The sequence below is a fragment of the Podarcis filfolensis genome (genome assembly GCF_964270895.1).
Source record: "Podarcis filfolensis genome assembly, chromosome: 2".
Taxonomy (NCBI): Eukaryota; Metazoa; Chordata; class Lepidosauria; order Squamata; family Lacertidae; genus Podarcis; species Podarcis filfolensis.
Genome location: NC_139605.1, coordinates 12,707 through 80,829, shown reverse-complemented (window position 1 = coordinate 80,829; position 68,123 = coordinate 12,707). Strand labels below are relative to the sequence as shown.

Genomic DNA, 68,123 nt, shown 5'->3' with positions numbered 1-68,123 from the left:
CGGGGGAGAGGGGGGTGTCTCACGGTGCCCCCATCACGCTGGATCCACCACTCTCCCGGCATGACTCCCCCTCCATCACAGGGCACCCCCAGCTTGCAATTTTTAGGTGTGGTGGGCGAAGAAGGCAGTGTCTGATGCGGGGGTTACTACTTTCAACCTTCCCCACGTGGCGACACCCCCATTCTTATCACCCAGGGTGCAAAGGCTCCGCACAGCTCCCCCCCCCATCCCAAGGCACATTTTGAGGGGGGTGCGTGGCTTTGCTAGGCCCTGCTCACTCCTTCCTCCACCTCCTGACCCAGCCACACAGAGCAGAGGCCTGTTGCACTGGCCCCTCCATCCCCACAGCAAGCTGGAAGAGCAGGACCCTCATGGGCCCATTTTACAGATAGGGAGGACTGAGGCTTCTGGGACCTCTGGGGTCATGTGCGCTCTCTTGTCAGCTGGGCTAGTTGTAGCCTACAGACAACCCTGTGGTGTAGGCCAACCCTGCAGGAGAAGCAGGACCTCCTTGCAAGAGCCATGTTTGTGATGGGGGGGCTCAGTTCCCTAGGAAATCATCCTATGGGAGCCATGCAAGTGAGTAGGGGGTGGCTCATCTTATTTCACCTTCTGTTGGGTGGAACGGGAGGGTTCTGGCAGAAACTATTTGATGGATAAGCAGGAGAAGATATATTAAAGTTAATTTATCTCTCACATGAGAGGTTTAGAGCCTTGGCCTTTCTGAGTTAAACTATTCCCATCCCTTTGCAGAGTAGAAACAGAAACTTGAGAAGAAATGAGGAAATTCTGTGAACTTATTTATAATGAGTTAAAAAACATATTTAAATACACTTTCCCTAAAAGACCAGAGGCCTTCTTACTAGGAATAATTGGGGAGGAAATTAAAAAAGAAGATGAGACACTATTCCAGTATGCTACAGTCGCAGCTAGAATGTTAATTGCACAAAATTGGAAAAGTCCAAACACCCCAACGATCAGAGATTGGCAAATAAAATTATTCAAATATGTTGAATTAGCAAAAATGACACAAAAAATCAGAAACCAAAAAAATACAAAGTTTATTAGTGACTGGAATAAATTTATGGTATACATTGAAGGGAATGATAGAAACTTAAAAACTATAGCAGGTTTGATATAAATCTTACGATGTGCAAACCATTAACAATTAATAGCTGCAGGAAAAAGAAATAATTTTTATTAAGAAGCCCGAAATTGGGAGGAAAGGAGGTCAATAGGTGCGTAGAGGAAAGATTTAAATATCTAAAGATATAAAGACTCAAGGAAGAAGACAAAGAACTGTAATGGAAACTGATGTTATTTTTGTGTTATGTTTGGATATTTCTTTTGAAATTGTTGATTTGTTTTTTTTATTTTGGTTATTTAAATGAATCTCAATAAAAAGAAATTAAAAAACAAAACAAAACTATTCCCATCCCTTTGCAGAGTAGAAACAGAAACTTGAGAGTAGGTTGCTTAGCTTTAAATGTACTTGGAGTCACGCCCTTTTCCACCTGCAAAAGTAATCAGACTGTGTAGTAAGTACAAGAAAACATGTTTACTCACATGTAGGTCTTGCCAGGATTCAGCGAACAACATGGTACCAGGCAGACAGTGATGCTTGTACAGTAAGTGACCCTACAGACTCAAAGAACCGAGGCTGTCAAGAAGCTCAGTGACCTTTGGCTTTTGACTTAGAAGAAACAATGCATTTTCTGCTCTCTGGGTTGTAGGAGGATTTTCCTAATTCCTTGACCTCCACACCCTTGCTTAAATACTGGAGCACTATGTGTGTAATCTTGGCCACTCTTTCTTGCAATAAGCAAGTCATCTACAAATGCCAGTACATAGGGAAAGGGCCCATTTTTGCATTTGCCGTACAAACACGTGTCTGTGTGGCTTGTGTGTGCCCTGGCTGTGTGAACATGCTGTACAATGTCTCATTCCATGCCCAGCAGCCTGTTTAAGACCACAGAGGCCCTTCTGAAGATTGCGTACTAAATGGGCTTCATTTGGTTCAACAAAACTTTTGTCCTGGCCCCACACTGCTTTTTCCTCCTGCACCCCTAGCTATGCCACTGACTACATAGATGGTGCTGATCTCTCCTGTTTTGAAGTCCAACATTCTGTAGCCTTTGCCTCCAGAAGCATATCCTAAGGGAATTACTACTTCTGCCCTTCTTGTTATTTATAACCTCTCTTGCAAGCCTGAGCTCATTCTGAGTTTTAGCCCGCCTGACGTTTACCCTGCAACTGTTGGCTACTCGTGTCTACTCCTCCTTTGTGATTTCCCCTTTCTTCCATTTCTTACACATTCCCTTCTTAACTCTCAGCTCATCTGTAAGCTTCTTATGCAGCCACACCGGTTTCCTTAGCTGCCTCCCAATTTTCTTTCTTGATGGAATTGTCTGCATTTGGCCCTTCAGGATTTCACCTTTAAGAAACTCCCATCCATCTTGGACTCCCTTCTCTTTGAGTATTTCTGACCATGGGATCTCACCCAGTAGCTCCTTCAGCTTCCTGGAATTGTCCTTCTTAAAGTCCAGATTCCTTGTCGATTACCTTCAGCTTTCCCTTGCCTCTGAGATGCATTTTAAATAAAAGGACACATTCTACTCATGTAAAAACACACTGATCCCCGGACTGTCTGTGGGCCAGATTTAGAAGGTGATTGGGCTGGATCCAGCCCCCGGGCCTTAGTTTGCCTACCCATGGTTTAGCTACTCACCCTGATAGGGACCTAGTTGGTGCTATTTTTATAGAAAAAGAGGTGCCAGACCACACCATGAACAGCTCCCTTGAGAGATGCCGGAACTTAGTTTTGGTGAGTTCTGGCTGCAAAAAAGCCCTGGACCTAGTGAGCTCAGACCCATTGCCATCTTGCTGTGCCTCCAAACCACCAGCCACGTCAGTTTTGTCCCAGGCCGGCCCCGTCTGCAGGGCTACGGTTACAATTCCTGTCTCCACTAACCCAACCAGTGCAGCGATTATTGCATTCAAACCATAAGCTTCCTTTTCCAATGCATTGATTCTACTAAATATTCCTTCTGATGTTTGTTTTGTCGGGAGACATTGGTGTCATGCAAAAGTTCCCCAAGCGAGGGAATTTTACTCTCTGTAATGTTATTTCCCTTGAACGTCTGTGGCAGGAAAGTTACAGCTAGGTAGCCGTGTTGGTCTGCCTTGGTCAAAACAAACAAACAAACAAACAAAATTCCTTCCAGTAGCACCTTAGAGACCAACGAAGTTTGTTATTGGTATGAGCTTTTGTGTGCATCTGAAGAAGTGTGTATGCACACGAAAGCTCATACCAATAATAAACTTAGTTGGTCTCTAAGGTGCTACTGGAAGGAATTTTTTGTTTTGTTTCGACTGTGGCAGGAAACTTAGACTAAGGATTAAAATCCTCCTGACTTCAGATCATTCTCATTTTTCATTTACAAGCTGATAGAGACAGAGCCTTACTGTAAGTTCCCTCTCTCTCTGTCAAGCACCATCTTATTACTTTCAGCGAGTGAAAACAACCAGGGACGTCTTACCCACAGAGGCTAGTGGCGCGGGGCGCCTGGGCGCCAAGTTCTGGAGGGCGCCAGGGAAGAGGCAGAGGCTGGACGCAGCACCTCCCGGCATCAGCACCACAGATATGCTTAAGACGACCCTGAAAGTAACTTATAAGTATCTTTTTTTTTAATGATATTTATTAGAAGTTTCAAAAATTACAGAAAAAAGAAGAAAAGAAAACAACAAAAAATTTAACAAAACATACATAACAATACATAAAAAAGGAGAAAAAAACATAAAAACCAATACAACAATAACAATAAAAAACACACATCCAATATTCCATATCTTTCTCTTTCATTTACTTGTTTCATCGACCTCCTCACACCTCCCTTTTTGTATTCTAGTTTAGTTATTTGTTTCAGCAAATTCTTTCCATCTTTCTCAATTTTTATTGAGTAATTTATCTTAACAGTCTAACCTATTAATTAGCTCAGCAGATCCTTTCCATCTTTCACTATATTCTGTCGTTCAATTTACCTTAATTTATTTTAACCTTATCTTACCATAAAATACCTTAAAGCTTAAAACTTAATATTTATTTGTACATATCTCCTTATATCATTTCTACTAAAGCCAAATAGTTTCATTCCATCATTTTTCCTAATACTCGTTAATTTTACACTAATTCCCAAAATAAATTTTTAAAAAATTTCTTCCAATCTTCATCCAACGTCTCTTCTTCCTGGTCTCGGGTTATGTCAGTCCTTACTATCCATTCCATCTAGTCCATCAACCTGGTAATCTTATGTCCGAGGCTCTTAAGTCTTTTCCATGTCCCTTCTGCAGATCTTCTTCTTGTTTATACCTGCACTTTACCTTGTCTTTTGTTGATCTCTTTCTTAATTTCTTTCCTTTCTCATTGAGGAGTAGGTCTCGGGGAGACTCCAATTCAAAAATATATCCGTCTCTCCTCAGCAGATCAGCCCATTCCCCACAGTCCCATTCCCCACAGTCAGCAGTGTAGTCCAGAGAGTATTTAAAAGCATGTTTCAAAGTCCCTCCAAAATTAAGGGCCCCCACAACTCCAGACCCCCCCTGGCCCACTCCATATTCAGTCTTCAAGAACAGCGGCTTATGCTCCTGCAGGGCCTCGGGTCTCTCCATTTGTGTTACTTGAGGTTCAACAGCAACCTCCTCCATTATCTTCTGCATTTGCACTTGCCCTGTCAAAACAGGTTCCTGGGTTGGTTCCTGAATGGTTTCTGTGTAAATATTCGCTGTCTGTCCAAAATTTTTGACTGCAACAGTCATCAAATCCATCTTCTCATGCATCTGCTCCAACAAAGCGCTTGTCTTGCAAAAAGCAAGCACCAAAACTTCTTCCAAACACATTTTTATTCAAGGTCAGAGTCTGGTCCCACGATCCTAATCTCCACAGCTGTGAAATCCCCAGATCGATTCCAGCAACAATTTAACAAGTTCCCTCTAGAGGAGACAATTTCTTTTTTTTCCTTTTTTTTAAAGATATTTATTGAAATTTTCAAAAAATAAAGAAAAAAACAAAAAAAAAAACCAGAAAAACACACATATAATTTGCATTCCTTACTTTCAATAACATATTTCCCAGACTTCCCCACACCTCCCCTTCTTGTATTCCAAATCAATTTTTAGTTCAGCAAGTTCTTATCCCCAAATTTTACCTTATTATATTTAATTCATTTTAGTTAACCAATTTTAACCTAAACCTCAGTCTTTATACGTCAGTACTTATTCTTAATATATTTTTCTAAGATCGACCCCAATTCCCTTTCACGAGTTCCCCATTTTGATATAAGTAGCAAAACAAAATACAAAAAGAAAATAAAGTACACCCTTTGGATTCCCAAAGCCCCACTCCCCGCCTTTCCCGGTTTCGAGCTCCAACAAATGTCCATCAGTCTATCTGCTGTCAGCCTGGTGACCTCACATCCGAGGCTCTTAATTCTCTCTCAATTCCTCTCTGCCAGTTTTTTTGATAGTCCTTTGTATTAAACACCAAATCTCGGAGAAGCTCTGTCCCAATAAGGTCCATGTTTCTTCCAGCCAGACCTCCATATTTAAAAGTGTAGTCCAAATCTTGTTTCTTACTTCTTTTAAGTCCAAATGTCCCAGAAACTCCAGCTTCCACTTTAGTCAAGTTTGTAATCCATAAGTCTTCAGATCTCCACATGAGGAGATCTCTCCATTCCTCATTCTTCCATTCAAACCAGATTTTCATAATCTCATTCTTCTTTTCCTTTATATCCATCTTAGCAGGCCTCTGGCTCTCCTCATCTGCGGCATTATAGCTCCTCCTTCCTTTCCCTCTAAATCGTCATATATCTCTTTCCCCACTTTCTCAAATTTCTCAGATTTCTTTTCTTGTTCAGCTGCAAAGATTTTTAGCTCAGTTACAAAAACTTTTTGTTCAGATACAAAGACTTGAGTCAAGTCCCTTCCAATTTCAGCAAGTTTATTTACTGTTTCATTCAATGTTGTAACATTTGTAGCCAAAACATTGCTTTGTTCTTGTAACTTTCCCAGGAGAAGGAAAGCCCTTTCCAGTTCAGTCAGTATTTTTCCACTTGCAGCCATTCTTGTAATGTCCCAGAGCCCCCTCTAGAGGAGTTCTGGTTACTTAGTATTCCTTCCAGTTCCAGTCCAAAAGTCAAATTAACTTTTTCTCTTTATTTTCAACAATTTATTACCTGAATGTAACAAATATAACCAGCAAAGGCAACAGAAACAAAGTTCTCTTTTTTCCCCAGCTTTGACAGCTAGTTTGACAGCTGTCAAAATCTTCTATGTCTCTTCAACAGGCTCTCTCACGGATCGCTCCCGGGTCCTGGGGGGGGGGTGACGGTTCCACTCTCAAAATTAACTCTTATCCTCCAGCAAATTCACTTATACTGCCAAAAACGTGAAATTAATTACTTTTATCCTCTCAAGAAGAAGGTGTTCTCTCAACCTTAGTTATCTAGTCCTTGCTTTAAGATGTTTACAAGACGGGGAGACGGACTTCTTCTTTGCGCCTTCCCCGCTCGTGCCAAATCCAAAAAAGAAATTTTTAATCCAATTTCCGTATTACTCACGGGTTGTTACTTTTAGTCCAAATGTTCAAAGGAAGAAGTCAGCACTCTCCGACCATGGCATGCGGCTTCACTCCGTAGGGGAAGCAGTCGACTCACAGCACCGCGCCACTCCCTGTCCCCCGTTCCGAAGCCTTTAAAAAGGCTCCTTCGCGGGTCAGGGGGGCGCAAATGGTGCCCGCTGAGTCACCAAGTCCACAGGCTTCAGCGCCTGTGGTTTCTGAGGGTCCCCGCGTCGCCGCCGCGGCAGGACCCGTCCCCTACTGAGCAGATTCCCTCCGGAGCTCGGAGGGAATCCGCCATTAGTCGATCGCGCTAACCCGGAAGTTCCAAGGAGACAATTTCTATTTGTATCCATCTTTTGAAAGTAGGTCCAACAAAAGAGAATTACTTTCATTTTTCAAATTTTTTGTTTCTTTTAAATGCAAAAGGCAACATTGGAATCAATTTGTTTCTCTTCTTTAACTATCTGTCAAAAGACGTTCCATTCACAGTCAATGAACTTCCCCAAAAATCTCTGTCTCTGACACCCCGTTCCCAGGTTTGAGACGGTGGAAATTTATCTTTCTTTACTCTCTCTCCTGTTGTCTTGAACAATCAAAATTCCCCCTCTTTACTCCTGCTTCCAAGAGGGGTTTTGGTGGTTAAAACTGGAGGAATTTTAGACCTTTATATACGACTTTCCAGACTTTAGCTTGCACAATTTTTGCTTCAGTCTATTTACAAAAGCGGAAGGCGGACTTCCTGTTTAGAACCTTCCCGCTTCCATGCCAAATTAAAATGTTTCTTAATCCAATTTTCCGTTCTACTCACGGGTACTTGTTTAGAGTCCAATTGTCCACAGGAAAAAGTCAGCGCTCTCCGGCAACGGCTGTGCGGCTTCACTCCGTAAAAATAGCGGTCGATTCAAAACACCGCGCCGCTCACCCCACGTCGCTTCGGATCCCCGAAAAAGGGGTTTCCCTGCGAGTAGGGGAGGCGCTCCTGGTGTCAGCCGAATCCCATGTTCCCAGGCTTCCTCCGCCTGGGATTTTTGAAGGGTCTCCGCCTTCGCCGCGGCGGCAAGACCCGATTTTCACGGAGCGGGTTCCTCTCGGTCAGAGGAACTCCGCCATTGCTGATGGCGCTAACCCGGAAGTAACTTATAAGTATCACTGCCTGCTTTGTCCTCTTCACTGTTCTTTGCTGAATCCTAGCAAGACTTGAATGTGAGGAATCATATTTCCTTTTGCTTACTACTCAGTCTATCACCTGGCTATTTTTGTAGGAGGGAAAGAGGGTGACTCCAAGAGTGCTGGGACACTCTGGAGAAGTATATCTAAAGCAAAGCAGCCTAATCTCTCTCTTTTTTTAAAGTAATATTTATTGAAATTTCAAAGAATTACAAAAATAAGAAAAAATAATAAAACAAAAAATACAAAATACTGAAAAATAAAAACAATTAAAAACAAATCAATTTTTCCATATCTTATCTTTCATTTACTTGTTTCCTTGACCTCCTCACACCTCCCTTTTTTGTATTCTAGTTCAGTTAGTTAATTCAGCAAATCCTTTCCATCTTTGTTTTTATCTTAATAATTTATCTTAATATATTGTAACTTTACATTCTCACCTGTTAACAACCCATTTTTACATACTCCTTTATAACATTACTGCTAAAACCACATAACTTCATTCCAGTATCCTTCTAACATTCCTTAATTTTACAATGTTTCTGTAGATAGTCTTTAAATTTCTTCCAACCTTCTTCTACCGATTCTTCTCCCTGGTCTCGGATTCTGCCAGTCATTTCCGCCAGTTCCATGTAATCCATCACCTTCATCTGCCATTCTTCCCGGGTGGGTAGATCTTGTGTCTTCCAATACTTTGCGATCAGTATTCTTGCTGCTGCTGTAGCATACATAAAAAAAATTCTATCCTTCTTTAACACCGATTGGCCGACCATGCCCAGGAGAAAGGCCTCTGGTTTCTTCAGAAAGGTATATTTAAATACCTTTTTCATTTCATTATAGATCATCTCCCAGAAAGCCTTAATCCCTGGGCACGTCCACCAAAGGTGAAAGAATGTACCTTTGGTCTCTTTACATTTCCAGCATTTATTATCAGGCAAATGATATATTTTTGCAAGCTTGACTGGTGTCATGTACCACCTGTATATCATTTTCATAATATTCTCTCTTAAGGCATTACATGCCGTAAACTTCATACCTGTGGTCCATAACTGTTCCCAGTTAGCCAACATAATATTGTGTCCAACATCTTGTGCCCATTTAATCATAGCAGATCTCACCGTTTCATCCTGAGTATTCCATTTCAGCAGCAGATTATACATCCTTGACAGAGTCTTAGTTTTGGGATCTAACAGTTCTGTTTCCAATTTTGATTTTTCCACCTGGAAGCCAATTTTCTTGTCCAAATTGTATGCCTCCATTATTTGATAATAATGAAGCCAATCTCACACTTTGTTTTTTAGTTTTTCAAAGCTCTGCAATTTCAATTTATCTCCCTCTTGTTCCAAAATTTCCCAATATTTTGGCGATTTGGCCTCCATATTGAGCTTTTTCTGAGCCTTCGCTTCCATCGGTGACAACCACCTTGGGGTTTTATTTTCAAGTAGGTCCTTATATCTTGTCCAGACATTAAACAATGCTTTCCTGACAATATGGTTTTTAAATGCTTTATGTGCTTTGACCTTATCATACCACAGATATGCATGCCACCCAAATACATTGTTGAAACCTTCTAAGTCCACCAAGCAGCCTAATCTCAAGTTTCCATTTTTACTCTGCAAAGGGATGGTCATATTTTAACTCAGAAAGGCTGAGGCTGGAGACCTGCTGATGTGTGGGTGTTATGGACTGGCACCATGGGAACCCCCAAGGGAAGAAGGCTCAGAGCCGGGGGTTGGTGGTGGGACACTGGGAGCAGACTGGGAAGAGGAGGCGTCGGAAGCTGAAGAGGCATCAAGGTTTGGTGAGCAGGAAGGGGCAGGGGCTGGAAGTTGGAGAGGAGGGGGGCCAGGAAAGCAGATTGCAATTAAACATTAGGAAGAACTTTCTAAGAGCCACTTGAGCCACAGAAAATATGACCCCCTCGGGAATGAGCTGCCAGGGGACAAATGGATTACAGAAAAATGTAGATGTTATGGGTAAGGGGGCTTCTCCTTGCCAGATTTGAAGTTATATTATGAGGCGTCCTGCCTTTGCTGGCTGCGGGAATGGATTTTGCTAAAAAATATAGATTTATTAGATCTGGAAGGTCATGATAATAGATTTGGGTGGCACATATATTTATGGTATGATAAAACGAAAGTACATAAAGGATTCCTGAACCACTTGATAAGAAAATCAATCTACAAGGTATGGGATAGGTATGAAAACTTATTAGAACGGAGAACACCATGGTGGCTCTCTCCATTGGAAGTAATTTTGGTTAAAAAAATTGAACATGAGAGGTGATTGGGCCACCTATAATGATTTGTTAAAAGAGGCAGGAGACCAACAAAAATTGATAAATTTTGAAGATATTAGAGAATTGTTACTGGATTGGTTACAGTATCACCAATTAAATGATGTTTTTAAGGCTGATTTAAAAAAAGGTTTTGATACAATGTACAAACTACTTTTAGAATGGTACACAAAAAATGAAGAAGTTAAGGCAATGGTGATACATTGGACTAGAGATTTTGGGTATTATATTCAACTTTCATCTTGGGAAAAGTTATGGAAAGAAGAAATAAAGTTTACTGCATGTTGTTTATTGAAAGAAAATTATATGAAAATGACATATTGTTGGTATCTAACACCGAGTAAGATTGCTAAAATGTACAAAACAAGTTCATAGAATCATAGAATCATAGAATCATAGTTGGAAGAGACCACAAGGGCCATTGAGTCCAACCCCCTGCCAAGCAGGAAACACCATCAGAGCACTCCTGACATATGGTTGTCAAGCCTCTGCTTAAAGACCTCCAAAGAAGGAGACTCCACCACACTCCTTGGCAGCAAATTCCACTGTCGAACAGCTCTTACTGTCAGGAAGTTCTTCCTAATGTTTAGGTGGAATCTTCTTTCTTGTAGTTTGGAACCATTGCTCCGTGTCCACTTCTCTGGAGCAGCAGAAAACAACCTTTCTCCCTCCTCTATGTGACATCCTTTTATATATTTGAACATGGCTATCATATCACCCCTTAACCTCCTCTTCTCCAGGGTAAACATGCCCAGCTCCCTTAGCCGTTCCTCATAAGGCATCGTTTCCAGGCCTTTGACCATTTTGGTTGCCCTCCTCTGGACACGTTCCAGTTTGTCAGTGTCCTTCTTGAACTGTGGTGCCCAGAACTGGACACAGTACTCCAGGTGAGGTCTGACCAGAGCAGAATACAGTGGCACTATTACTTCCCTTGATCTAGATGCTATACTCCTATTGATGCAGCCCAGAATTGCACTGGCTTTTTTAGCTGCCGCGTCACACTGTTGGCTCATGTCAAGTTTGTGGTCAACCAAGACTCCTAGATCCTTTTCACATGTACTGCTCTCAAGCCAGGTGTCACCCATCTTGTATTTGTGCCTCTCATTTTTTTTGCCCAAGTGCAATACTTTACATTTCTCCCTGTTAAAATTCATCTTGTTTGTTTTGGCCCAGTTCTCTAATCTGTCAAGGTCGTTTTGAAGTATGATCCTGTCCTCTGGGGTGTTAGCCACCCCTCCCAGTTTGGTGTCATCTGCAAATTTGATCAGGATGCCCTTGAGTCCATCATCCAAGTCGTTGATAAAGATGTTGAATAAGACCGGGCCCAAGACAGAACCCTGTGGCACCCCACTAGTCACTCTTCTCCAGGATGAAGAGGAACCATTGATGAGCACCCTTTGAGTTCAGTCAGTCAGCCAGTTACAAATCCACTGAGTGGTAGCATAGTCAAGACCGCATTTTACCAGCTTCTTTACAAGAATATCATGGGGCACCTTGTCAAATGCCTTGCTGAAATCAAGGTAGGCTACATCCACTGCGTTCCCTTCATCTACCAGGCTTGTAATTCTGTCAAAAAACGAGATCAGGTTAGTCTGACATGACTTATTTTTCAGAAATCCATGACAGTTCAAAACTGTCTTGGAAATGTAAAGAGAAGGAGGGTCTTTTTTTTACCATATGTGGTGGACATGTACATTGGTAAAGGCTTTCTGGGAAATGATATACAATGAACTAAATAATTGTTTAGAAATACATTTGTTAAAAAAACAGAAGCCTTTCTATTAGGAATAATAGATGAATAGCTACCAAGAGAACATAAAAGCCTTTTTATGTCTGCAGCAAGAATGCTTCTAGCCCAGGGATGGAAGGAAGGAGAAGTATGAAAAAAAGAATAATGGCAGATGAAACTGATGGAGTATGCGGAGATAGCGAGACTGACGGGGAAGATCTGAAACCAGGAAGATCAAGTATTTTCTAAAAACTGGAGAGTGAATTTGTAAGTTATTTAAAAGACCACTTCTAAACAGTTAAAATCTTTGGCAGGCATGTAAGGACATTTTAATGTGGAATTATTCATGGCAATTATGGTTATTTAATAGATGGATCATATTAAAGATGCAGCAGATTTAATCTTAAACATGGAGGGAGCGAAGGAGGTCCGAAGGTTCAAAAGAACCTTGTACTTTAATGTTTGACATGATTATGTTAAAATGTACAAAATGATGAAAAAAACTATCTATATCTATCTATCTATCATCTATCTATCTATCTATCTACCTACCTATCATCTATGATATTATGGGCAAGCCTGCGTGCCCCCCCCCCCACAGCTGAAGCCCCTGCACTGGCTGCCAATCTTGCTTTTTTTTTTGCTGCTGCTGCTGCATCACCCTGTGGACTCATGTTCAGCTTGTGGTCCACAAAGACCCCTAGATCCTTTTGCCATGTACTGCTAGTGAGCCAGGTGTCCCCCATCCTATATTTGTGTATCTGGTTCTTCCTGCCTACATGCAGAACCTGACATTTGTCCCTGTTTAAATTCATTTTAAACTTGGGCCCAGTTCTCCAATCTGTTAAGGTCATTTTGAATCCCAATTTCCATCTTCCGTGATTGCGTGAAGAACATAAGAAGGGCCTGCTAAATCCAGCCAACCTCCTGTTCTCACAATGACCAACCAGATGCCCATCCTGGGGAACCTGCAAGCAGGATTGGAGCTCAAGAGGAACTCTCCCCACCTGTGATTTTCAGAAACTGAGATTCAGATATGTTAGAGTGGCTACAAGCCACCAATAACCTTTTATGCAGGATAGCCAGCCTCATAGAACCACATGCTTAATTCTAATCAATGCATGAAGGGGTTAATGCCATAGAGTAACCTGTCCCGCCAGGCTTAGCTAGGCCACTTCCTCTCACTGTGGCAGGAAGGAAGTCGGTCCTATTGTTCTACCATGTGAACTCCAGTGTGTCAAGAGATCTCAGATGGCTTGGCTTTCTATAAGCCATCTTTGTACAAATAATTGAGCAACACTCACCGCTTTCACTGCCTGTGTTTTCTTGCTGCTGTATGGAAAGACACATGAATCTGACCTTTGAAGAGCTTGTAAGTAAACCATTTTAAACTTTTCAAACATCTGGCCTCTTTCTGTGCTAAGGGAAGAGTGCAACTTTGGAAGCAACTTGGAAGGGCATATTTTAAAAGTCTAAGAGTCTATATTTCCACACTTTGCTGCGTCTTTTCTGATTTTTAATAATGACTGATGTTTTATTATATTTATAATCTTTGTTGGATGCCGCCCAGAGTGGGCAGGGTATAAATAATAAATTATTATTATTATAAATAATAAATTATTATTATTAACCCTAAGGTAACTGAAGAAGTGTGCATGCACATTAAAGCTTATACCAAGGAAAAACTTAGTTGGTCTCTAAGGTGCTAGTGGACAATTTTTAATTTTTAATAATAATAATAATATCTGCTGGAGCTCTCTCACCAAAGAGTGGCTCTGCCCCAAACCTGGATCTAGCCGTCCAGGAATACTTTTTTAATATATACCTCAACTTTTCCTTTTAACCAAATATTCCATCCAAACAACATTATCTGACTCAGTCTGGACCCGGACGGGGGATCCAGGTGGGCTCCATGATGGCATAAGGAGGGATAGGGATATAACGTTTGTGTGGAATAGAGCAAAATGAGATGGTGGGATGGAAAGGTGAGGAAATGAAGAAATACACAGGCCCTGAGAAAGCCACCAAGGGACGGTGGTTGAGAAAGGCAGCCCAAGGCATTTCGCCTCTGGAGTTGGAGTGAGCAACCTGGGCTCAGAACGTCCAGCTGCCAGGTGCTCACATCTCCCAGGTGCTCACAAACATCCGACGAAGCTGAATGTTGGAAGAGTTAGGGCAGAGGAAAGAAAGCCTGTCTTCATGCAGTGCAGAGTTAAACTATGCAATTCCCTCCTGAGGGGCAGGGATGGCCTCCAACTTGGCATGGCCCTTTTCATGGAGGAGAAAGGGCTATCCCTTGGAATATCTGGTGGGCTACTGGGAGACCAGGACTCTGGACTGGATGGGCCCCTGCTCACATAACCCAGATGGGCTACATTACCAGCCAGTTTAATTCAATTATTGATTTGTTTTTGTTCTTGTTCCATGATGCCTTTTGTGTTCTCATTTTGTATTTTTATATTGCAAACTGCCCTGTATAAATGCCATCTCCAACTCCTCAAAAGATTCCATCAACGGTGTCTCTGAGAAATTTTACACATCACTTGGGAAGACAGGTGAACTAATATCAGTGTCCTGGAAGAAGCAAAGATCACCAGTGTTGAAGCAATGATTCTTCAACATCAACTTCGTTGGACTGGCCGTGTTGTGTGGATGCCTGATGATCGTCTTCCAAAGCAACTACTCTATGCCGAACTTAAAAATGGAAAGCGTAATGCTGGCTGTCAACAAAAGAGGTTTAAAGACTGTCTCAAGGCAAATCTTAAAAAATGTAGTATAAACACCAACAATTGGGAAACACTAGCCTAAGACGAAAGGGAGAGACGTGCTAAGAGGAAGGCACGCTTTGGCAAATCCACCCCGTGATCAGCTCCTGCCCAGAAACCTCTGTCCCCACTGTGGAAGGACGCGGGGATCCAGAATTGGCCTCCACGTCACTTACGGACTCACTGCTAAGACCCTGTTCACGGAAGACAATCTTCCTCGGCTATGAGGGATCGCCAAAGAAGAAGATCTCCAGATGAAGGAACGTATGTGTCAGGGACTCAGGAGCAGGAGCACTGGGGAGAGAGGAAATGGAGAGCGAAGGGGAAGAATCCGAGGGCAGCATAGGGGAGTATGACAGTGGCCCGAGAGATTCCATGAGCTTCTCCAGTGAATCAGAAGATTCCCAGAAGGGGGCGCCTATAGTCAGGGCAAGGGGGGTCCCAGGGGGGACGCACCAGAAACAAGGAGCCAGAGGGGAACCCCAAAGCAGCAGTGGGGGATTGGGACCAGTTTCCCCACCAGAGCGTAGTGGGGGGGAAGAGTCACATGTGTCAGGGCCAGCGTCTCCTCCAGCGGGGAGAGAGAGTGAGTCAGGGCTGACCACGCCTCCAACGGAGGGGAGGTCAGTTGCAGCTAGCTAGTTGGTCCTTTGTGAGCTGGGACCTTGGGCAGCTCTGACAGTATGCAAATTCAATTAATAATAATTGTGGTGGCTGTTGTAGGCATCTGTCTGTCTTGGGAGACAATATTCCCCCCCCCCCAAATCAGCCATGAATGGAAGCCCACATACTGCAAAGATGCCAAGAGGCCTGGGCTGAGGTACAGCTGTTAAAAGCAGGCCAGGAGAGCAGCCGAGCAGATCTGCCGAGACCCATTTCCCTTACAAGTCAGGAGACCAAAAGTGTTTCTACTGTCCTGGCAGGTAGATGAGTTCCCAGGTACACCTAGCCAGGTCCCATCTGACCCTGCCAGGTAGCAGCTCCACGAAGAAGACTCTTGGGGGATACCCAGCGTCATAGAACCACCATGCTTAACTCCAATTAATGCCTGAAGGGGTTAATGCCATAAACTGTCCTGCCAGGCTTAGCTAGGCCACTCTCCCTTACCTTGGGAGGAAGCAAGCTGCTTTTCCCATTCCAGGAAGGAGGTCTAAGCTGGGGGCTCCAAGCTTAGATCGTGTGGCTTAAGCAAGCCACCTTTGTGTTTCTATACAAATCATTTAGAAACATTTACCTTTGGGAACCTACATTACACTGCCTGCGTTTTTAACTTACCTAACATGCCGCCTCTTTCTATGCTAAGGGAAGTGGGGAAGCAACTTAGAAGGGCATATTTTAAAGGTCTAACAGCCTATATTTCCATCATTCTTTTTTGCATCTTTTGCATTATTATTATTAGAGTTTATATACCGCCCTATACCCGGAGGTCTCAGGGTGGTTCACAGAAAAGATTACAACATATATAATCAGAATAAAAATAACAACCCAATAATATAGGATTTTAAATCTGGCATCCTCACCAAGGAGTACTTGCCCAAACTAGGATCTTGGCATCCAGGAATGACTCTTTAATACCTATTTTTATTTTAAACCAAAAACTAAAAAAACAAAAACTATGAAATGCTCCCTTCTACAGAGGAAACTGTGGGAGACCTGCCCCGCTGCAAGCCATCCCGGATGACCAGAGAGGCAGAGTGGGCAACAGCCCATGGGCCCCACACCTGTGGCTTAGGGCCCTCGTATTTACGGGACCGCCTCTCCTGGTCTGCCCCGCAGAGGACCTTAAGGTCCATGACAACCATAGTTTAGAGGTCTCGGGCCCTAAGGAAGTCAGACTATCCTCCACCAGGGCCAGGGCCTTCTCAGTGATGGCTCCCACCTGGTGGAATGCTCTGTCCCATAAGACTAGGGCCTACAGGATTTAACCTCCTTCTGCAGGGCCTGTAAGACAGAGCTATTCCGCCTGACTTTCAATTTGAACTTAGCCTGATCTTTTATTCCCCTTCCCTCCCCCTCCCCGTTTTATGAAGATTACCCGCTCTGGGATCCCACAGCTAATTCTCCCCTGGTCTCCTTGCTGGCCCAAATAGGACTAATTCAGCCAGCTAGCCCTGGTGATCATCTAATGTTTAGTGGATGGATTTTTCCCTAAATTGATTTTAGAATTTAGAATTTATTGTTATTCATGCTTTTATACTGTATTTTATGCTGTTTTTTCTTGTATCACAATTAAGTGTTTTAAATTTGTTGTTAGCCACCCTGAACCGGGAAGGTTGGGGTATAAATAACAATTTATTATTGTTATTATTATTTTAGGGGCACCGTGAAAATGAATAAAAATAATATTGATTTGATCTTGAAAGAAAATGACAGTCAAGTATTAGGAGATAATTGGCAAGGCGGGGTGAGAGATTTCGACTGTCTAGGGGCCCCCACAGTATTTAATCCAACACTGCCTGCAAGGAGCAGAGGCCCCCTCCTCCCTGCAAAGCTGCCCCCCCGCAAAAAGCTCGAATGTAAAAGGATGAAGAGGTAAAAGCAGTGATGATACAGTGAGCAAAGGATGTAGGTTATAACTTACCAATTAAATTACGGCAGACGTTGTGGAAAGAGGATTTAAAATTTACGGCTTGTTGTGCATCGAAGGAAAACTACATGAAAATTATGTACCGTTGGTATTTGACTCCAGTAAAGTTGGCAAAAATGTTCAAAAATACATCTCACTTATGTGGGAAATGTAAGGATAGGGAGGGTACCTTTTACCATATGTGGTGGTCATGTAAGGTAGTAAAGGTGAAATATACTCGGAGTCGAGTGTAAATTTCATGCTCTTTATTTATCTCATAGTAGCAATGAATTAAACTTTTCCCCAAATGTCTAGCTGTATATACATTATTTACACAATGGGCCCCACGTGATTGGCTAATTCGGGGCTGCTCCTGCAGGCCAATCAGGTCACTGATTCACTTCCACCTGGATCTGGATTGGGTGGCTCCTGCGGACCAATCAGACTGCTGCATTCTGGATCCTATTGATCTAGGATTCAGCTCAGTACAGAACACCAGGGCTTCTGGGAAATGATATATAATGAATTGGGAAAACAAACCCCAGAAATCTTCTTACTAGGTTTAACAGGAGAAGAAATACGAAGAGACCTAAAAAGACTGTTTCTGTATGCGACAACAGCTGCAAAAATGTTGTCAGCCCAGATGTGGAAGGAAGAGAAGGTCCCAACAAAAGAGCGGATTACCAAAACAATGGACGATGCCGAATGCTAAAGATGACCCGGAAGATCAGGCACCAAGATGACAAAAAAATTAATCAAGAATGAGAAAAAAATTGCAGAAGACCTTAGAAACCACTGCAGTTACTTAGAAACATGCAGGATTGATTTAACATTTATGAAGTAAAATGAACCAAAGTAGTAAATAAGGAGGTGAAATAGAATGGATAAATATGCAAGAAAAGAGGGTAGAATATGGAAACCAGGGCGGACGGGGGGGAAGTCCAGGGGGTTTGTATAACCCCAGTACTGTATATATGAAAAATGTTTGGAGTGTATGGAAATAATGTTAATATAAAAAAGGGGGGAGTAAAATTAAAAAGCTCGAATGGCCACTGAAGAAAAGGAGAATTGGGGGAAGCTTTCCTTACAGTGGAGGAATGAATGCAAGAGGATGGATGGGGTGCTGGGATGGGGTGTCCTCTTTCAATCCTGCGCCCCCCCTTCCAAGGGTCCCCTGGCAAGAGGAAGGGAGAAGGGGGGGCAATGTGTCCTGAGTTCTCACATCTCCAGTGAAAGTATCCAAGATATGGAATAGCATAACATCAAACATGGAGAACTTCCCTAGACAGGGCTGCCTTCAGATGTCTTCTAAAAGTTGTACAGTGGTACCTTGGTGCTCAAACTTCATCCGTTCCGGAACTCCGTTCCAAAACCAAAGCGTTTCAAATCCAAGGTGTGCTTTCCCATAGAAAGGAATGCAAAATGGATTAATCTATTCCAGACTTTTTAAAACAACCCCTAAAACATCGATTTAACATGAATTTTACTATCTAACGAGATCGTTGATCCATAAAATGAAAGTAATATTCAATGCAAAAAGGTTAAGGTAGAGGGACCGCTGACCATTAGGTCCAGTCGTGGCCGACTCTGGGGTTGTGGCACTTATGTCACTTTATTGGCCGAGGGAGCCGGCATACAGCGGGGATTCGAACCGCCGACCTTCTGATCGGCAAGTCCTAGGCTCTGTGGTGTAACCCACAGTGCCACCCGCGTCTCAATAATCAATGTACTGTACCATAAAATAAATAAGACAGTATTTTAGATGATAAAAATTAAAATCATTTTTCTTTCTTACCTGCACTGATGATAGTAATTGTTTGGATGGGGGGCTTTTATCCATTTCCGCAGGCACACAATCAAACCCAGTAGCTAAACTGGGTTCCACACTGTCACAAAAACAAATTAACTGGAAAAGCCTCAAAAACAAAAACGCAAAAGCAATAGCAAAAGCAAGAGCACCAAATGCAGTAGTACCTTGGTTCTCGAACCTAATCCGTTCCAGAAGTCCGTTTGACTTATGAAATGTTTGAAAACCAAGGTGCAGCTTCTGATTGGTGCAGGTGCCCTGGAAACAATAGCCGACAGCCGCATCGGACATTCAGCTTCCAAAAAACGTTCAAAAACTGGAATACTTACTTCTGGGTTTTCAGTGTTTGGGAACCAAGACGTTTGAGAACTGTAGTGTAATTTATCTCCTTGACATCTGATTATTATTATTTTTCCCTGATGGGGTATCCAAGAGCCTGCATAGAGTCCTTATGTAGGTTCTCTAAGAGAAAATAACAGAGGCCAACCAGAGAATATTGAAAAGCAAAGCAGCTAGTAAGCCTGATCTTTATTAAACTGTTGCAACAGGGTCCCCCATTCCCCTTATATAGACTTTTGAAGTTGCCCACCCTATATAGCCAGAGACCCCCCTCCAAAAAAAAAATCATACATAGATTACAGAAGGAGACAGTCTCCAGCAGAAATCCTGCCTGGCAGGATACCTGACAACGGTCACTGATTGCTTTACCTGGGCAGCCTGGCCATTCTTTTGTGATGGTTAATACTTTAGTTCCTGAATCCAGGTCACAGGCTCACTCTGTTCATACACAAATATGCCCTAAAGACAGGATTTGTAAGCGAAAAAGAATATTTGAGGTTACAGGAAGAGTAAAAATGGATTCAGGATTGCTCCCCTGTACTATTTCAGACACGTGATTTATATACTTATGTGTTTGCCTTGTAAATTTATGAACATTTATTGCTTATATACAAGACCTTAGAATTCCTATAACACCCTGTTCCAATATATGAAATAACATAACATCAAACCAGAGCCGGATTTAGGTTTGATGAGGCCCTAAGCTCCTGAAGGTCGTGGGGCCCTTTATATGTCCAGCTGTCCTTTGTCGATGGGATGCAGGTGGTGCTGTGGGTTAAACCACAGAGCCTAGGACTTGCCGATCAGAAGGTCGGCGGTTCAAATCCCTGCGGCGGGGTGAGCTCCCGTTGCTCGGTCCCTACTCCTGCCGACCTAGCAGTTCGAAAGCACGTCAAAGTGCAAGTAGATAATTAGGTACTGCTCTGGCGGGAAGGTAAACGGCGTTTCCATGCGCTGCTCTGGTTCGCCAGAAGCGGCTTCGTCATGCTGGCCACATGACCCGGAAGCTGTACACCGGCTCCCTTGGCCAGTAAAGCGAGATGAGCGCCGCAACCCCAGAGTCGGCCACGACTGGACCTAACGGTCAGGGGTCCCTTTACCTTTACCTAAGCTCCTGAAGGTTGTGGGGCCCTTGATATGTCCAGCTGTCCTTTGTCAACAACAAACTGTCACTGTTTTGTGTTGAATATATGCTATATGCTAATTTATGGACCTAAGAGGTATCTTAAAGCCATTTGCACATAACAAATTAGGAGCTGACGCAGCACAAAACACTGTTGCTGTACGTAGTTTTTATTTTATTTGTTTTTTATCTTATATTTTGGAAATGTGCCTCGTTTGCCCCCCCCTTTGGTCTTTTAGGGGGCCCATGAGAGTGGGGCCCTAAGCTATAAGTATTTATCTCCTTGACCTCGAATTATTATGAAAAATGAGGCCCCTCTGCCCCCCCCATTCCTTTCCAGCAGCTTCTGCGGCCTTGAAAGGTCAGAGCAGAACCATAATAATGTTTTTTTTGTGGGGGGGGCAGCCGCATTTGGGGCGACGCTGGAAGACCTCCCAGGCCGGCCGCGCAGGAGACAGGGCAAAGGGAGGACCGGACTGGGCATGCGCGCGCTTCACCGGCCGCATTCCCACCTGGCGGATGCGTCGAAAATGACGTTCGTGGGCGGGGCGATGACGTCAGAGGGCCGGGCGAGAGCGGGGCGGGGCTCGTGCTCACGTGGTGCGGACGCGACGGAGTGCAGGTAGGGGGAGAGAGAGCCGGGGGGCCCCCTAACCCACTGCAAGCAGCCCCCCAACCCTGATCCGCGCCCCCTTCTCTGCAGGCGGGAGTTCCACCGGTGAAGGCGGCGGCGGGACGCGGCCCCGGTTGAGTGGCTGCCTGCGCCCCCGGGAAAGGGGCGGGGGCGGGGTCCAGGCACGTCCCTCGAGGGGAGGGCTCGGGGAGACCCCCTTGCGCCCCCCCCCCGCCCCCATGCCAGGCCGGAGCAGCCGAGCGCAGATGGCCCGAGGCGCCTGCTGTGTAAGTAGCTGGAGTGGGGCCCCCCAGACACCCCATGCCCCCCATCGCCGCCTTCTAGGGGGCAGAAAGCCGGCCTGGCTGGGGGGCTGCTGTCTGGCTCAGTGCACGCCTGGGGGGTAATGGGGTCCCTGCCAAGCCCCCCACTTTCCTCCCCCAGGTCCTTCTGCTGGCACTGCTGATGCTCCCTCTGCTGCGCACGGCCTGCCAGCTCTTCTCCTCCATGGCCGCCTCCGCCGGGGGCCCCTACGTCCCCGGGACCCTCTCGGCCGCCTTCGTCACTTGCCCCAACCAGACCGTCGCCAAGGAGATTGCCAGGTGAGCCCCGCCTGGGGGGTTGGGATGGATGACCCCCGGGGGTCCCTCTCTCATCTGCTGCCCCCCTCCTTCCGCCTTGGCGAGGGGGGGGCTCTGGCCGGCCCTGAGGGTCTCTCTCTCCCTCCGTCTGCTCACCCCGCAGGGCCGTCGTGGAGAAGAAGCTGGCAGCCTGCGTCAACATCGTCCCCCAGATCACCTCCATGTGAGTGAGGAGGGCCAACCTTCCGCCCAGCTCAGGCCTGGGCCAAGGTGGGGCTGCGGGGCGGCAGAGCACCCCAGAGAAGGGGGGCAGGGGTACACCACCCACCCACCTCCCCAAACCCAGGCTGAGGGTTGGGGCTGGACTAGATGGCCCCTGGGGTCCCTTCCAGGATTTTGGGGGTTTCCTTCCTGTGCAATTTCATTTCGTTATTATATTTACATACATTTTTATTATTATATACATTTCAATTATTCCCACCAGGAGCTCTGCAAGGGGGTGGGGCTGGGCCCGGACCGGCAAAAGGGCTCCCCCCCTTCCTGGGGGGCATCACAAGCCACACCCTCTTTTTATTTCATCACATCTCTGCATGGCCCACCCTTCCTTCCTGGGTGCCATATGTGGTTCTGCTGCCCCTCACAACGGCCCTGTGAGGCAGGCCACGGCCAAGAAGGGGCTCCCAAGCTCCCTCGCCTGATGCTCTAACCACTGCCCCACTGCTGCCTCCCCATCTCTCCGTCTCTCTTGCAGCTACGAGTGGAAGGGCAAGATTGAGGAGGACTCGGAGGTGCTGCTGGTGAGTCCCTCGGCCCCCTCCTGCCCCCCTCCCTATAGGTCCACAGAGGCGAGGGGGAAAGCGGCCTCCAAACGCCCAGCTGCACCGCCTGGTCCCTGGACTGCTCCACTGTGCTGGGGGGCAGGGCAGCCACCCATTAAGGAGGTGCTGTGTTGGGCACCTGGGAGGGATTTCTGGCTTGGCGCCCCCCCAGGCCAGGAGGGGGTAGAAGCAGCCCAGAATACGTTGGGAGGCTGCTCAGAGCATCCCCTCTAACCATTGGGCGACACTTCCAGTCGATGAACACTTTGCATTCAGATCATGCCTCTCCCCCCAACAGATGATCAAGACGCGCAGCTCTCGTGCCTCGGCCCTCGCAGAGTTTGTCCGGTGAGTCGCCTGGGGGTGAGGATGGCTGGGGGGGGACACACATTGAAGGACCCCCACTCCAGCCCCGCTGTGAGGTGACGCCCCCTTTTCTGCCCCTGCAGGTCGGTGCACCCTTACGAAGTGGCAGAGGTGATCGCTGTCCCCATCCAACAGGGGAACCCTCCCTACCTGCAGTGGGTCGAGGAGACTGTCCCAGAGTGAAGCGGAGGGGCTGGGGGGCGCCCCACGGCCAAGAAGGTGGTTTTAGGAGGAGAGCAGAAATAAACACCTCTCCGCCCCTGCCTGGTGGGGAGAGAGCCAAGGTGGTGTGGTCTGAATCTGTCCCGGGGGCAGGAGGTGGGGGTCCGGGGAGGGGTCTCTGCCAGGCAGGCTTCGGCCTGCAAACTGCCCTGATCTCTTGAAACTGGACCCGCGAAGCAGCTGCGCCAAGATCAGGTTTCGGGAATGATGCGACGTCCCTCTTCTGCCGGCCCCCCTAAATGGGCCCTTGTCCAGCCCCAGGCAGGGCTCCCCACCCCACAGCCAGCCAGGCGGGCTCCGAAAGGCAGCCGTTCCTCAAGCAGCCGAGTTAACCTGCGGAACTCCCTCCCCCTGGAGCCTGTGATGGCGGGCACGCTCCGCCTCCCCGGTCGGTGGCAGCCAATTCTTCCGATCGCCAGTTGCTGGAAAACCCAGGAGGAGCAAGTTCTTCTTGTGCCCGGATCATAGAAGCGTGGGCTGGCAGAGCTGGCAGGGAGCCTGGGGGTCATCTAGCCCAACCCCCTGCAATGCCCCAGCGCGGGGCTTGAACCCGCAACCCTGAGATTCAGAGCCTCGTCCTCTCCTGACCCAGCCACCCCAGCAGTCCTGCCTGTGGGCTGCCTTTGGCCTGCCAATGGAGCCTCCAGGCCCAGCAGCAGTCTATCTCGAGTCCTTGGGGTTTTTGGCCAGGAGGCTGGGCTGGACGGGCCTGATCCGGCAGGTGCTTCTGATGCTTTTAGGTGGGGATTTGGGGGGGGGGTCTTGGGCCCCAGGAAGCAGCTGCAGGCGGCAAAGTCTTGCCCAGAAGCTCTTTTATTCGGAAGTGTTTTGTACAACAGTCAGTCTAGCAGCAGCAGAGGCAGTACTACAGGCGCAAGGGGGGCTGTGTGTGTTTGGGGGGCAGCCGAGGGGGGGCGCTCTCTCTCTCTCCCACTCAGGCCTCTTTAAATAATACCTTTAACCAACAAACAGTAAAAAAATAAGCAGGACTCAAACTCTTTTTGGGGTCCAAGATGACGATATGGGGGGGGGTGGGGAGCAGCGGCAGCAGCAAATAGAAGAAACTTGGGGGTCTCCTGCCCCCCCAAAAGCAAGAAACTGCACAGTCCACATTCCTCAAGCGGGTAGGGGGAGCCGCCCCACGGCCTGCCCCCCAGAATTGCACTTGTTGCTCTCTCCTTGGCCAGGCACATTGGGGGCCCCTCTGGGTCCCGCTTTGGGGCCCCTAAAACATGCTGCCCCCCTCCCACTCCACCAGGTACTGCACGGTGCCCTCGGTGGTGACGCGGCGAGCCAGGATGCGCACCGCCTCCCCCCGCGCCAGCCGCCCCATGGGTCCAAAGTAGCCCGAGCTGGTGGGGCCGCCGGGAGCCACGCAGAGGGCCGAGGGGGCCGGGGCAGCCTGCGGGGGCCGCTTGGGGGCCGGCGGCGCGGAGTGGCGGCGAAGGAGTGCCCGGGGGGCGGGGCCGTCATCCGCCGGAGATCGCTCTGGGCTGCCCCGCTCCGCAGGGGCGGCGTCACCGGGGTCGAGGGGGGCTCCGCTGCTGGTGCTGCAGAAGGAAAGGGGGGTCACTTGCTGCAGCCAAAGTCACCCCGAACCTCAGCTTGCCCCCCGCTTGCCCTGGACGGCCAGCGCTACAACTCCCAGCAGCGTATGCAGTGCAGGAAACAGGAGCTCGAGGGTCCCGGATAGACAGCCATCCAATCTCTGGGGAAGGAGAGGCACCCCCTCTCTCCTCCTGCCTCCCGTTGCCTCCTCACAACAACCTTGTGAGGTAGGCTAGAGGAATGATAGCTGACTTCCAGGCCGCCTGGTCCGCTGCGTGGCTGAGTGGGGATTTGAACCCTGGTCTCTCCCAGGTCCTAGTCCAATGCTCCAACTGGAGGAGGGTGGGGCTCACAGGGGCCGCCCTGACCTGGCAGAGGGGGCACCTTGTCTGACGGCAAGGGGGTGGACCGGATGATCCTTGGCGTTCCCTCCCATCCAATCCAGGGTCAAACAGCCATTCATGAGGCCGCTCACCCCACAGGCTGGAGAGCTGCCTCTTGGGGGTTTTGGGCTGGCGGGGGCAGGGGGCTGTGCTGGACCGGGCTTCCCCTAGAGTGGTGGGGGGGGGGCCAGTGAAGCCCCCCCCCCGAGGAAGGTGGGGCGCACCCCTCCCTCCCTCCGTCCTCCTCACCTCAAGGTCCCTGCAGTGTTGGCCGAGGGATGGAAGGAGGCGAACATCCGGATCGGGGCGCTGCAGGATGGGGGAGAGAGAGGCAGGCCGTCAGCGTGGGGCGCGGAACGCCTCCCCCCCCGCCGTGGGTCTGCCTTGCTTGCCCCCTCACCTGTCCTGGCAGCGGGCGTCGGTGCGGCGGAAGTTGTAGGAGCTGGAAGTGCCGCCGTAGCCGCCGTAGCTCTGGTTAGCGCTGACTGGGTGCTGCACCACCTCCTGGGGGCGGAGAGAGGGGAGGGGGGCTCTTGAGAGGGACGCAGCACGGCCCCCCCGGTCCCCCACCCCGCCCTTCCTGGCCCCCGGCCTACCTGAGTGAGGGCCCTCTCCAGGCGCTCCCTCTCCCGGGTGCTCCGCTGCTGCTGCTGCTGCTGCTGCTGCTCCTGCTGCTGTGCCCACTGCCCCCCGCTGCCACTCGGGGCCGGCGGCTGCCCCTTGCGCCGGCGCTGTGGCTGCTGCCGCGGCTGCCCCCGCCGCCCGGCCCTCGGGCGCTCCGGCCCCTTCCCACGCCTGCCCTGCCCTGAAAGGAAGCTGTAAGAGACCCTCCTTATCTGCACGGCACGGAGGGGGGTGCCGGAGGAGCAAAGGCGGGGGGAGGCCGCTGCCCCCTTTCCCACCCCCTTGGGGTGGGGGAGACCCCTGGCTCACCTGCTGCCTGCGATGAAGGGGGTCCTGGGCGTGTCCCCGGAGCCGTCGGCCCCCTGGGGGGCGGGTGGGGGAACGCGGCAGTGCAGCCCAAAGAGGCCCTTGCGCTTCTTGATCTCCTTCCCGGAGATGAACCTGCAGAGGAGGCGGCTGTGATGGGGCGGCTCTTGAACCCGGCACCAGCAGCCCCCCCGGGGTCCCACGGCCCACGCCAGGCCTGCCACCCCCTCACCTGTCCTTGTGTCCCGTCAGGGCGTTCAGCAGCTGGCTGTAGCGCTCTCCCTTCGGGGTGTCCGAGAGCTGTGGGGAAAGGGGCAGCGTCAGACCCCCGCCACCCGCAGGCCAGGGTGCCCCGCCCTGAGGCTCCTCCTTCATGGGGGGCGGATCCTGCCTCCTGGCCCACACTGCCAATCCCCAACATTAAAGGGATCCTAGACTTTTACCGGGTCCCATCCCCTGCAATTCAAGAATGTATTGCCCCGCATGGGACTCGACCCACAAGCCTGAGATTCAGAGTCTTGTCCCCCCCCCCGCTCTTCTCCTCCCGCCCCCAGGATCCCTTACCCCACGGGCCTCTCACCTCGCCCAGCAGGAGGCTGTCCCAGTTCTCGCTGGCGAAGGGCAGGATCTCGCGCTCAAAGTCAAAGTACTTCTTCTTGCAGCAGATGCTGAGGTGGTAGAGGATGAGGTGGGCCACGTCCACCCTGCGGGGGGGGCAGGCGGGAATCCCTCAGCGCAGCCAGCGCAGCCCCCCACCCTCCCGGCCCCCCACGCCCTCCCGGTGCCTCCTGGCCCTTCAGGTGGCGGCTTCCTTCGCTCTGGCGCCAAAACCTCCTTCCCCGTTCTGCTCTCTCTTTGTTTCTAGATCAGCTGCTTAATTCGGATGGACTTATTCTAAGTTACCAAGCCTGTCCCAATTATCCCAAGTGGTGTATTTGGAAATCAAGTGATAAGCAGGAGGCTGTTAATTAAAGGCCCAAGTGGATCAGGATACACTCAAGATGTGGGTGGTTGTCTTTTAAGGACCCACCTTCCTTTGGCTCTCTTTAAACTGCTTTTATATGGAATGACAGTTGGCAGGGACCCCGAGGGTCATAGAATCATAGAGTTGGAAGAGACCACAAGGGCCATCGAGTCCAACCCCCTGCCAAGCAGGAAACACCATCAGAGCACTCCTGACATATGGTTGTCAAGCCTCTGCTTAAAGACCTCCAAAGAAGGAGACTCCACCACACTCCTTGGCAGCAAATTCCACTGTCAAACAGCTCTTACTGTCAGGAAGTTCTTCCTAATGTTTAGGTGGAATCTTCTTTCTTGTAGTTTGGAACCATTGCTCCGTGTCCGCTTCTCTGGAGCAGCAGAAAACAACCTTTCTCCCTCCTCTAGTCATCTAGTCCAACCCCCCAAGATGCAGGGACCTCCTGCCCAACGGGGGGCTCGATCCCGTGACCGAGTCTGGGCTGGGGCCAGGCAGGCCTCCCTGGGGCCAGGCCGCTGCATTGCTTTCTTGTGCTTATGCCCCACTGCCGCCCCAAAGCGCCCCCTCACCATCTCAGGGGGAGACGCCGGACGCTCTCTGGGCCTCCCGTGCAGACGCAGCACTCAAAGACGTAGAACCTGCCGGGTGGAGCCGGGGGGGGTCAGTCACAAGATGCCCTTGCCCTCTGACCCCCACCCTCCCCCTGCCCAGGACTGCCCCTCACCTGTCCCCGTAGAGCAGCGGTTTGCTCAGGCACTGGGTGCAGGCCTCGTGGAACCACTGGGCGCAGCAGCGGCACTGCAGCATCTTCAGGTTCCACCTGAGGCAGAGGAAGAGAGGGGGCCGGTCAGCTGAGCGCCCCCCAGCACACAGCCCCCTCCGCAGAGGGACACACGGGCGCCCCTTCCTCCTCCCCGCAAGCCCCCCTCGCCCGCCACCCCCCGGCCGGGAGGGGGCAGACTCACTCTCCGGGGCCCCCACAGTAGCAGTAGCACTGCTGGCGGTTGGCAAGGTGCTCGGCGTCCCACTCCAGGGCCTTCAGCTGGTAGGGCAACACCAGCTTCATGCCCAGCATGGCCTTGGCGTAGGGCCCCTTCTTGAGGGCGCCGCCCCGCTGCGGAAGGAGGAAAGCCGTGGGGCAGAGTCAGTGCATGGGGTGCAGAAGGGGGGCCCCACCCCAGGCAGGCTCTCGCTACCGCAGGCTGGTCTGCGGCAGAGGGAGAGCCGTGGGGCTGGGACAGAGGACCTCTGGGGGTCCCTTCCAGCTGTGGGGCAGAGAAGGCCACTCTTACCTTGGTGGCCACAGCAAAGACACACTGCCGGCACGTCCAGGCCCCATCGCTCAGCACCCGGGGCAGGTGGCATTCCTGGTGGTAGGCTGCGGGGGGGGGGGGGGAGATGAAGGAGGGTCATCAGTGGGGCAACGGGGGAGGGGGACGGGGCACCAGGGGCAGCTTGTGGGGCTCCTTTGGCGGACTTACCGTGGCTGCATTTCTCGCACCGCACCAGCCGGTTGTCTGGGCTCACGGCCTCCGAGTGGCACACGCAGCAGGACTGCTCCTCCCCTGGCACGGCCGCTAGGAGGAAAGGCAGGGGGGCGTGAGGGGCCAGTCCCCCCCCCCAAGGGCAGCTGGGTTCCTGCCCCAAGAGCCTCGGAAGCAAGATAGACTGCCTCTGGAGTTGGAGGCTCCATTGGGAAACAAGTGTCTGCTGGATGGGGCCAAAGGGGGTTCTCCTCTGATCCAGCCTCCCCTTCTCACCGTGGGCTGCCAGGGAACGCCCCCCCCAAAAGCGGCTTCCAGGAACCGGCATTCAGAACCATCCTGGTAGGAGCCACTGATATCTGGGCAGTGGGAAGGAGTTCCACAGGTGAACTCTGCACTGGGGTCATCCCTACAGAACAAGACGGGGTGGGGAGCCAGGCCTGCAGGGAGTGGAGACTGGGGGGCCCCCAAAGAGGAGGCCCAGGGTGGCGGGGGGGGGGGTGTTAGGGGGTGGGGGGCATCTCCCACTGACCTGGGTTGATGTCCTTCCAGAGCACAAGGAACTGGGAGTCGTCCTCAAACTGCACCAGGCACACCTGCCGGAGGGGGTCCACCTGCAGGGGGGAGGGGGGGTGAGCAGAGACCCCCAGCCGGGGGGGGGGACCCCCCTGACCCCCGAGGGGAGGGGCAGCCACTGACCTTCTTGATGGTGCCCAGGTAGAGGAGGCCGTCGGTCCAGCGCGCCAGGACATCCTGGCCCTCCCAGAAGCGGGGCCAGCCGGGAGGGGCTGCGCTGGGTCCCCCGGGCGCCGGCGGGGAGCAGGGCGAGGGGGGCGCCCCTCCGCTGCCGGCCGCCGGCCGCTTCCAGGGCCCCGAGGTCAGGCGGGCGCTCGTCCGGGTCAGCCGGGCCGAGGCGGGGGTGGCGGGAGGCTCACTCGCCATCACATTGCGCCCCACCTGCAGCGGGGGGGGGAGAGACGGGGGTCAGGCTCCGCCCGCAAAGGACCCCCGGAGTCCTGCCCCCCACCTGGGCGTGCGGGGGGCGCCCCCTTGCCGGCTCCGCTCTCGGGGTCCCTCTCGCCCGCGCCCCCTCGGCGGCCCCCGCCCCTTACCCGCGGGGGGTGGGGGTCCCTCCCCGGTGGGCCGGGGGTCTCAGGGGCGGCGGAGCGGGACCCTCTGCGGCTCCATCCTCCCGCGGAGCGCCAGTGACGCAGCAGCCGGAGCGGGGGGCCGCGAGGGGGGATGCCGAGGGCCGGGCGGCCGAGCCCCCCCAGCGCCCCCACCCGGACCCGGCACGCCCCCGCCGGCAGGGGGGCGAGGGAGGGGAAAGGACGCGGGGAGGGGGCGGCCCGCGTCTCCCCGCCCCCCAGCTCCCAGTTGGGCCCGTGGCAGCGCCTGGGGGTCCCCCCAATGCCAGGACCCCCGGCCCCCCTCCAAGGGGATCGCCCTGCTGCAGCGGGGCCCCCCTCCCTGGAATGGAAGAGGGGAGCTGGCCTGGGCCCTGTGTGCCCCCACCTGCTTCAGGCTCCGAACCCCCTTGGTGGGGGGCTGACCCCCCAGCTGAATTGGGGGGGAGAGAAAAGGGGGCCAGGGTCACTAGGGGTTATTCTTGAGATGGGGGGTCCCTCCCCTCCAGGCCCCGCCCCACCTGCGCAGAGGGGCAGGCGGGTGTTCAACTGGGGAAGCTGCTCCCTCTCGCGCAGGCGGCTGCACCTGTGGAATAGCTGCCTGTTGCTAAGGCGCGCTTCGCGGGCTCCCCTGGGGGGCCCCTCCTGTTTGTTTGTGTCTCTCTCTCTCTCTCTCTATACATTGATCTCTCTCCCCATAGATCTCCCTGGCCCCGCCCCTCCACAGGCCCCGCCCCTGCGGCGCAGGCCCCGCCCCCGCCAGCCCGCTTCCTGCGCGCCGCGGCCGTTGCCATGGAGGGGCGTGGCCGCCTGCGGCACGCACGCGCGCGCGCACTCCCGCTCGCCCTCCCGCCGACGCTCCTTGGCGGCGCGCGTGCGCAGTGCCTCGTCCGCTCGGGCCGCGCGCCAAGGGGGGACTTAGGGGCGGAGCCGGCGCGAGGTTATGCGGCGACGCGGCCTGGTCGTTGGCGTAATACGAAGAGGGCGGGTCCGGCCCGCGTGACGGGCGGCGCGGATTGGTCTCCTCCTCTCGCCGCCTCGCCATTGGCTGCCGGGCGGCGCCGCGGGGGAGGACGGGAGCTGCCCGTTTGAATCCGACGGCGGTTGGGTCGGAGAGGGAAAAGGGCGGCGAGGAGGAGCAGACGGGGCGTCGAGCGCCGCGCCGGTGAGGCCTCTGGGCGCGGGCAGAGGGGCCCCTTCCTCAGGCGGGAGGGACCAGCCAAGCGCACGGGGCGCTTCCGTCTCTGCCAAGCCCCAGCAGCGGCGCTCTTCCTGTAGATCAGGGGGAGGCAGCCCGGGGGCCGGATCCGGCCCAATCGCCTTCTCAATCCGGCCCGCGGAGGGGCCGGCAATCAGCGTGTTTTGACATGCGTAGAATGTGTCATTTCGCTGAAAATGCACCTCTGGGTTCTTTGGGGCAGAGGAATTCGTTCTCCCCCCCCCCCCGTATAGTCCGGCCCCCCACAGGGTCTGCGGGACAGCGGAGCGGCCCCCTGCTGAAAAGGTTTGCTGCCCCCTGTGGAGCCTCCAGGCCCAGAGGCAGCCCATCTCGATGCCTTGGGGCTGGGGGGCATTTGGCCACTGGGAGCAGGATACTGACTAGCTGGGCCTCCTTTGACCTTGCAGGCTCGGCTTCATTTCTTTGGTCTCCCTCTGGCTGAAGGTGTCTTGCTTCTTCCAGAAGGCCTTGCCTGGAGCTGATGGATGGTCCCCCTCCCGTGAGTCACTTCCGGGGGTCTGGGGGCTTCTCTCTCGCCTGCCTCGGGCTTCGACACCCCCCTCCACCCTGCTTTTGGGATTCTCAACGACCCTCCGTTTCTCTCTCTCTTGCACCCCACCTCAGTTACCACTCAGGGAGCAGAAGATGAACTCTGAGGAAAAAAGTTTCCTGCTGCCAAAAGGCCCCTCCCGGCTCCCTGTGTCTGGGCTGCGCCTCAAGCGCCCGGCCAGCGATGAGAATGAGCCCCCCAAGGTGGACCGGGTGAGTTCTCAAGCCCCTCCCTTCTTCAGCATGGGGTGTATGAATGGGGCATTGCCATTTCCAGCTGAGAGGGACGTTGAATAGAATCAGTGAGGTGGTCAGGGACCCCTGCAGGTCATCCAGCCTGGCCCTGGAGAATAACAAACAGTTGCCCTTTCCTTCCTCACAGAAACGGGCTCGGGGTCCCCTGGACCCTACCAAGCGGGGAGGACCTGTGACAGCAGCCCCCTCCTTTCCGAAGCCTCCGCCAGCGGCCCCTGGGCTCCGAAGCCACCGCCAGGCTGGTAAGCTCTGATCAGGGGGCGGGGCAGAACCTGGGGAGCCCTTCTGGACTTTGCTGTAACACAGCTTTCTTGGCAGGGGGGCGCCGCCGCTCAAGCACTCGGACACGGGGGACTGCGGGTGTGGCAGGGCCGTCCATCACAGGTAGGCAGCGGGCTGCAGAAGTGTCCCTGTTAAGGTGCCGTATCATACCTGTAAGGAATTGATCATTTAGAGGAGCAGCACCCATCGACTTATTTTCCAAAAATATTATGAATATTGTTGTATTGATTTCCATTACAGTGGTACCTTGCTTCTCGAACGTCTTAGTTGTTGAACAATTTGGCTCATGAACGCCGGAAACCTGGAAGTAAGCGTTCCAGTTTGCAAACGTTTTTTAGAAGCTGAGCATCCGGCACAGCTTCTGAATGAGTGCAGGATTCTCCTGCAGCCAATCAGAAGTTGTCCCTTGGTTTGCGAATAGTTTCTGGAGTCTTGGACTCCTGGAACAGATGAAGAGAACCAAGCCACCACTGTATAAAAAAAACAATGGCATTGCATAGCTAACCTATGGAACTTCCTCCCACAGGAGGTAGTGATAGCTACTAACTTGGATGGCTTTACAAGAGGATTAAACAGATGCACGTCCAAGAGGGCAATCAATAGCTACTAGCCGTGATGTCTGTGCTCTGCTTCTATGGTTGGAGGCAGAAATTCTTCTGGATACCTGTTGCTCGAAGCCACAAAGGGGGAGGGGGGGTCTTGGGCTTGAATCCTGCTCTCTGGTTTCCCACAGGAAACTGTTTGGCCACTGTGAGAACAGGATGCTGGACTAGACAGGCCCCTTGGGCCTGATCCAGTTATGTTCTTACAACACCAAGCAGCTATCTTTGCTGGACTCTTTTTGGGAACTGCTGAAGCCATTTTAGTTTTGGCAAGCTGATTCAGACGTGTAGAATGTGGGTGCCCCATAACGCTGCATCTAGTGCCCCTTTAACTTGTGTGCATTCAGTGTAGGAAACAATATAAAAAGTTTGGAGAGGGGCTGGGAAAAATGCTCTGGCAATCCCGCCCACCATTAAACCCAGCATATTTCAGCTATATGCGATTTTGACTTTAGGCGCAATCTGTGGAATGGAATCCTCACATATGTTGCTTTAATATGTCTTGAATTCCTTGCTGATTTTATGTTTTGAAGTATTATTATTGCTTGGAGATACTTCATGAAGCAATGGAGAGGAGACAGGGTCCCCTTGGGAATCCTTTCACTGCTTCATGTCTCATTCCTTTTTTCCCAGCAGGATCCCGTCGGACGGTGGCTGCGGCAGCCCCTAAGCCAGGTAAGGCCTAGAGAAGGGAGGGAGGTGCCCCCCCTCCTGTGCCATCCTTGAGCCGCCACCGGGACCGTCACACTGTCCTCTCTCTATCCCTCTCCTCTTGGCAGCCGCTGCTCCTGCCGCTGCTGGCGGGGGTGAGAAGAAGCGGGCCCCCTGGGACTTGAAGGGGCAAGTGAGCGACTTGCGGGCCAAAGTGGGGACCTACAAGGAGAAGGCCCAGGGGCTAGCCGGGGAGAATGAGGCCCTGAGGCAGCGGCTGAACCAGCTGGAGGGGGAGCTGAAGCAGGCGACGGCCCGCAACCAGCAGCTGGAGGGGCAGAACAGGTGAGTGAGCAGCAGCCTGAGGAGGGCATGGCGGGCTCCTTCTGCTACTCCTGCTGCAGGATCTGACCTCTGCCCTGCCCTCTCTTTGCAGTGCCTTGGCCTTGGAGCTGCAGACCTGCCAAGCGCAGGCTACAGAGAGCCTGCAGAGGGTGGAGCAGCTGGCGGAGCAGGAGCAGCAGCTGCAGGAGACCATTAAGAGCCAGAGCCAGACGATCCGGGAGCTGGAAAGCGCTGGCCGCAAAGCCAGGGAGGCCAAGGAGGATTTGGCTGCCCAGCTGGAGGCCAGAGAGGTGAGTGGGGGCTGGGGACCCTTCCACCCACCCTTTAATGGAGAGACTGTCGGCCTCCATGAGGTGCTTGGAATCCCAAGGTGAGGTGAGGAATCCTCGGGACTAGCCAACATCTGCTTGTGACTCCTGCATTGCAGCGGGGTGGACTGGATGTCCCTTAGGTACCCTTCTGATTCCACAATGCCAGAATCAATATCAAAGTTAAGGGGTGGGTCCTCAGCCCCAGAAGAGGGAGCTAGATACCCTAAAATTTTTTTTAAAAAAAATTATTAAATATTTTCAACATATAATATAATACAACCCAAACTAGTTTAAAAAAACATAATAAGATGAGAGAAAGACATTGCAAACACTTTTGTAAATCAAGAATTTTTTAATAAAAAATAAATAAAAGATAATAAGAAATACAGGAAAAAGCAATAAAAGGTGGGAAGATAAGGAGAAAAAGAAAGAAAATAAATAAAAATCACAACAATAATAGTAATAATCACAATATAACACAAAATTTTACGTGTCTAGCCCTCTATCATAATTGTATCTTAATCTTCAATCCCCATACCGAGAAGTGTATCCCTCTCAGCTCTCGCTGGAAGTGCTTCCCCTTTCCTCAGCCTCATACCCTGTTTCTCACACAAGTCCCTTTTCTATCCATCGCAAGAGGGACCTAGATATTTGTCTGGTGGAATTGCTAACCTCTGCTGTGTCCGTTCCTGCTGGTGCTTTTCCTTTCCCAGCTGAGGAAGCCTGCGTTTGCCTCCTCCTCCCTGAACGAGCCTGTGGTGCTCCTAATCTGCTGCCTGGCTGAGAGGGCGGGTGGGCGGCTCTGGCTTTGAGGTGGCCCGTCCCTCACTGCCCCTGGGGTTTCTCTGACGCAGGCGGAACTGCGCCTGGCACAGGAGAGCCTGGCCCGGCGGGCGCAGGAGAATGAGGCGCTGGCAGCACGCAAGGCCCAGCTGGAGCAGAAGCTGCACGAGTCGGAGATGGAGCGGCGCTCCCTGCACAACGCCGTCCAGGAGCTGAAGGTGGGCCGGCGGTGGTGATGGGGCTGGCGCTGGGGGTCCCTTTGTGGGGCTGGGTGCTGAAGAGTCCCCGCTCCCTCCAGGGCAACATCCGTGTCTTCTGCCGCGTGCGCCCCCTGCTGAGCAGCGAGAAGGAGGCCCAGAAGCCGGGGATGAGCCACCTGCGCTTCCCGCCAGACGACAGCAAGAGCCTTGTCTTATCCAAGGCGGAGGAGGTCAGTCTGGGGGGGGGACTAGGTGGTTGTCGAAGTCTCGGTGGCATCTAGGGCCGCCACAGTTGCCAGGGGACGTCAGGAAGTCTCAACCTGCCGCAAAGAAGCCAGTGTTGTTCCTGCAATGACCTTTTATAGCAGGGTGGTGCAGGAGCAGGAGAAACCCAAGGCCAAGAGACCCAAGGCCAGCGGAAGGATGTGTGTGTGAGAGAGAGCATTGCGGCCCCGGGAGAGCTGGCCAAGGGGGAACGCGGCCCCTGTTGCCGCTTAGTCGGTAGAGCATGAGGCTCATAATCTTAGAGTTGTGGGTCCAAGTCTTGCTTGGGGGGTGGACTAGATGAACCTCGTGGGTCCTTCCAACTCTGCAATTCTTTGATTCTCTGCCAGTCCCACGTTGGCCGGGAGCGAAAAGAGGACATTGTCTATGAATTCAACTTTGACCAGGTCTTCCCTCCGTCCAGCTCCCAGGAGGAGGTCTTTGAGGAGATCTCTCTGCTTGTGCAGGTAAGAAAAAGCATTTTATTCTGTGAACCGCCCTGAGATCTTTTAATGAAGAGCAGCACATAAATAAATTAAATAAATATTTTAAATAAATACATTAAGGGGGGAAGCGGCCCAGTTCCTCTAGTTTGTTATTGTGTTGAGTATGGTACAGTCTTTTTTTTTTTTTTTTTTTTTTTTTTAAATAATATTTATTGAAGTTTCCAAAATACAGAAAGAGAAGAAAAGAAATTATGAAGATACATTCAGAACCTTATTTTCAAACATCCACTTTCTGGGACTCCCCCCTTCCCCCACCCCTACCGTATTCCCCTTTCATATTGTTGTTTCCACAAGTTCTGTTTCTGATTTAAAGCACAATTTATATACCCCATTGTTCAAATTTAAATTTATACAAACCTTATGCAACACCCTTGGTAAAAAAAAGCAAAAGATCTCTCCCCATAGCCCACCCCCTTTTCTTTCCACAATGTCCCCCTTTTTTCCCATTAAAGTAAAAGCACACAGAATAAAAGTATAAAAAAATAAGAAATATATTAGAAAAAAGAAAACCAATTCAGAAAATAGTTGCAAACCTTTGGATTCTAATTCTCCCTCCCCTTCCCCGGTTTAATTTCCCTTATCCTCCAATCTATGTTTCCAGCCTGGAAGTCTTAAGTCCATCAATCCCATTTTTCCCCCAACTCCTTGCAGAATTATTTCCCATTTTTAGGATTACTTTTTAAAAATTAATTCCTAAATCTTTAAAAATGTCAAATTATAAAATTCCCCCCATTGTTCTTTCAAGGTTATAGTCCAGCTTCCTCTTGTTCCGCTGCTAAAACTTTCTTATTCAGAAGTTTAGTAACTCTACATGGGTTGTTGTTATTCAGGAACAAAAACTTGCGTTCAGTCCCTTCCTTCTTCAGTAAAGTATTCTGTTGTCTCCTTTTAGTCTAAACACCCTGTAGACGAGATTCAGTTTCAGTTTTGCAGCTTTCCCAGGAGATAACCAGTTCTGTGAAATTCCGAAGTGTTGTATTTTTCCCGGCTTACGCCCATCTTTGTAATGTCCCGAAGCTCCTCTAGGGGGGTTGTTGTGACTTTGTTTCCAAAAATCCGATTGTTCTCCGTATTTTCGCCATTTTGTATTCAAGTCTTAACAAATTATATCAAGTTGTAACAAATTTGACCAGCAAGGTCCTTGTAATAAAATCCTCTTTAAAATTCCGACTTTGACAGCTACTTTGACAGCTGTCAAAATCACCGGCTCTTTTCACCAGGCTCACTCCTCAATCGCCCCGGTTCCCAGGGAGGGGGGTGCATTTTCCTTCTCCTTCAATTCTTCCTCCAGCACAATTCTTGTACTTCCCCATCATGGAATTCTTGATTTTAGCAAAGATACCGTTCTTTTTGGGCCTTGGCTTCCCAATCCTTGTTTTAAAATGTCTACAATAGGGAGGGGGACTGACTTCCTTTTTAGATCCCCCCCCCGCTCGTCTCAAATCCAGAAAATTTTTCTTCTTTTAAACCCGATTTCCAATTTACTCACGGGTTGTTGTTAAAAGTCCAAATTCTCAATGGAAGAAGTCAGCGCTCTCCGCCGGATGGCATGCGGCTTCGCTCGGCAGGGATGGCAGAGGACTCAAAGCACCACGCTTCTCCCCGGCACCCGATCCGTAGCCTTTAAAAAGGCTCCTTCACGAGTCGGGAGGGCGCTAGCGGTGCTAGCCGAGTCTCCAAGTCCACGGCCCCCGTGGCCGTGGTTTCTAAGGGTCCCCGCATCGCCGGTGCGGTAAAACCCAGCCCCTGCCGAGCCGGCTCCCTCCGGAGCTCGGAGGGAGTCCGCCATTCGGCGATGGCGCCAACCCGGAAGTCGAGTATGGTACAGTCTTATCTTGGCTCTCAAATGCCTTGGTACTCGTACAGTTTGGCTCCTGAACGCTGAAAACCTGGAAGTAAGTGTTCCAATTTCCAAACATTCTTTGGCAGCCTTAGTTTTTGAACGGACTCAGTTCGACAACCAAGGTGCCACTGTATTATGATGATGATGATGATGATGATGATGATGATGATGATGATGATTACCCTGCTGATTTGGCTGGCTTGTCCTGTGAGCCTTGGCTGAAGGACGGTCTGGAAATTTCATATAGAGTGGCTGTCCCCCTCCGGGAGCAGGTATGGCCTGGCGGACGCCAGCATGACGGCTTCCCTTCCTCCCCGCAGTCAGCCTTGGACGGCTACCACGTCTGCATCTTTGCCTACGGGCAGACGGGGAGCGGCAAGACATACACCATGGAGGGCCCCGACTGCCAGGACCCTTCCACGGCCGGCATGATCCCCCGCGCAGTGCAGCAGATCTTCAGGAAAGCCCGGGAGATGGAGGCCAAAGGCTGGAAGGTGGGGGGCAGAGAGGGAAAGCGGTTGCAGGTGTCCAAAGGGGGTGGAGGGGTGAGGAAGCCGCAGGCGACACCCGCTGCATTCACTCGCCATGCTGTAATTCCGAGGGTGGTTTCACACTGGGCATGGGAGCTCCCAGAGAGGGCACTGGTGAGAGAGGTTCTCCCAAGCCCTCTGAGCACTCGGGGAGGGGGCTGCCTCTTTCACCCTCACCCGCCCCACAGGATGGTGAGACCGCCAGTGTTTTTCCGCAGGGCCTTCCATTCAGTCTCACAAGATCCCCTGAACACCCGAGGGCTGGCCTGTCTGAACTCCTAGGCCTCGCCTTTGGAGGCCTCCTCTGCAGGCCATCTTGGAATAGGCATGCCAGTTAGTCCCTGAGTCTGAGCCGGGAGCGATGTGCTGGCTGGGCACGTGCCACCCCAGCCGCCTTCCCTGGTATGATCCTGCCCCTCTGCCTGTCTCCTCCCAGTACCATTTCACTGCCAACTTCCTGGAGATCTACAATGAGTCTCTGCGGGACCTGCTGGTCTTGCGCCCTGAGCGGGGCTCCGAGCTGGAGATCCGGCGAGTGAGCCAGTGCACGGAGGAACTGCACGTCCCCAACCTCTGCTACGTCCCCGTTGCTTCGGAGCATGAGGTACCGCGGGGGGGGGGGGGCAGCTGTCTGGGATTTTCCAGGGGGGTTCCTGCGGTTCAGGGGGTTGGGTAGATGACCCTTGGGGTCCCCTTCCAACACTACTATTCTTCCGCTCTCTGCACTGTGTCCGGCCTCCAGCCTGCTTGCAAGGGGTGGAGGAGAGGCAGAAGCCAGAGAACCAGCCCCATTGTGACCCATTTTAGGGCCTTGGTCTGGGGACAAGGCAGCCAGAGTGTGTCTGCATCCAAAGCCTCTGAGGGGAGGAGCAGAGTGAGGAATATGGGGTTGGGCTAGAGGACCCTGGGGACCCCCTCCAACTTTGCAGTTCTCTGAGAGGCTTCTGTCTCCCGCTGTTGTATGAAGGCATGAGCCATCCTGCCTTTCTGGAGAGCTCAGGTCACCTGGGTCTTGGCCCCTCGGCTCCTGATGGGGTTTCTGCCTGCCCTTGAGTTCCAAGAGGAACAACTCCCCGCCATGCTTCCCTTTCTATTTGCAGGCAGTGATAGAAACTCCAATATAGAAGCTAGGCACAAAGCGGCTCCTTAAACCAAGGTTAAACTCACCCAAATGGAATGTCTAGTTGCCATTTTGGGGCCAGGCGGTTCTAAAGTCTTATTTTTCAAATGATGGACTGACTGACTGATTCTCAGTTAAACATCTGGTTAGTTCAGATGACCACCTTGAGCTGGGATTGGGGCAGTCCACATATCTTGGCCTATTCCAGCTTCTTTTTCTTAACGGTGCATTCACAATATAAGAATATTCTTCACAACTGAGAGTGGGGCAGTGGGGGCAGGGGAGTGAAGTCAAGTGAGAACAATGAACTGACATTGTTCACTGCTCCTGCTCAGGCTGCTGAGAGAAACCATTTTGATTCCGGATACTCATTCTGATTGTGCAGCTAAAATGTAACGGATAGAATTCTATAGGATGAGGTACTAGTGTGTGGAAACAGTCTCGCTCCAAGGATTCCCAGGCTTGCACCTCCAGGTGGTGATGTCCAACGCCATCTGGCGCCCGGGCATCTTAGTTTGGTCGCAAGTAGCCAATAGCCAGGTGGAAAATGTGCCCGGCTAGCCTCTTCACACTGTTTGCCGGGGGCTGGCTAGGGCCAGAGGATCTCAGGGGTCCCTTCCGACTGCCATTCTCCGCTTCCTGCCCCCTGCTTGCCCCTTCAGGTGCTGAAGCTGCTCCAGAGGGCCAAAGCCAACCGCTCGGTGGCCAAGACCAATCTCAACGAGCGCTCCTCCCGCAGCCACAGCCTCTTCCAGCTGCGCATCGAGGGCCACAACGCCAACCGGGAACTGCACACCTCCTGTGAGTGTAGCCTGCCAAAACCCTTCGCCGGAGGCCTCTGTCCCTGCCTTGGCCCAGAGGCTCAGGAGCTCCCTTGCTCCCCCTCTTCTAGGCCAGACACTCTGTCCCTGGTCCCCAGCACCCCTCAGTGGGAGATGGGGGCACCCACCCTTCTCCCTCCACCCTCACCCCTCCTTTGTCCCCCCGGCAGCCGTGCTGAGCTTGGTGGACCTGGCTGGCAGCGAGCGCCTGGACAAGTCCCTCTCCACAGGCGACCGCCTCAAGGAGACCCAGGCCATCAACAGCAGCCTCTCCAACCTGGGCCTGGTCATCACCGCCCTGAGCAACAAGGTAGGCGGGAGAGTCCCGGCCAGCCATGGGGCAGCCCTTCACAGCCCGCCTCCCGCAGCGCACTGGTCTTCTGCGAGGGTGAGGATGTGGCGTCCACCGCTGTCTCACGTGTGGGGTGCCCACCTGTCAGGGGCTCTAGAACTGTGATTCCTTCCAACTCTACAATTTGATCAGGAATGGGACAGCCTCATGATGCTGGCGGAACCAGCCTGCCCTAAGTGGGGAGGAGGGGCCCCCCAACATTTCCCCTCCCTCACCCATTCTTGTCCGCTTCCTTTGCCCCCTTGCAGGAGGCCCATGTGCCCTACCGGAACAGCAAGCTGACCTACCTCCTCCAGAACTCCTTAGGTGGCAATTCCAAGATGTGAGTCGGCAAGGAGGGAGTTGATGGCTCCCCTTTGATGCCTGGTCTGCGCTGTCCTGCCAGGAACGCATGGGATTGGGCTAGATGACCCCGTTCAACCCAGAAGTCTCTGACAGGGGTGCCATGCATCCCCCTTGAGGCACCCTCTGTTTCTCCTCACTGTCTCCTGCCTTTCCCCCCAGGCTGATGTTCGTTAACATCTCGCCCTTGGAGGGGAACTTTGCCGAGTCCCTCAATTCCCTTCGCTTTGCCAGAAAGGTAAGTGGCTGCAGCTTACGGCTGGAGGGAGGGGAGGTCCCTTTCTCTGGGCTGCTTGCAGAATCTCCTCTGCTGAAGGTGCATCCTGACCGTAGCTGGATGGAGGAGGTGGCGGCAGCAGCAGCTGTGGGGACCAGTTTATGTCCCCCAAAATCTGTCCGGTCTTGCCTTGCAGGTCAATGAATGTGTCATTGGCACAGCTTCAAATCGAAAGTGAGGGCGCCGGAGGCGGCTGGTCTTTCTGCTTCTTGGATAGCGACCCCATTCTTACTCTTTTGTCTTTTAAAATTTTGATACTTTTTTTGTAATAAATGTTTATATTTCTGAATTTATATTCTGAAATTTTCTTCTTCCACTGCTGAATTTGGCATTTTCTGCTGTCTTCCTCCGGTGAGCTGCATGCACAGGCTCCACTTCAGGGCACCTCCTCCCTCTCAAGCCTCCCTGCCCTTTCGTTGGCAGCAGTGCAGTGGCCTGTGTGGTGTAGTGGTTCAGAGCGGTAGATTCGTAATCTGGGGAACCGGGTTTGCGTCTCCGCTCCTCCACGTGCAGCTGCTGGGTGACCTTGGGCCAGTCCCCCTTCTCTGAAGTCTCTCAGCCCCACTCACCTCACAGAGTGTTTGTTGTGGGGGAGGAGGGGAAAGGAGAATGTGAGCCGCTTTGAGACTCCTTCGGGTAGTGATAAAGCGGGATATCAAATCCAAACTCCTCCTCTTCTTCCTCTTTTTCTTCTAATTCAGGGGTAAGGGAAATAGGTGGCTTGAGCTTGAGTTTGGCCCTTCTGGAAAGGATCCTGTGGCAACGGGAGGAAAGCTGCAGCCATGATAGCATTGGGAGCCTTGTAGGTAACTGTAAGACCCTTGTGGTCCGAGGAGGCTTCCACGGCTCTCAGCAACCAACTCTTGCATGATGTGGTTTTGCTAGCAAGGCCAAAAGATGCAGAAATGACCCACCAGGAAAGATGGGCTACTCCTGTTGAACTCCTTCCTGCAAAAAGCTGCCACAGCACCTCGCCAAAGACTCCTGAACAGGCTATTATGTTCTTATGTACGAAGAGATAAAAAATTAGCTGTGTTTCAGAGGAGAAAAACATGCTGGTTGTGTCAAGGCTTGTTTGTGAGTTGGGGGGTTCATCCGAGCAAAAATACACACCATAGTAACAAACAACATACTGTTACGGAAAAATCTAAGTGCCAGGCTGCTCAGTCCCCCAGCTGGTCAGGCAGAGCCCACGGGTCCCTGCGGAATAAAGGAAGGAGTCCAGCCACCAACCGGAGCAAATAGCTGTAGACCAAAGTTAATTGCGCAACAGGTTCAAAGAGGAATTTTGAACCCCGAGGATGGGGTGACGACTTTTAAAACTTTCTCACCGTATCCCAGAATACAGTTTACACAGCGTCATTGCTACATCACTGACATGTCACCAAAGGGGAGGGGTAGACTGGGGTTACACTAGTTTAACCTTGGCAAACATGTCCAGACAAGTCCTTGGTACAACATTAGCATAAACAGACATGTCAGGGCAAGACCCAGGTGTTAGATTAGCATAGATTAACACTTCTGAAGTCCCACCACCCAAAGTACAATAGAACTTCCTTTGCATGCCTGGCCCCATGGCAAGTTTGGTGATGGGATTAGGCTCTCCTTGGTCAACAATCAGCTCAGCAATTGTCACCTCTGGACACTTCCTGGAGTCCCTTTTCCAAGGGCAAAATAGTGTTGGAATGGAGGAAAATGGCAAAGGAGTTGATTTTATGATTTTTTAAAGTTAGGTAACTTACCTAAGCTGTCAAGTTGAAAGAATACATTCAGGCATAATATTTGTAACATTTAACAACTTTAAAGATGTGCCCCCCCCATAATTTCCATAACAATATGTCCATCCTATGTCAATAACTGGTCCCATCACCTCCTGGCAAATAGAAGGGGAAGAAATGGAGGTGTGACCGAGGTAGTGAGAGATTTTACTTTTTTGGGTTCCATGATCACTGCAGATGGTGACAGCAGTCACAAAATTAAAAGACGCCTGCTCCTTGGGAGAAAGGTGATGGAAAACCTAGACAGCATCTTAAACAGCAGAGACACCTCCTTGCCAACAAAGGTCCGTATAGTTAAAGCCATGGTTTTCCTGGTAGTGATGTATGGAAGTGAGAGCTCGACCATCAAGAAGGCTGATCGCCGAAGAATTGATGCTTTTGAATTATGGTGCTGGAGGAGACTCTTGAGAGTCCCATGGACTGCAAGAAGATCAAACATATCCATTCTTAAGGAAATCAGCCCTGGGTGCTCACTGGAAGGACAGATCGTAAAGTTGAGGCTCCAATACTTTGGCCACCTCATGAGAAGACTCCCTGGGAAAGACCCTGATGTTGGGAAAGATGGAGGGCACAAGGAGAAGGGGACGACAGAGGACAAGATGGTTGGACAGTGTTCTTGAGGCTACAAACATGAGCCTGACCAAACTGGGAGGCAGTGGAAGACAGGAGGGCCTGGCATGCTCTGGTCCATGGGGTCACGAAGAGTCGGACACGACTAAACAACAGCAATGTCAATAACAAATTGTTGCTGTTTTTTTGTTGAATATATGGTATATGGTAATTTACGGACCCAAGAGGTATCTAAAGCCATTTGCACATAACAAAATAGGAGCCAACACAACACAAAAACTTGCTGTATGTAGGTTTTATTTTATTTTTTATATTGTATTTTGGAAATGTACATCACTTTTTTCCCTTTAATTTTTTTGGGGCCCCCCAAGAGAGTGGGGCCCTAAGCTAGAGCTTGTTTAGCTTATATGCAACAGACACAAGCAAGCAAAGTGTTTCCAGCTCTTTGTGTGGCTTGCATGCTGCCTTTTGCAATGTTTTGGGGGGTGTTCAGCTTTATATAAATGGCAGTTTTGCAGATCACACAGACACGGAGGGCGCTAGAGCTTGCCGATCAGAACGTTGGCAGTGCGACGGGGTGAGCTCCCGTTGCTCGGTCCCTGCTCCTGCCAACCTAGCAGTTTGAAAGCACGTCAAAGTGCAAGTAGATAAATAGGTACCACTCCAGCGGGAAGGTAAACGGCGTTTCCATGAGCTGCTCTGGTTCGCCAGAAGCGGTTTAGTCCTGCTGGCCACATGACCCGGAAGCTGTACGCCGGCTCCCTCAGCCAGTAAAGCGAGATGAGCGCCGCAACCCCAGAGTCAGCCACGACTGGACCTAATGGTCAGGGGTCCTGTTACGGCTAAAATCTGGGTGCGGGGCTACTCTGCCACCCAGCTCATCGGACTAAGTCCGTGGGTCCCTGCGGAAGAAAATGAGCTCAGCCGGACAGGAGCAAATTGCAGAAGATCCAAGTTTATTGCGCAACAGGTTCAAGGCAAGATTGAACCGCGAGAAAGGGGTGACATGAACTTTTGAAACTCCCCCCATGTCCCAGAATACAGTGCAAAACACATCCCAGTTACATCATGAATACATTAAGGAGAGGTTGGGTTACACCGGATTAACATATGGAGGAGGGAGGGGGGAATATGCAGAGCTGGAGATATGCGCAGATAAGCACATCCTGAGTGCCGGTGATGAGAAGACAATGGTCCATGTATGCATAGTCTGCCACCTGGCATTGCCCGGAGGAAAGGCTTGGCAGAGTGATTTGACAGGATTAGGGTCTTGACACCTTGCTTGAGGGATTATGGAGGACAGGGGAGGTGTGATGGAGTCCTAGAGAAATTGAGCAAATTGGCACGTTGATTTTCTATGAATTTTATAAATTTTAGTCCCTTTTGACATTGACAATTGGAAATAAATTGATATATTGTAGCGAAGAAGAAGGTGAAGAAGACATGCCCCCCCCTTTCCGTAACAGTCCCCCATTCGGAGATAGATTTGCATTAAAGTTCTGTAAGAACTTGCAAATCTTTTCTCCGCACCCTAAATCTCGGTGAAGGTAGGGGTGCCCTGTGAGTGGGAATAGGCTTTAATGGAAAAGGAGGTGGGTTGAGCAGGGCAGCAAAGGAGGGAGCAACACGGACCAATACAATAATGTACGTGTATGTTATATAGATATGCACTAATAACTTGGTATCCACCGTACTAGATGTGTGGGTTTGTGCAAACCTGAAGGGGACTTGCAAGCCATGCCTCTTAAGGTCATTTGCAAGTATAGTAGTGCAGATAGCTGGATATAGGATATCACATAAAAGAACACCTGTTGTATTTTGTTCAATAGTGGTGTATGCTTTACATTTAGCAGGAAGGTCCGCTACTGACTGAAAAAAATGCAGTTTGGTTTTTTTTTTTAGCTCCACCGTTTTTGTGTTCTCAGGTGCGAAGGTAGCTCTTCTGTGGTCTCACACCGGCATGGTGTCATAGTAGTGGCAATCCCTGGTGAATCCACTTAGGGCTTTCATATTAACCATGTTGCCTGGCACTCACCCCAGCTGGCACAGGTTTGGGCACGTCATGAGGGAAATGTCCTTGCCTTGGCCATTCTATGGGATTTTATTATTATAGGCTCTGGTCTTGCAGTCATGGGAAGTTGCTCACTTGCACTTTAAGGACCAAAAAGCTAATTGCAGCCTGGATACACTTGCCCAATTCAAAATGAGTCCAATTTGAATTTATCTTGCCCCATGGTTCCCAACTTCTCAAACCAATCTGTTAAAATAAAACCATTTTTAGAGGGCATTTGTTCAAATAAGTCAATTTAACTCTATAAGGGATTATTCCTGCTAAACCAAAGCATATGCACTTTCATGTATCTTATCAGCTTCTCTTTGGTTAAGCGAGTTTTTAGCACATTTTAAAATGGGTAGGGAAGTTGGCAGAGTGCCAGGTGAAACAACTAAATGTGGTTATAAATTTATCTAGTTCTAAACATTGGACTACATAATAGCCTGGTCTGTTAAAAGCATAAAATGTATGAGAATCCTCCACTGGGTTGTAAGGAATAAGACATTAAACATAAAAACAATTACACACAAAAATAGCCACAAAATAGCCCCCCCCCATTTGTGGAAATAACACACTGTCAGACACATTTCAACATTCCTACATAATAACACATAATACAAAACAAACTAATTAAGTATCAGTTGCATATCTTGAGACAATTGTGATATTTTATGTATGTATCTTTTGAATCCTGGAGCACAGTCTTGAGGTTCAAAAGTGAGAAGATGTCCTTACAATTCTACTCCACCCCCCTTTGAAAGGAATTGCTGTGGCCACTTTGAAAACTTTGGTGTCTGTTGTTGTTGCTGCAGGTCTTGTGGTGGCGAAGCTTTTCATTGGATCTGTAGTAACACATTTGTAGAAGTGATATCCTGTAGGGGGCAGGGTTTTGGGAACTTAAAAAAGAGAACTGTAAAAAATACAAGGTTAAAATAATAATAAAACACACACACACACACACACACACACACACACACACACAATGACCTATGAGGAACCAAAAATAAATAAATGCTAAGACACACAATTTCAAGAAACCTGCAGTAACAATGAAAATAAAAGAGTGTTTCTTGATGTGACAATATCGGCTAGGATGTTAATAGCAAAATACTGGGAAATGACTTAATACCAAGAAAAAATGAATGACAATTTAAAGTTCTGCAAGTACCTTGAACTAGCCAAAATGACAGAATCAATAAGAAATGCTCAGGCAAAAGGTAAACAAATACCATTCCACAAATAATGTTTGCTTGTGCTTCGATTAATTTCATAGACATCATGGAAAAATGGATTAAATAAATGAAAACAGATTATTTGTAACTTAAAAGTGTCAAAGCCACAAAGAGATGAAAGTCACTAATATAGCAGGGATTCAGACTTGTTTCACAGAACAGAAAGAAAGTTGCTGTGGGAGAAAAGAAGGGACAAACACTTTGTTATCGGGGTTCACATGTCCTGTTAAAAGGGAAAATTATTTCATGTGAGAAGCCTGTCAGGAAATGCTGTTCCTAAAATGCACACAAAGTCTGTGATTTAAATCCCATTGAGGGGGGAATGCTTTGATATTTACCTGTGAAAAGAATTTGGCATGTTAAGATTTGAAATTTGGCAACCTCTTGACTTTGATGGTCCAGTACTTAAGGGTACATTAAGGGTGATTTCCCTCAATGGTTCCAAGTTTTACATAAGGAAATTTGGATAAGTTTCTCCCTGCAGCCCAAGCTCTCCAAACCTCCTCTCCCCCCCTACAGTTCCCCCTCCTTCCTCTCTCTCTCTCTCTCTCCTTTTTTTTCCTTTTTTTTTTTTAGCTGATCTAGCCTCTGTGCATGTGCAGAGTTCAGATCTAGCCTCTGTGCATGTGCAGAGTTCATGTCTCAGCAAACCTTTTATACTATTGAAAATGTTGAATCTTTTGGCTAAATTACCATTTGAATAAAGGAAATGAAGGATAAGGAGTAGATTTTTAAAATAGGGTTAGATTTAAAACAAAACAAGAAACTCCGCAATTCAAGCATTTACCAAAGCTAGAAATTTTCTAAGGGATCATGTTTCCTGTAGCCCAAGCAAGGGAGTGCTTCCTTTATTTACAGGAAAGGGCTATCATTTTGTGTGATTTCCCTCTGGTCATTCGCGGAACAATGCCACGCCCTTATATATGGGAAAAATGGCCAGAGAGTCAGAATTCATAGGATTTTTTAACATTCAGCCTTACCATTTGCAGACAAAAAATTTTCCTGCCCTTTATTTACAGGATTGGTCAAGGCCCATATGTATTTGTATGTGCTTAAACCTTGAATTGACTTTGAAGTCTGATTTTTAAATAGTAGACAAAATGATAAACACTGTAGTCACTCAAATGCTTGATATTACTTCAAAACATCACAGCTTCACCTCTCACCTTTTAAAACTAAAGAGCAAAGCTAGGCTGAATTTCAACTCCATCACCACACCAGAATTTAAGAACTACCCTCCAATGCTTGCGGACACATGTCCTTCCACACAGCCACAAATTGGGAGAGTTGAAAGGGACCCTGGGGTCATCTAGTCCAACCCTCCAAAATATAGGGTTCACAGCAAGATTTCACAGCAAGATTTGTACTACCAAAGAGACACACACATACTTATGTACACAGGCACTACTGGGGAAGAGAGCACAATCAATGCTCCTATCATGTACTAAGGAAGATGAAAATAAAAGTACCCAGCTTTATGCAGAACCCTTTTAGCAGATCTTGAAGCTAGTTTGAGTGAGAGTTTACTTCCTTAGACTAAAGAATGCAAGTTCCTAGTGAAATGATATTTAAATGAAGATTGAAGTGAACAGTTTTTCTAAGATAGGGAGAGGATCTTTTATTAAGCATAATTAAAACAGCCATAGATTTGATTTAAAGGGAATACAAAAGTGAACAATTTTTTCTGAACTTGCAGAGGAATAGTAAGCCTAATTTAGATTATTATTATTATTACTACTATTATTTTAATAACTACACATAGGAAAGTGAGATGCAGGGTACCTTAGGAAAGATTGCTCCCCCCTCTTTGCAGTTTCCCTTAAAGGAAGCTTACTCGGGAGTAAATTTACCTGGCACAGAAGTAAGAAGGGAGGGGAAAAAAAAACAAAAAACTGAAAGAGACAGAATGAAACAAGGGGGGCATTTGGCCAGGAAGTCTTATAGAGACTGATATCAGGAGCCTTACAATAACTCTTCTGTCCAACCAAATCAAAGTTAAAACTGGACTCACATATTTTCTTAGAAGGAACACCATACTTTCATAGGCATATGCTTAATGAAATACATACACTGCATTTTAGCTTGAGAGAGCAGTTGTGCTCAACTACGCTTTTGCAGCAGAAACATTAGGTTAACTTCACATTCCAAAATAGACTGTAGACTCACAATCTCAAAAGTTGCGGCAAAGCAAGAGGTGGGGTAAACATTTGCACCCTTCACTCTCAATTTGTCTTATTTAGGACTGATAAGGTCCAGCATGCCTTCCTTAGATTTAAAATTTTGAAGCAAGCTTGCAGTTTAAACTATGCACACTTAAGAAAGGCAGTCTGTCAGAGACAGAAGGAACACACATAACAGACAACATGTAAACATACATATTCTCATATTCTCATATATGTATTAACACACAACACACATAACAGACAACATGTAAACATATATATTCTCATCCTTTAGTTGGTTATTGCAAGGAGTTGGGCCGCTTCCTTTGGCTTCATTAAGTGAAATTAGTAGGAAGGTCCCACATGGTTTTAAGAGCCTCCTTGCCTCTTCAAACACCACCAGTTAACCAAACTGGCAGGGCTCACAATGCTTAGTTGACTGGGTACCCCTTTATATATGCATGCGTTGTTGTTGCTTTTTGTTGTTTTTTTTCTTTTTTCTGGGATAGAGAAGGGAGAAAGAGAGGGGTTGATTTGGATCTGGGTAACTTGTACAGGGGGCTATTTAGGGTTTTTCTTTTCCTTGTTGCTTGGCAACTTCCTAACAGGGTTTCCTTTTAGAGAGCTCTTCTACCTAATTCCTTATTTCTTCCTTTCTCACTTATTTTCTTCCTTCCTTACTTATCTATTTCCTGGGGTTTTCCTTTCCACTCTGCCAAATCCCGCCCAATTCCTCTTGAGCTATCCCTCCTGGCAACCTCCTACCTATCGTTATAATCTCAGGAAAAGGGGCCCTACTGGACGCCCGCGCCGTGCGGTGCCAGATCGGGTAGTCCCTTGATAGAGTTTTGAACCGAAAATCCCCCTTGCTTTTGGAAGCGGGCTCACGCACGATACACGTGTTACGTGGCACCGACCAGTGCGGCTGGGATTGAGACAGAAAGCAAGACCCCTTCCTGCCCCCTCCGTAAGGGCGCTCGGGAAGTTCGGAAGAAGAACTCCAGCCCCTTGCTTTCAACTGAGATGTCCGTTGCGGGGAGTCGGCTGTCTTTCAAGCCGGGTCTCTCCGTCTTACTTTCGGACTCCCAATTGGTGCGGCTGACTGGAGGGTTTGAGAGGCGAAAGAGATAGAGCTCAGAACCCCCCTTTCGGGTCGAGCGGCAGTCCAAGGTCTCTCTCAGCAATTGGACCAAGAGACAGGCGAGAAAGAGCGATAGAGAGGAGGGCAGAGAATTCAGTTGCCAGGAGAATCCACCCCCTTCCCACCAGTGCACTGGGTTTTCCTTTTCCTTATACTCACGTGTCTTCTATGATGATCCCGGGATCGATGAATAAGCCGGCTGGATCCCTCTTTGCTCCCCGGCTGAACTCCTGGGGCTTTTGATTACCGCCCGGAGGATGGCCGAGGGTCCAAAGGATCTTCCCAGGCAAAATGGCCCGGTGCCGGCTGAAGATTTCGGGGCCCCCGGTCAGCAACGCGGGAGAACCGCATGCCCCACGTTGGGCAGCCAACTGTTACGGCTAAAATCTGGGTGCGGGGCTACTCTGCCACCCAGCTCATCGGACTAAGTCCGTGGGTCCCTGCGGAAGAAAATGAGCTCAGCCGGACAGGAGCAAATTGCAGAAGATCCAAGTTTATTGCGCAACAGGTTCAAGGCAAGATTGAACCGCGAGAAAGGGGTGACATGAACTTTTGAAACTCCCCCCATGTCCCAGAATACAGTGCAAAACACATCCCAGTTACATCATGAATACATTAAGGAGAGGTTGGGTTACACCGGATTAACATATGGAGGAGGGAGGGGGGAATATGCAGAGCTGGAGATATGCGCAGATAAGCACATCCTGAGTGCCGGTGATGAGAAGACAATGGTCCATGTATGCATAGTCTGCCACCTGGCATTGCCCGGAGGAAAGGCTTGGCAGAGTGATTTGACAGGATTAGGGTCTTGACACCTTGCTTGAGGGATTATGGAGGACAGGGGAGGTGTGATGGAGTCCTAGAGAAATTGAGCAAATTGGCACGTTGATTTTCTATGAATTTTATAAATTTTAGTCCCTTTTGACATTGACAATTGGAAATAAATTGATATATTGTAGCGAAGAAGAAGGTGAAGAAGACATGCCCCCCCCTTTCCGTAACAGGTCCCTTTACCTTTACAAAGCTTGCAACAGATTTTCTTTTGTGTTTTCCTTTTGCTCTCAAATCGCCCCTGTGATGTTTGGATGAAGGGGGGTCTATAGACAACAACTACTAGTAAATAGTCCTAAGAGTCCTAATCTCCTTTGACTCGCTCCGAGAGCCCCCTCCCCGCAGCCAACCTCCTTCGCTCTCGCTGAGGACTAGAAAGCTGCGCAGGCGACCAGGAAGGGCCGTCCCTCCCTCCCAGGAGCCGCGTCCAATGGGAAGGCGCAGCGCCTTCTCCCGGTCCCGCCTCTGCGCTGCTGGTTTGCCTAATTGAAGGACGAACTCATCAAAGCAGCTCCCGCCTAAGTTGAAGAGCGCAGCCAATCAGAGTCCAGATCCGCATCCGGGTCCTGTTCTTCCGGCCGACGGGAGAGGCGGGCGACAGTACAAGGGGCGGGACTCGACCACCTCCCCGGTTGGCTAAACTGCCTGAAGGGGGCGGGGCGTCCGAGCCGGGCGCCAATCCGAGCCAGCGCCCTCGCAGCTTCCGATTGGGCGCGGAGGAGGCCCGAGGGCGGGGCGTCTCTCGCTCCGGCTCAGCCGCTTCCGTCGGGCGGAAGGAAGGAAGGAAGGCGGAAGGAAGGGAAGAGGCGGCAACGGCGGCCGAGGTGAGGCGGCGGCGGGGAGGCGGCGGGGGGAGGAGCCTCGGGAGCCTCTGGCCCCGCCCCTTGGCGCGCCGCGTCGTCCTCCCAGGGGGAGGGGCCGGAGCGAGGGCGCCCCTGAGCACGCGCAGAGTGCCGGCCGCTGAGCCCAGGGCGCTCCGGAGAGCGGGCGGGGGGCGGGGCGCGCAGCCAATCAATAAAGAGAATGGCCTCCGGACTGGAGGGAGGACTGTATGGGGGGGGGAGACTGCCCCCCACCTGCGCAGATATGAACTCGCATAATTGCCTCCGAAGTCGCCTGCTGGCTGAAGGTCTATGCGCTGCCCAATTTCACGGTAACAGTAAATAGTGGAAATGCAAAAAAGGAGGGGGGGGGAGCATATAGGCACATTAAGTCGCAGAGATTCCCCTTGAAATATGGGGCGAGAAGAGAGAAGCAAAGACTCCGCGAGCAGAGACACAACAGCCCCAAAGGCGCCTCCGTCTCTGATAGGCAAGGTGCTTTTGTTATTAATATTATTACAGTGGCACCTCGGTTGTCGAACGCCTCCATTGTCGTGCGTACACTCCTGAATTAGAATAAATACATTAATAAATGAATTATTATTTAGATGTATATACTGCCCTTTGTTGTAAGATCTCCGGGTGGTTCACATAATAATATACAAGATGAAAACAAGTAAATAAGTAAACAGCAAAAGAAGACCCCTCCCCCTATTCTATTCTGGACTTAGTCTGGGTGGTTCTCCTCCTGCCCCTTCCTGCTTCAGTGGCTGGAGAGATCCTGGAGCTTCACCTGAGGCCAGGCAGCAGCAGCAGCTGAGGAACGCAGAAATGGAGGGTCAGAAGGGACCCTGAAGGTTATCTAGGGGGCTGGACAAGATAATAACAATTTTATTACTTATCTGACATGGTTGCCCCAGCCACTCTGGGCGGCTTACAGTAAAATATTTTAAAAGATGACCCTGAAGGTCCCTCCCAATTCCTCTCTCTGTGTGTAAATTATTGAATGTGCCGATATGCCATTTTTTGTTTCTTGAAAGCTCAAAGCAGCTTACTTTAACAGAAATAAACAAATCACATTGTTGCAAATCACAGAACACAATTAGGAGCACCGTGAAATAGCAGCAGCAGTGCTGTAAAAGAGACAAATGAACCCACAAATCAGCACTAGAAAATGAAACAGACTCAAGGAGGTTCCAAAATTTGTCCAGCCAGAAGCCTCCGAAAGAGAAATATGATCAAACAGGGAACTCCTGACCAAACTTGTGGCTGCCTGTGGCCACCTAAAGAAGGGAGCGTTCCCAAACGGGGGCATCACAATGTTGTTTTATGGTTTTTTATCCCAACACCTTGTATCATCAGGAATCCCTGGTGGGCAGCTGCCCAGGCTTCTGAGAGAAGGCAGCAGCAGAGGAGATAGAAAGGTTTGGAAAGGAACCCAGCCCCCTGCAAAACAGTTCATAAAGCAAGCCTCTTGTGGCCCCTAATCTCTGGGTTGCAGATTGGACAAATCTGCAATTTCAGGGGGTTCGGCTAGATGACCCTTGGGTTCCCTTCCCCCCCGGCAGGTGGCTGCCTGGCCTGCGGAGCCCCCTGTGCTCTCTCCTCCCCCCTTGGCCCCTCACCCTCTCTCTCCTCCTTGCAGCGGCGCCCGTTTCCCCGTGGCCATGGAGCCCGAGACGCGCAGCGTGCAGATTGAGTTCCCTCACTACGCCGCCGTCCTGCTGGAGTCGCTCAACAAGCACCGCCTGGAGGGCAAGTTCTGCGACATCGCCATCCACGTCCAGGGCCGCATCTTCCAGGCGCACAAGAGCGTCCTGGCCGCCTCCTCGCCCTACTTCCATGACAAGCTGCTCCTGCACGACACCAACTGCATCGTGCTGCCCGGCGTCATCGAGCCAGACGCCTTCGAGAACCTCCTGCAGCTCATCTACTCGGGGCGCCTCAAGCTGCTCCTGGAGGCCCTGCCCAGCCACCTCCTGGTGGCCAGTGGGCTCCAGATGTGGCAGGTGGTAGACCAGTGCTCAGGCATCCTCAAGGAGCTGGAGGGCGGTGCCTGCCGGCCTTGGTCCAGCCGCGCCAGCGAGAGCCAGTCACCCAGCAGCAGCAACTACTTTGGCTCCAGGGACGAGGCCGAAGCTGAGGCTCCTGGGTGGCGGCGGCGCACCTGCCCCGACGGCGAGGTCCTAAAGATCCGCGTGCCGCCTGACGAGGAGGAGGAGGAGGACGAGGAGGAGGAGGAGCAGCAGGCGCAGATCTGCAGCGGCTCCACCGACGGGCCGGCGAAGGCCGAGGAGAGCCGAGCCAAGGAGCCGCCCTTTGCCTCGGCGCACGAGGCCCCCAAGGTCTTCTACATCAAGCAGGAGCGCTTTGACGCCGAGGAGGCGGCCGCCTCGGCCTCGGTGCTGGGCGGGGCCGGCAGCAGCTCGTGCCTGTCGGAGGCTGGCTTCTTCAAGTCTCTGGGCAGGCCGCTGGCCGTGTCAGGGCTGTGCCCGGCCGAGATCCAGGAGAGCGGCGAGGTCAGCTACCTGCTCCCTGGTGCCCCGGCGGCATCCTCGTCCAGCGGCCCCGGCGGCGGCTTCTCGGCAAAGGCGGACTCGGTGGCCTTCCCCGAGAGCTCGTGGAAGCCCGTGGACCTCCACGGCAACGAGATCCTGGCGCACGCCGTGCACGGGCAGGTGGTTCACGCGCCCGTCAAGCTGATGTCTGCGCCCGACGGCAAGAAGTTTGGCTGCCTGTGCGGGAAGCGCTTTGCGGTCAAGCCCAAGCGGGACCGCCACATCATGCTGACCTTCAGCCTGCGCCCCTTTGGCTGCTCCGTCTGCAACAAGAAGTTCAAGCTCAAGCACCACCTGACCGAGCACATGAAGACGCACGACGGCAACCTGTACGCCTGCGAGGACTGCGGGCGCAAGTTCCGCGTCCAGAGCTGCTTCCTCAAGCACAAGGAGATCTGCAAGGGGCAGGGATGGGCCACTGCTTGCTGGACCTACAAGTAGAAGCAGGGGGGAGAGGCCCACCCAGAGATGGATGGAGGGATGGGAATCCCTGTGGACCCTCTTGGGGGCACAGAGGCGGGTTTGGGGGTCAGGGAGCCAGAGTACATGTGGTGGGCAGGGCACCTCACCCTGTGCTGGGGGGCGATGGCATAGACACGCCCAAAGACCCCCCTTCGCCAGCCCCGCCACTTTGGGGATCAGGCTGGCATGAAAGGCAGGGAGCGAAGGGCTAAGCCCCAGGTGCTGGGGAGGGGGGCCTCCGTCAAGAGGGCTCTCCCCTTCCTGGACAGTCAACTGGCACCTGGCTGCTCCCCCCCCCCCCAGGCATGTAAGCTGTGGGGCCTCGTACAGGCCTCCTCTTCTTGCCCCACCTTCTTTTGGGGGGGAGTCTGCGCACCCCCCACTTCTCTGCCTCTGTCTGGACACCATTTAAAACCCAAGTCAATGCACAATTTTAAAATCGACATTAAAATCTCACCATTCACACAAACTGGCTGCTGGATGAGGACGCGGGAAGCTGCTCTCGTTCAGCCCCTCCAACGGCTCCAGGGGGGAGACGGGGGGCCGAGAGAGGCCTCCCCGGCTGCTGCCCTCCCTGGTCTTCCGGTGGACTGGCTCTGGATGTGGAGGCTCCATTGTGGCCTCGCCCTGCTCTTCCTCTTCCTCTGTCACATCCATTTTGCTTGTCGGCCTACACCACGGCCCTGTGCCCCTCACCTCGCTATGCCCCAAAGCGCATCTGACTGCAACCCTCCCCCACTGTCTGCCCTCAGTTGGTGGGGCGGGGCTGGGGGGCTGTGCCAGTGGCGGATGCGTGGCACTGCTCCCTCCTTTCCACAGCCTGACGTGGTCTTCCCCCCGGACTCTGGCCAGAGCTCCCTGTGCTGTTTTTGATTCCTGCATTTCAGAGGGCTGGACTAGAAGAGCCTTGAGGGTCCTGTCCAGCCCTGGTCCTTTGATTTCCCCACGTAATAATGAGCTGCTTCTGAGAGGCCCTGGGCAGGAGTGGTTTGGCTGGGGAAGGGCTTGGTGGTGGGAAGAGGAGCTCCTCGGGTTCCTCCCGGCCCTCCTGCTGCCGGCCCAGGGGTCTGGCACCTGGGGCTGCAGGGAGGGCAGCAGGCAGCCAGGGAATCACAACATTTCAGGGGGTCTCCAGGGCCCTTTTCCCAGAAGAGCCGGCAGGCTGCAGGTGCCCCACATGCCCCACAGCTGTGTGCAGAAGGACAGGAAGGAGAGGTGCCGTCTCAGTGGGAACCGCAGGACCGTAGTGTGGCAGCAGACGCTCAGTCCCCAGCATCTCCAGGCCCCAGGTCCAAAATCCAGCAGAGCTGCTGCCAGCCAGTGTCAGCAGCCCTGGGTTCGCCAGACCCAATGGCCTTGACTTTGTCTAGGGTGGCTTCTCACCCCCCCCCCCCCGTTCATAAGCTGGGATAACTCAGTCAGTAGAGCAGGAGATTCTTGCTCTCGGGATCATGGGTTCGAGTCCCATGTTGGTCAAAAAAGGATTCTTGGGCTGGGCTGGGCTGCATGACCCTGATGGTCCCTTCTGACTCTGTGATACTATGCTAACTTCGAAAGCTTCCCAGAACTGCAGAGGGGGAAACAGACTGGATGTAGAAATAATACTAACTATGTTTATTATTTTATTCTGTATACCCCGCCCATCTGGCTGGGTTGCCCCATCCACTCTGGGCGGCTTCCAAGAGAGATGAAAGCAGAACCAAACATCACACGTTGAAAACTTCCCTGTACAGGCAGCCCCAAAGCTGTTTGTGCTATTAAAGTTGTGGAGTGGAGATTGGTAGGGAGCAGAGATCCTGGAGACGGGGCAGGAAGAGGCTGGACAGGTCTTTTTTCCCTTTTCTTTTGAAAGTTTAGCTTAATTTATTACATAAAGAGAGAGAGAGAGAGAGAGAAGTGAAAAATACAAGGACACAAAAACCACGGGAGAGGACCCTCTCCCACGAAATGAGGTTCAGACCCAAGGAGAAGATTCCCAACAATATAACGCAACAATCACAAAGGAGCCCCTTCCAGCAGGGGGCGTCTTTTTGAGGAATGCCAAAGCTTCAGAGGCACAGAGGACCCCTGCAGCTGGATCAGGCCAGTGGCTCCTCTGGGTCAGCATCCTGCTCGCATTGCGGCGAAGCACGTGCCCCAAAGGGAAGGAGCCCCAGAGCAGCGCCAGACTGCCGCAACCCTCTCCCCAGCTAGAAGCTACCCTTCAGACCCAGAGCTCCTGGCCACAGACGGAGAAATGAGCCATTGGGGGGGGGTGGCCCCGATCCTCCGTTAATTTGCCTAATTGGTGGCCATCCCAGTCTCTTGTGGGAGCCAGTCCCATGGTTGACACACATCTGCCCTGTGTCTTCCGGCATTCGGCCTTTTCAGATGTCGCCGGCAGGTTCTAGAGGGAAATGCAGGCAGAAGAAACCAGTCGCCCCTGGACTGCTCCCTGGCCGCCTCTGTCCCTGGAGGGCTTCTCTTGCTGGGGGCGGCTCACTTTCACCATCCAAAGGCGGACACAGTTGAGGAAGGCGCCTCCCCAGGAGAGGCTTTTTGCCTTGCAGGCAGTTGGACTAGATGACCCTTGGAGTCCCTTCCAGCTCCGTGAGTCTAAAAAGCAGGTCAAAAGCAACACCTTGAATGGTGCCAAGGAGCCCTGGGTTCTGGCCGCCATTGTTCCCTGGAGGTGGCAGTGAAAGTGTGGGTCTTTGTGTTGGTTGCACACCCCACCCCCAGGTACCTGGGCTTTCATTGCGGGGGGTTGGCCTGGATGGCCCTTGGGAGTCCTTTACAACTCTCCGATGCCATGAGAACCCTCCTCCTTCCCAAGGAATCGCTTCCACTGTCAGAAAGTTCTTCTTGCTGTTTATTTGGGATCTCCTATGTCGCCCCTCTGCGACCTGGCTTTTTATGGCGGCCTAGGAATGTCTGGTGTGGGATGCGGGTGGCACTGTGGTTTAAACCACAGAGCCTAGGGCTTGCCGATCAGAAGGTCGGCGGTTCGAATCCCTGCAACGGGGCGAGTTCCCAGCTCCTACCAACCTAGCAGTTGCACATCAAAGTGCAAGTAGATAAATAGGTACCACTCCGGCGGGAAGGCAAACGGCATTTCCATGCGCTGCTCTGGTTCGCCAGAAGCCGCTTAGTCCTGCTGGCCACATGACCCGGAAGCTGCACGCCGGCTCCCTCGGCCAATAAAGCGAGATGAGCGCCGCAACCCCAGAGTTGTCCACAACTGGACCTAACGGTCAGGGGTCCCTTTACCTTTAGGTATGGCTGGACAGTACAGGAAAAGCCTGAAAAGACTTAATTATTCCATGGTGGGGGGTTTATGGCGGGTGGAGAAATTCAGGGCCCTGCTGTTTCTTCAACCTCCCCGTTCTGAGCAGGAGCAGCATAGATGTCAAAAAAGGAGAAAGGTTTGTTTGGAAGTCTGCAGGAGGCGGAAGCTGCCCAGGGCATGAAGATTTATTTAAAATAAAATAAGATGAGGGTGCACTCAGTTCTGGTGCTAAAACTGGTTTTCTGTGTTTCAGCTAGATACCTTTCTGCATCGCGTGTTGCTTCTCTCACTGCCTGCTAGAACATCCAGTGCCATCAGCAGCAGAACCAGAGGCGGGGGGGGGGGTCAGGTATCCCAGAGGCCCACAAGGAGCAGGCCCATCCTGGGGGGGGGGTGTTCTTCATGGCAGGTCTCGCTTGGAGCAAAAAAACACACTTCTAGTCGCATTGTCTGACAATCATTTGGTTTATAAAAATATTTATATGCCGCTTTATCCTAAAGTGGTTTACAGCAATGTAAGAACACAAAACCCAAACATAAAATTGTAATGAGTGAAAAAAAGAGAGAAATTAAAAACCTCCCAAGACCATGTATTGCCTGCGTTGAACAGTCTTTGGGAGGCGTTTTAAAAGTCAGCCCAGAAGGCGTCTGCTGAATCTCCAGTGGCAGGGAGTTCCATATGACTAGGCCAGTGACAAGAACATTTGCGGAGTCTCGCAAACCTGATGAGGAGAGCTTTAAACTAGATCTTGAGGGGGAAGGAGATGATATTGCAGAAGACAGAAGAACACCTGGTACTGGGGATGGTAGCCTCATTGATGCACAGGAAACTGAGGCGATGCTCCAGAAACCCGATAAAGGGCAAGAAACTACAGTGGTATCTCTGGGTGCAAACGGGATCTGTTCCGGAGCCCCGTTCGCATCCTGAAGCAAACGCAACCCGCGTCTGCGTGTGCACGGGTCATGATTCGCCGCTTCTGCGAATGTGTGTGATGTCATTTTGAGCGTCTGCGCATGCGTGAGCGGCAAAACCCGGAAGTAACGTGTTCTGTTACTTCTGGGTTGCCGCGGAGCGCAACCTGAAAACGCTCAACCTGAAGCAACTTCAACCTGAGGTATGACTGTACAAGAAGGAAGCAGCTGGAGGGAGCGACTCATGGTTTCAGTTCAGCAAGACAAATTGGAGCTTCCACTACAGGGTGGCAAAGATGACTCAGAAGGCATCACTGAAACCTGCTGGGATGAATATTAAAGGTTCGTTACACTTTCTCTGCTCGTAGATACTTGTGTGAAGGCACCTCAGTAACATGCTTTCAATTGTTTAGAAGAGTTTTTCCTCGGAAACAGTGAACAGTAACTGAAGTTATTCTTAGAGATGAATCACTCACAGACTCTGAAAGCAAACAGCTTTAATGGCACGCTTTGAGTTAAAAGTCTCTCTTTCTCTCCAGCAACGGCGTCCATCAGCAGTCCCAGCAAAGCAGAATTTACAGGCAGCACTCGTTGGGTAGACATTTGCCTTCTGCAAAAAACGAAACTGATAGTTCCTCTTTCTTATTGGCACCACCAGCCAGAGCCATGCATGCTTAGAGTGCCACTCCCATATGTAAATGAATTTTCTGGAACCTCCTCTGTTTCTGGCAGAATGATTCCCTAACAATGAGACTCATGACTGGAACGTGAAAACTGAGGGGTACAGCCTGTTCAAAAGGAACAGACCAAACTGGAAGGGAGTAGTACAGTGGTACCTCGGGTTAAGAACTTACCATATTTTTCGCTCTATAGGGCGCACTGGACCATAGGGCGAACCTAGTTTTTTTGGGGGGGAATAAAGAAAAACATTTTTATTTCCCTCCCCCAGCCCCAAAGAGCAAAGAAGCCAAGACAGCCAGCGGGATCCATCCCGCTGGCTGTCTTGGCTTCCTCTTTAGCCACGTACAACCTCTCCAGCCGGGAGAGGCTGCGCGCGGCTTCGTTTTTAGCCGCGGGTCTGGGGCGGGGGCAGCCCGAGCTTCCCCCGACCGCAGCCCCCAGAACAGGTCCGGGAGCGGTGGCAAGCGCTGCAGATAGCTGCCCGAAGCCCGGGGAGCGCAGTGCTGTGCTCCCCAGGCTGCAGGCTGCTATCCGCAAGCCTTCGGAGCCCGGCGGGAACTCCCGCTGCGCTCCGAAGGCTTGCGGATAGCTTCCTGAAGCCTGGAGAGCGAGAGGGGTCAGTGCACACCGACCCCTCTCACTCTCCAGGCTTCAGCGAAAGCCTGCATTCGCTCCATAGGACGCACACACATTTCCCCTTCATTTTTAGAGGGGGAAAAGTGCGTCCTATAGAGCAAAAAATACGGTAATTCGTTCTGGAGCTCCATTCTTATCCTGAAACTGTTCTTAACCTGAGGTACCAGCAGCCTCCCGCTGCTGCCACCACACAATTTCTGTTCTCATCCTGAAGCAAAGTTCTTAACCCAAGGTACTTAACCCAAGGGTTAGCGGAGTCTGTAACCTGAAGCGTCTGTAATCTGAAGCGTCTGTAACTTGAGGTACCACTGGTGTACACTTGTGAAGAAACCCATGACCGGGAGCATGGAAAGCAGATTGAGAGTATAGGGATAAAAATTGTAGGAGAAACAGCAGTGGCTTCACAGTGGGTGTCCGTTATAGATTGCCAAGCCAGACGGAAGACTTGGATGATGCCTTCCTAGAGCAGATTCCCAAACATTCAAAAGGAGGGATACAGTACTCGTGGGAGACTTCAACTTCCCTCGTATTTGTTGGATCTCAAGCTCTGCCAATGAAAGAGCTTTTAAGCAGAGATGGTGTTTTAAGCAGTTTCCAAGGTAGTTCCTTTCCACTGTCTCTTACCATCAGAATGTTTTCCCTATTGTTTAGTCAGAATCTCATTTCCATTAGATCAACTTGGGCTGGTGGCCTAGATGTGCTACTAGATCCTTTTCCGCCTCCAGTCTGTAGGGACCTCACCTGTTCTCCAAGAATTCTCAAAGATCACAGACAAAGGCTCTGAGATTACATCCTCAAGCTCCTTTAGTACCCTTGGATGCAGCCCATCAGGCCCTGGAGATCTGAATTCATTTCTTGTTACCTCATTTTCTAACTTGGGCTGCAGTTCCCTCCTTACATCATTTGATTATCACCAGGTTGGGCATCACTTTCCTTTTGGATGAAGACAATAGGTGTTGAACAGTTCTGCCTTCTCTTTGTCACCCAATAGCATACCCCCTTCTTCTCCTACCACTTCCTTGAGGACCTACCACTTCCTTGTTCTTCCTTTTACTTTGGACATAGTAAAAGAAACCTTTCCTATAATTTTTAACCTCTTTTGCAAGCCTGAGCTCATTCTGAGCTTTAGCCAACCTGACCTTCACCCTGCAACCGCTGGCTACTCGTGTCTACTCCTCCTTTGTGATTTCCCCTTCCTTCCATTTCTTATACATGCTCTTCTTAACTCTCAGCTCATCTGTAAGCTCCTTATGCAGCCACATCGGTTTCCTTAGATGCCTCCCACTTTTCTTTCTTGTTGATATTGTCTGCATTTGGGCCTTCAAGAGTTCACCTTAAATAAATCCCCTTCCTTCTTGGACTCCCTTCTCTCTGAGTATTTCTGACCATGGGAACATCCCCAATAACTCTTTCAGTTTTTTTAAAGTCCAGGGTAAATGTCCAATTTGTGGGATATAATCCACTGGGAGCAGTCATGTACAATATTCCTTGTTTTGCTAGAGTGGGCATGCAAGGGAATGTTTGGTCCAGCCAGTTGAAACTTCCTGTTCCTCCTGGCCTGGAGCATCCTTCCTTGCATGTGACTAGTAGGTGGGCGTGACCCTTCCAGACCTGGTAAAAGGCCAAGTCATGCTGCTACCTTCTACTTCTCTCCTTTTTGACCTTCCTGCATCACCTGGACTGGACTGCTAGCTGCCACAGCAGTCCCCAGGTCATCTTCCATATGGGGTAAACCTGTTTGTACATTTGTAACTTTAAGCTTTAAGCTTGCCTTCAGGGATCACACTGTGCTCTGCCTGCTCGTAAGTAAAACTACTTTTTGTGTTGGTCTGCCGTAGTTGAAACAAGATAAAAAAATTCCTTCCAGTAGCACCTTAGAGACCAGCCAAGTTTGCTATTGGTATGAGCTTTCGTGTGCATGCACACTTCTTCAGCTACACTGAAACAGAAGTCACCAGACCCTTATATATAGTGAGAGGGTGGGGAGGGGTATTACTCAGAAGGGTGGTGGGAATGGGTGATTGGCTGATAGGTGTGGTAAACCTGTTGATGACTGTTAACGTCTGACATTGAGATATTGGATTCTTATCTCATTATACATGATAAAGCTATTTTTAGCCATTTCACCCCTTGCTTTATTTATCCTGTAAGACCAATTGCAGTTGGTCTCTAAGGTGCTACTAGAAGGATTTTTTTTACATTGCAGGAGAACATGTGGCCCGTACTGGGCCCCGATGTTGCAGGTGGTTCCGCTAAATTGTGAACCACCTGAAAAAGTCTCCTGCTGCTGTTTTCTGCAGATGCAATAGAGGCGGTGAAGAAATTCTTCTTCGCCGTCGCTATCGCCACTTGGGAGGCTCGACGTTGAGCTCTAACCTGTGTCCGGTCAGATTCGGAATGAGTTATCCGCCACCGGCGCTCTAGCCATCTCAACGATTGTTTCATTGCCCTCAGATCCGTGGAAAACCACGGGGCTGTCCGGGCTCCATGCAATCGGAGAGGGCGCTTCGGAGCCAAACAGTCAATAGCCCTGGTTAACTCCACATTCCAGCGGGCCACCAGGGAATCAGCTGAAAGGCCATCAACATGGGATAAAGCATCCCCTACCACTCTCTGGAAACCATTTGGATCCATTAAGTGGCGGGGGCGGACCATCCGAATTGGGGCGGGATATAAATAAATTGTTGCTGTTGTTATAAATAGCTCCCAGTCCCATATGGAAAGGTTGACCAAAGTCCATCATCTCTAAATTCTTTTTCATAAAGTTCCATGAAATATTGTCAAAGGCCTTTTATGCATCTATAAATATTAAAGCTGCTTGCTTGTCATTCCAGGTCTCCAAATATTCTATTAGGCCTACCATATTTCTTACATATATGTAAGAAATGAGGAGGAATTAAAGAACCTTTTATTGAGGGTAAAAGAGGAGAGCGCAAAATATGGTCTGAAGCTCAACATCAAAAAAACGAAGATCATGGCCACTGGTCCCATCACCTCCTGGCAAATAGAAGGAGAAGCAATGGAGGCAGTGAGAGATTTTACTTTCTTGGGCTCCATGATCACTGCAGATGGTGACAGCAGCCACGAAATTAAAAGACGCCTGCTCCTTGGGAGGAAAGCAATGACCAACCTAGACAGCATCTTAAAAAGCAGAGACATCACCTTGCCAACAAAGGTCCGTATAGTAAAAGCTATGGTTTTCCCAGTAGTGATGTATGGAAGTGAGAGCTGGACCATAAAGAAGGCTGATCGTCGAAGAATTGATGCTTTTGAATTATGGTGCTGGAGGAGACTCTTGAGAGTCCCATGGACTGCAAGAAGATCAAACCTCTCCATTCTGAAGGAAATCAGCCCTGAGTGCTCACTGGAAGGACAGATCGTGAAGCTGAGGCTCCAATACTTTGGCCACCTCATGAGAAGAGAAGACTCCCTGGAAAAGACCCTGATGTTGGGAAAGATGGAGGGCACAAGGAGAAGGGGATGACAGAGGACGAGATGGTTGGATAGTGTCTTTTCAAACAGGACAGGAAAATTGGCTTCCAGGTGGAGAGGTCAAAATTAGAAACAGAGCTTTTGGAACCCAATACTAAGAATCTGTCAAGAATGTATAACTTGCTGTTGAAATGGAATACACAGGATGAGACGGTTAAATCAGCTATGATTAAATGGGCACAAGACATTGGTCATGACATTATGTTTGCTGACTGGGAACAGTTATGGACTACCGGTATAAAGTTTACGGCATGTAATGCCTTAAGAGAGAACATTACGAAAATGATTTTTAGGTGGTACATGACCCCAGTCAAGCTTGCAAAAATCTATCATACGCCCAATAATAAATGCTGGAAATGTAAGGAAACTGAAGGTACTTTCTACCACCTTTGGTGGACGTGCCCAAGGATCAAGGCCTTCTGGGAAATGATCTATAATGAAATTAAGAAGGTACTTAAGTGTACTTTTCACAAGAAACCAGAGGCCTTCCTCCTGGGCATGGTAGGCCAATTGGTGTCAAGGAAAGATAGGACGTTTTTTATGTATGCTACAACAGCAGCAAGAGTTCTTTTAGCAAAGTATTGGAAGACACAAGAACTACCCACGCTGGAAGAGTGGCAGACGAAGGTGATTGACTATATGGGACTGGCCGAGATGACTGGCAGAATCCGTGACCAAGGGAAAGAGACGGTGGAAGAAGACTGGAAGAAATTTAAAGTTTATCTTAAGAACTGTTGTAAAATTAATGAGTGCTAAAATGTCATGGGTAATGTAAAACAGAATTGCAACGATAAACGATTGGGTAAGAGAAAAAGGATTAAAGAAATTGAATCATAAGTAATTAAAATTAGGGGTTGCTGAAAAAGTTTAAAACAGGGATGCAGAAAAGGGAGGTATGGGGAAGTCGTTGAAATAAGGTTTAAGAAAAAAAGGTTATGAAATTATACGTGTTTATATGTTTGTTTGTTAATGTGTTATGTTGTGAATCGTTAGTTTTTGTGTGTTAATATATGTTGTAAAACCAATAAAAATTTATTATAAAAAACAAAACGAGATGGTTGGATAGTGTCTTCGAAGCTACAAACATGAGTTTGACCAAACTGCGGGAGGCAGTGGAAGACAGAAGTGCCTGGCGTGCTCTGGTCCATGGGGTCACGAAGAGTCGGACACGACTAAACGACTAAACAACAACATTTCTTACATTGTCTTTCATATGTCAACCAGGAAGGAAGCCTGCTTGATCTTCATGAATTACTTCTTTCATCATTTCTTTTAACCTATTTGCTAAAATGTTAGCAAAAAGTTTATAATCATTATTTAATAACGAAATTAGCCTATAATTTTTCACCATAAATGGATCAGCACCTTGTTTTGGAATTATTGTAATATATGCTTCTTTCTAAAAGACTGGTAATTGGTAATGTTCCTTTATTCAGTATGTTATTCATAACATTCTTCAATGGCTGATTCATGGCCCCTGCCCAGAGAGGCTTCCCTCGAGACCTGAGCTGATCTGGAGGAGGATCTGGCAGGGGGAAAGGATGGCCTGGCAGGGGCTCCCCCATTTCAAGGGGAATTCTGGCCATCCCCACCAGACTTGGCAGAGAGGAATGGGGGGCAGCAGGACCCTCTGCTCCCAGACTTGGGGGTCTCCCCCTGCCATTCAGAAGCAGAACACCCCCCTGCAGCCCTGGGACCCCCTTCTGGGTAGTGGTTAAGAGCGGTAGTCTCGTAATCTGGGGAACCGAGTTCGCGTCTCTGCTCCTCCACATGCAGCTGCTGGGTGACCTTGGGCCAGTCACACTTCTTTGAAGTCTCTCAGCCCCACTCACCTCACAGAGTGTTTGTTGTGGGGGAGGAAGGGAAAGGAGAATGTTAGCCGCTTTGAGACTCCTTAAAGGGAGTGAAAGGCGGGATATCAAAATCCAAACTCTTCTTCTTCTTCTTCTTCTTCTTCTTCTCCCCCAGGCACCCCAAGGGGGAAGAGAGAGGAGACTCACCGGACTCTTCCCAGGAGGGAAACAGAGGCAGCACGCAGAGGAGACAAGAGATGCCAGAAAAGGATCTGTCGCCTGCTGTCTCTGCTTCCTGTCCTCTCTAGGACTCCAGCTCTGTTCAATTTAACCCTTTGCAAGCTGAGTGCAGCCAGCAGGCCGCTCTCTCTCCCTCCCAGAATCCGGATGGTCCAGAGCATGTGCAGAATTCTCTGTGATTCGCGGCTCAGAGGCCATCTAGACAGCAGCCTCGTGCCCTGCCCCCAGATGTGCGGGTGGGGTATAAATTGTTGTTGTTGTTTAGTCGTTTAGTCGTGTCCGACTCTTTGGGACCCCATGGACCAGAGCACGCCAGGCACTCCTGTCTTCCACTGCCTCCCGCAGTTTGGTCAAACTCATGCTGGTCTCTTCGAGAACACTGTCCCACCATCTCGTCCTCTGTTGTCCCCTTCTCCTTGTGCCCTCCATCTTTCCCAACATCAGGGTCTTTTCCAGGGAGTCTTCTCTTCTTATGAGGTGGCCAAAGTATTGGAGCCTCAGCTTCAGGATCTGTCCTTCCAGTGAGCACTCAGGGCTGATTTCCTTCAGAATGGAGAGGTTTGATCTTCTTGCAGTCCATGGGACTCTCAAGAGTCTCCTCCAGCACCATAATTCAAAAGCATCAATTCTTCGACGATCAGCCTTCTTTATGGTCCAGCTCTCACTTCCATACATCACTACTGGGAAAACCATAGCTTTTACTATACGGACCTTTGTTGGCAAGGTGATGTCTCTGCTTTTTAAGATGCTGTCTAGGTTTGCCATCGCCTTTTCCCCAAGGAGCAGGCGTCTTTTGATTTCGTGACTGCTGTCACCATCTGCAGTGATCATGGAGCCCAAGAAAGTAAAATCTCTCACTGCCTCCATTGCTTCTCCTTCTATTTGCCAGGAGGTGATGGGACCAGTGGCCATGATCTTCGTTTTTTGATGTTGAGCTTCCCCCTCCCTCCTGCCCCGCCCTCCTTCCGGGGCTCCGAAATCGAAAGGGGAAGCGCGGAGTGAGTCTCCGCCATCGCAGCTCGTCGCCTCTCCTTGCTCTCTCCCTGCGAAGCCTCATGGCTGCCCAACCCGCTCCGCTCCGCGCCAAGGGGCTGCCGCTGCTGCTGCTGCTGCTGGGTAGGTCGAGGCCGGACGCCTGGGTCCCCCCCTCGCAGGGCGCGGGAGGAGGAGAGCTCTGGGCCGGACGCCTGGGTTCCCTCCGGGGGGGGGGCGGAGGAGGAGGCGTCCCTCGCCCCCGTGGTCGGATTTCCTCCCACTGCAAGGCAGAAACTCAGCGGGTGCAGGAAGGGGCTGGCGGGGGAAGCTTCTCCGGTGGGATTTCTGCCTGTCGCAAAGCGGGGCGGGGGGGGGATTTGGCCCGGGATAGTCCCTCCGCTTTCGCTTTCGGTTTCCTGGCAGAGTCCCGAATCCGGCCCCGTTGTTGCCCCGCTGCTTCTGCCCTGCGGCCCCCCTCGGGGGCATCTTCGCTGGCGCCCCCTTGGGCTCTGCTTTCTTCCCCGCCGCGTCCCAATGGAGCCTCCCTGGACAGAGCCAGTCTACCTTGCTCTTCCACTCCAGCAGCGCTCTTCCGGTGGAGCCTCCAGGCCCAGAGGCAGTCTACCCAGACTGGGCTTGGAGGCTGGGCTAGGGGGGACCCAGATGCTGCGGCTGCTTTGGGGCCCCCAGGGGCATCTAGTCCACCCCCTTCTTCTTCCTCCTCTCCTCGCAGGAGCGTCCTTCGGCAGATCCTCGCCTCCGGTGGCCAAGCGGGGCTGCTGGTTCCTGGAGGAGGCTGGGGGCGGAGGCTCAGGCATGTCCAGCGCCCCCAAGCAGCGCCCCGCCATCTTGTTCCTGCCCCCACCCGGGAGACGCCTGGAAGAATCTGCCCTGGAGTCCGAGTTGCCCCCGGAGGTGGAGGCTGGCCTGGCCTTCCAGGTCCTGGGTATGGAGACCCCCCATAGGACACCCCCACCTGTCCCCTGGGTCCCATCCCTGCTTCTCATTCACCTGGAGGGACTTGAAGCACCTCCTCTAAATTCAGCCTCACTGGGAGACCCATTTCACAGGCGCCACAACTGAGGCTGGGAAACTTACATGATTCTCTGGATCTTCAGTGTCAGCAAACACTCCTTCCCCAATCTCCGTCTTTAAACCTCCAGGGACAGAGTTGCTTTCCTTGGAGGTTTTCCAAACAGAGGCTGGAAGGCCAAATGTCAGGGGGGTGAGACTAGATGTCCCTCAGGGTCCAACCTACAGTTGTTTACTTTTTTATTTTTAAACATTTTTTTCTTTTTAAAACATCAGTGTGATTGAACAACACTAAGTAATAATACAGTGGTACCTCGGGTTAAGTACTTATTTCGTTCCGGAGGTCCGTTCCTAACCTGAAACTGTTCTTAACCTGAAGCACCACTTTAGCTAATGGGGCCTCCTGCTGCTGCTGTGCCGCCGGAGCACGATTTCTGTTCTCATCCTGAAGCAAAGTTCTTAACCTGAAGCACTATATCTGGGTTAGCAGAGTGTAACCTGAAGCGTATGTAACCCGAGGTACCAGTGTAATAATAATTATAATAATACACTATATCACTATAAGAGTTAAGAATTCCAATTCCATATATACTTATCTAATGTCTAGGTGATATTATTATCCCAAAACATAGATATTGATTCTTAGCCCACTATATTTGGTATAAATGCATCCCAACTCTACAACTCTTTATGATCATTTTCTAACGGCCCTGTAGCAGATCCCCCCTCAAGCCTCCAATTAATAAAGAGGCATTATGTCCCTGCTAACGACCCC

General features: G+C 50.7%; 5 protein-coding genes across 14 annotated transcripts in view; 4 read left to right on the top strand and 1 right to left on the bottom strand.

Annotated features, from left to right (window-relative positions):
• Positions 1–20,938: 20,938 nt before the first annotated feature.
• On the top strand, positions 20,939–23,069 carry CUTA (cutA divalent cation tolerance homolog; the record flags this gene model as incomplete). Its single annotated transcript, XM_083602577.1, is given in 7 exon segments — positions 20,939–20,986; positions 20,989–21,030; positions 21,466–21,623; positions 21,766–21,825; positions 22,354–22,399; positions 22,719–22,768; positions 22,870–23,069. Coding segments are annotated over 7 exon segments (504 nt in total). The 3' UTR covers positions 22,970–23,069.
• A 734-nt stretch (positions 23,070–23,803) lies between these two features.
• Positions 23,804–30,176, bottom strand: PHF1 (PHD finger protein 1). Of its 3 annotated transcripts, none has more exons than XM_083601316.1 (15): positions 30,046–30,176; positions 29,032–29,289; positions 28,865–28,946; positions 28,330–28,425; positions 28,141–28,226; positions 27,814–27,962; positions 27,573–27,668; positions 27,418–27,486; positions 26,450–26,573; positions 26,102–26,169; positions 25,873–26,004; positions 25,536–25,755; positions 25,340–25,443; positions 25,189–25,248; positions 23,804–24,558 (listed from the first exon to the last, which is right to left on the bottom strand). In XM_083601316.1, exons 2-15 carry the CDS (start codon positions 29,272–29,274, stop codon positions 24,234–24,236), a joined length of 1,854 nt encoding a protein of 617 aa, XP_083457442.1. In that variant the 5' UTR covers positions 29,275–29,289; positions 30,046–30,176; the 3' UTR covers positions 23,804–24,233. The 3 variants fall into 3 exon arrangements, with proteins under 3 accessions (XP_083457442.1, XP_083457441.1, XP_083457443.1); XM_083601315.1 differs by having other exon boundaries at positions 29,981–30,129; XM_083601317.1 differs by lacking the exon at positions 30,046–30,176 and adding an exon at positions 29,445–29,581.
• A 145-nt stretch (positions 30,177–30,321) lies between these two features.
• KIFC1 (kinesin family member C1) lies at positions 30,322–41,004 on the top strand. Of its 6 annotated transcripts, none has more exons than XM_083601189.1 (18): positions 30,322–30,624; positions 31,086–31,177; positions 31,303–31,440; positions 31,610–31,724; positions 31,801–31,866; positions 33,003–33,041; positions 33,146–33,362; positions 33,454–33,652; positions 34,528–34,674; positions 34,755–34,886; positions 35,271–35,387; positions 37,590–37,763; positions 38,236–38,403; positions 39,582–39,720; positions 39,911–40,050; positions 40,341–40,414; positions 40,597–40,672; positions 40,848–41,004. In XM_083601189.1, exons 2-18 carry the CDS (start codon positions 31,160–31,162, stop codon positions 40,887–40,889), a joined length of 2,001 nt encoding a protein of 666 aa, XP_083457315.1. In that variant the 5' UTR covers positions 30,322–30,624; positions 31,086–31,159; the 3' UTR covers positions 40,890–41,004. The 6 variants fall into 6 exon arrangements, 5 of the variants coding, with proteins under 5 accessions (XP_083457315.1, XP_083457314.1, XP_083457317.1 ...); XM_083601188.1 differs by having other exon boundaries at positions 30,435–30,624; positions 33,000–33,041; XM_083601191.1 differs by lacking the exon at positions 31,801–31,866 and having other exon boundaries at positions 30,474–30,624.
• A 10,209-nt stretch (positions 41,005–51,213) lies between these two features.
• On the top strand, positions 51,214–58,033 carry ZBTB9 (zinc finger and BTB domain containing 9). 3 transcript variants are annotated; one of them, XM_083601999.1, is made up of 3 exons: positions 51,214–51,302; positions 52,662–52,723; positions 52,945–58,033. In XM_083601999.1, the coding sequence occupies exon 3, from the start codon at positions 52,967–52,969 to the stop codon at positions 54,296–54,298; it is 1,332 nt and encodes a 443-aa protein (XP_083458125.1). In that variant the 5' UTR covers positions 51,214–51,302; positions 52,662–52,723; positions 52,945–52,966; the 3' UTR covers positions 54,299–58,033. The 3 variants fall into 3 exon arrangements, with proteins under 3 accessions (XP_083458125.1, XP_083458123.1, XP_083458124.1); XM_083601997.1 differs by having other exon boundaries at positions 52,662–58,033; XM_083601998.1 differs by lacking the exon at positions 52,662–52,723 and having other exon boundaries at positions 51,231–51,302.
• An 8,248-nt stretch (positions 58,034–66,281) lies between these two features.
• LOC310757147 (tapasin-like) overlaps positions 66,282–68,123 on the top strand; it is a 9,037-nt gene continuing 7,195 nt past the window's right edge. The window contains exons 1-2 of the mRNA XM_083602350.1: positions 66,282–66,457; positions 67,050–67,262. Coding sequence (XP_083458476.1) covers positions 66,397–66,457; positions 67,050–67,262 — 274 coding nt within the window. The 5' untranslated portion in view covers positions 66,282–66,396. The remainder of the gene's footprint in view (positions 66,458–67,049; positions 67,263–68,123) is intronic.

Coding starts and splice junctions, on each gene's coding strand:
- ZBTB9 (XM_083601999.1), top strand. CDS start 52,967: ATGGAGCCCGAGACGCGCAGCGTGCAGATTGAGTTCCCTCACTACGCC.
- PHF1 (XM_083601316.1), bottom strand. CDS start 29,274: ATGGCGAGTGAGCCTCCCGCCACCCCCGCCTCGGCCCGGCTGACCCGG. Junction 27,963..28,140: donor TCTTTGCTGTGGCCACCAAG/GTAAGAGTGGCC, acceptor CTCCTTCCGCAG/CGGGGCGGCGCCCTCAAGAA. Junction 24,559..25,188: donor AACACTGCAGGGACCTTGAG/GTGAGGAGGACG, acceptor TTCCTTCTGCAG/CACCAGCAGCGGAGCCCCCC.
- KIFC1 (XM_083601188.1), top strand. Junction 31,725..31,800: donor CCGAAGCCACCGCCAGGCTG/GTAAGCTCTGAT, acceptor CTTTCTTGGCAG/GGGGGCGCCGCCGCTCAAGC. Junction 39,721..39,910: donor CCGGGAACTGCACACCTCCT/GTGAGTGTAGCC, acceptor TCCCCCCGGCAG/CCGTGCTGAGCTTGGTGGAC.